Source organism: Nicotiana tabacum, chromosome 23 (genome assembly GCF_000715075.1).
Source record: "Nicotiana tabacum cultivar K326 chromosome 23, ASM71507v2, whole genome shotgun sequence".
Lineage (NCBI taxonomy): Eukaryota > Viridiplantae > Streptophyta > Magnoliopsida > Solanales > Solanaceae > Nicotiana > Nicotiana tabacum.
The window spans coordinates 77966555-78038643 of record NC_134102.1 but is presented as its reverse complement, the minus strand read 5'-3'; the positions used below and the strand labels follow the sequence as shown (position 1 = coordinate 78038643).

General features: G+C 39.4%; 1 protein-coding gene across 1 annotated transcript in view; it reads left to right on the top strand.

The window, feature by feature from the left end:
- Positions 1-1366, top strand: part of LOC107823373 (pectin acetylesterase 8-like) — a 2833-nt gene extending 1467 nt beyond the window's left edge. The window contains exons 7-13 of the mRNA XM_016650009.2: positions 1-63; positions 181-241; positions 347-400; positions 507-584; positions 674-779; positions 891-1036; positions 1160-1366. The exon at positions 1-63 is cut by the window's left edge and continues 62 nt beyond it. Coding sequence (XP_016505495.1) covers positions 1-63; positions 181-241; positions 347-400; positions 507-584; positions 674-779; positions 891-1036; positions 1160-1249 — 598 coding nt within the window. The 3' untranslated portion in view covers positions 1250-1366. The remainder of the gene's footprint in view (positions 64-180; positions 242-346; positions 401-506; positions 585-673; positions 780-890; positions 1037-1159) is intronic.
- Positions 1367-72089: the final 70723 nt, after the last annotated feature.

Here is a 72089-nt window from a genome sequence, read left to right as displayed (position 1 = left end):
ATCCCTCTTGCCGAATGTTGCCAGACTTAAATGTGTTGCAGATGCAGGGTTCTTCATAAATGGGTGAGCTCTTCTTATTATACATTATGTGATCTCAAGAATATGATACTTTGTGTTCTATTAACTCTATTGCTGTTTCATTTATGTCTCTGCCATTGGCACATTTCATGATTTTTGCAGGAGGACAATCTCTGGTACTTTGGATATTCAAGAGATGTATCAGAGAGTTGTTACTCTACATGTGAGTCCCATTTTTTTATCTATAAGTAATTTGATATGCTTAAAAAGTAGATACAAATTTAAATTCTTTTGTTTTACTCTAATAGTTTTTTTTTCTCGTTCTAAGGGATCGGCTAAGAATTTGCCTTCAGCTTGTACGTCTGCAATGGATCCAAGTCTGGTAATAGTTTAAGATTTGGAAACAAAAACACTTTCCTTAATTATGCTATAATATAAATATTTCCATCTAATTATAACATAGTTTCCCTTAATGATATATGGTGCAGTGCTTTTTCCCCGAGAATGTCGTTCCATATGTTCAAACTCCACTTTTTATAATCAATTCAGCCTATGACTCCTGGCAGGTCAAGGAGACATGAGTTTGAAGAATTTTATTTATTTCTTTCTTTAGTTTTTTATAATCTAAAAAGTTTCATTCTGATATGCAACACAGATTAATAACACTTTGGTTCCCAAATACCTTGATCCTGAACTTGTCTGGGAGCAATGCAAGAAACAAATAAGTAACTGCACATTCAGCCAGCGTTTAATTATTCAAGGTTAGCACTGCTCTGGTGATTAACTAATGCATACCTTCCAAATCCAATCACATAAATTAAAGTAAAATGAATCTCTTTGATCTCCCCTCAAATCTTTTTTGTTTCATATAGCTTTTGGAGTGGAGTTCTTGAAGGCATTTGAGGGACTAACCCCTTGTTTTACGAGGGGTTATTTCATCACGTCTTGCCATTCTCATGGTGCAATTCTGTCAACTAATTTCTGGTTCAGTCCTACCTCTCCAAGATTACTTCATAAGGTGATCTTTCTTCCATATAAAGTTTGAGTGTATGCACTTTATGTTTTAAATCTTACAGTTCGCCTGTTTTATTAATATTTATGAGTTAATAACAGATTTTGTTGTAACATTTTATCTGTGCAGACACTTGCGGAAGCTGTTGGGGATTGGTACTTTGATAGAGCAGGATTTCAACGTATAGATCCATACCCTTGTGCTAGAGATTGCAAGTGAACTTCTGTAACGAATAGGCTTGCAGATGTTGTACCTGCTGCAGTGCTGCTTATTTCGAAAGACAAATGTATTGATTTCTGCCATTGTGAATGAAAAATCTTATCCTCCTCCCCCTCAGCTCTCTTTGTCCCTTTGAAACAAGTGGCAGTGATCCTAATAAATAAATAGATAGAGAGACAGAGAGGGAGAGACAAATTGATAAGGTTAAGATACTAATAAACCTTCACTGCCGTAGAAAAATTTCTATTTTAACATGACAAATTAATCATTAACTTTTTAAACAAATCATTAATTCTTTTGGTCTCTCTTCATCGTAGCAATGATCTGAGGTTTCAAAAGAGACATTAATGCAGTTCCATTACACGCCAACATCAACATTGTACTGGGGCTGATAGTTGAAGTGTGTATTTATTTTTAATGAACAATTAAAAAAAGGTTGGAAAAAGTACGTACGTATTTTCTACCGATGCTAATTTACGGGACTAACTAATAGATAACATAATTGTGCAAGAACTGCACTTCCTTTCCATGTTGTTGCATTAACCTTTAATAGTTGATTTTCTGTACTTATAATTTATGTTCAATTTATAACTCTGTTTTGGTGTTTTCCATCTAAAGAGGCTAATACTGGACGTTGTTTAGAAAATGAAAATATGTTTGCAATTCCAATACCAGTCTGTTTATCGTACTATGAGGCTAAATTAGTTATAGACTGATTTACTCGAAATTACATTTTGCCCTACAATTGGATTCTATCAAATTGCATCCAAACACAATTACACAATCGACGAGGAAAAGACCGACAACTGAACGTGGATTCATAGTATATAATACATGATTGTAAATCAAATGAAAAATTACAATTTTCTCTTTGAAATTGAAAACCGAAAACCTCCAATGATATAGAATCCAAGATTTCAAATTTTAGAGGAAAATAGGACAGGATGAAAAATGTGATTTCTGAAGTAAAAATTGATGCTTCTTTCTTCGCTTACGGAATATTCAAAGAGCAAACATAGTGCATGTTCAGTAACAAGTAACAGCTTCAAAATATTTTCATTCGAAAAACAGAGAGAAGTTGACTTACTTCACAAAAGTTTTCAACGCACTGATAATCTTAAGAGAATGTAACAAAATTTAGGTCAGGAATATTCATTAATCACATTAAAGCAAAACGGCAAAACAAATAGATCTGGATTAGGTATTCGATTCGCTTGAATATGCTACAGAAACAAATTTATCGATAATTCTCATTATGTGACATTTCAGTAAACTTTCACTACTGAAATCATATGATGCTACTGATTTTGAGATGTCATATTGTTTAGCCGTAAAACGGTACAGTTTAATTTATACGTGGTTGTCGCGCCTCGTTTTCTCGCGAAAGCGACTTTTGACATGTGACAACTCTTTTAAATGGAGGATATGTATTAGAAGAGAAGAGTCGCCACCTAACGGTTTTTAAGGTGCGTTAAGGCACCTATTATGCAAATGACTCTGTTTGACTAGTCAGCGTCACCAAAGATCGGGTAAGGACTCAAATTATCTCAAAGAGAAGGTGTTAGGCACTCTTTGAAGTCCACAACTGTGGATCCCGACCGAACTTAAGATTACGTGGATTACAATTAGGCTAAATGATCAAATAAACAAAGCGAATGTAAAGGTCAAAGAATTTCATTACAACATGATTAGTATAGATCTTAGTACGAATATAGAGATACAACTATTTGGATCTAATAACAACATATAAAAGAGGGGGAGGGGGTCTTAAGTTTTTTAGGTCCTAAGTTTTTTAGCCTAAAGGATCACCCCGTGCAACATAAGTAATACTTCGCAACTCCCTTGAGATAGAGAGTTACTCGTATTATTCAGCGGGCACAGACTATCGTCTCCTGCTACCCGATTACTGTGTTAAAGTTGTTTACCTGAAGCGCGCTAATTCAATTCTAAATCGTGTTTTATACGTGCACTACCCGTCCCATTCCCTATGGTCCAGGAAATATTGGACCTCTACTAGGGTGGTTCTAGACCTTACTTAGGTGGCTCAGAAATGTCAAAACTAGGTGACATACAAAACACATATTGGACTACAAATATAGGCAGTTAAGGGCTCAAGTTAGCCTCCACACTTAAGCAATAAATGCACGCGAAACAGGTTTTCATGTTAGGCCGTTTCAGAATTAAGAACCTTAAGCCCTATAGACATGATTTCTATGTGACTATGCATTAAAACATACAAGCAGTTTCAAAGGCTAGGCGCTGCTTATCTATAAATAATTATATGATTGTTGCATGCTGATTTGAGATTGCATATTTTCAGTTATTTAACCTATAGATGTTGTGTCTAGGTGATTTACGCACTAAGTGACAATGAAATCTATTGGAGGAAAGCCCATAATTATTCATGCTTTTCGAGCAACAAACAACGTTTAGGAAATTAACACTTTTTGGTGAGTAGTAATACCCTATAGGCAGAATCTCTAACAATTGGCGATTGGAACCAATTCTATTATTATACTTTACCCTTATAGGCATGTTTTCTAGGTGAATAGTGCGATACAGTAGCGAATGAAATGATTAAAATCCTATAGGCATGATTTCTAGTGGATATGCTGCAGCGATGCAAATTGAAGGAAAATTCAATGATATTTATTTGTTATGGGCAGGTTTTCTAATAACATGTAGTAGCAGGGATAATTGAAGCATATGAACTCATGCTTTGCTAGTAGACAAGTAGTGTGAGTGTGTGCTTCTCTTAATGCCATGATTTCTACAGTACACATAGAGATTGAATGGCATATATAGCAGATGAATCATTGAATCCTATAGGCATGTTTTCTACCCTTGCATGCAAACATCAAAATTTACCCATCCCCCATTTTTACTAACACCCTAATTATTTATTATAAAGTTATTACAGGTCCAATAATGAATATGATTACAAATATTATACAAATAATGACAGTAGGCCCACAGCGGGCCCAAAAACAATACCCAGCACTGCTGGGCCTTCAACAATTCTCCCGTTGTATACCTAGATTTTCAACAAGGAACCATATTCATCAGCACAACTCAGAATCCATAGAAGATCTCAAAGCCAAATCACACAACCATAGATCAACCATATTACCCAGGCATTAAATCACTTAAACCAACCAGCTTACATGTCCATTAGACAATAGGAAGAAGGAATTGAGTGGGGTAGTTCAAGTCTTAGTAGTAGAGAAAGTGGCTAAAAGACCCCAAACCCTAGTGTGTCAGAGTTCACAAGAGCCTCAAATGGACCCCGAGCAGTGCTCACACTAGGGAGATCAGTGAAAAGAGTCTTGGTGGCCTTGGCTTTCAGCCGACCAAGAATGATAGGTTTAGAATAGCGTAGGTAACAAATGAGAGAGAATGGCTAACGGTTAAGGGACAGAAGTTGAGGAAATGCACTTATAGCTTAAAGTAGACATAGCAAAGTTGAGCATACAGAGCACCTAATCAAGCAAGTCACAGGACTTAGAAGCAGGTTCAGCAGGACTTCATCACTTAGCAAAGTAGCACATAAGCAGCCACATATTGAAAGAGTTAGGGGAGAAACAAGTTTGTAGGATTGACAAAAGTTATCATACGCATGTGCATAATACCAAACAAGTTTAAGTAAGGTACTGACTTAGAGATTTGAAGCCTAAAGATCCTAATTATGTCAAACATGGTGTGGAAACACAAACTAAGATAGCCATTCTAAAGGTTTCAAACAGTCATTAAGGATATAAGACTAAGCAAAACAGAAACATGTTGTGAGGGAGTAGATCATAGTTGATAGAAAAGGTATTAGCACATATTAGAGCACATTACATATGCAAGACTATCATTACAGAGATTCAGAACAGAGTGGGAAAGTAAACAAATGTCAAATAGCAAATGTAGGCATTCAAGTATTGACACAGTAGACTAATTAACTAGAGAAAGTCCAAGTTATGCTAGGGATTCATCCTAATATCATGAAACAAAACAGTTCAAACATGGTAGGGAAAATAAGTTGAGATAATTGTTCTAAAACCTCAAGCAATCACTAAAGGAGTATAGGATCAAGTGAGCATGCTGAGTGACACAATAGCAGGGAAATAAGTCATAGTTAACAGTGAAGGTCTTAACACATGTTATTACAGATGTGAGGCATTCATTACAGAGATTCAGGACAAAGCAGGTAAGCATATTCATGAATATTCTGGCCCCAATACACTAGCTAAACTATCTTAGGAGGGTTCAGATTATCCAAGTTAGACATAGACAATATCAGAACTAGCAGCATTAGGTCAAGCGTAGTTCAGTTATCCCTTCTTAAAGCGTAGGTCAAGCGTAGGTCAAGCGTAGTTCAGTTATCAGAACTAGCACCGAACCCACAGGGCTGTCTACGTATCCCCTCTTAAACAGGAATCAGGTCAAGCGTAGTTCAGTTATATCAAATGCAGAAATGTAAACAATCCTAAACATAGTATCTCTTGACTGCGTCTGATTTGATAGGTTTTGGATAAATTTTTCCGTCCATTTCTACAAGTATAAGTGCTCCTCCTATTAGTACTCGATGAACCATGTAGGGACTTTGCCAATTGGGTGAGAACTTCCCCTTGGCTTCATCCTGATGTGGGAAGATCCGCTTTAGCACCAATTACCTCAGTACGAATTGCCTTGGTCTGACCTTTTTGTTGAAAGCTCTTGTCATTCTGTTCTGGTAGAGTTAACCATGACATACCGCATTCATTCTCTTTCCATCAATGAGATATAGTTGCTTGTATCGGCTATGTACTCATTCTGCATCGCTGAGCTCAGTTTCTTGTATAATTCTTAAAGAAGGGATCTCTACTTCGGCAGGAATAACCACTTCAGTACCATAAACCAATAAGTAGGGAGTTGCCCCAGTTGATGTGCGAACTATGGTACGATACCCGAGCAGAGCAAATGGAAGCTTCTCGTGCCATTGTTTGTAATTATCTACCATTTTCCTCAGTATCTTCTTGATGTTCTTGTTGGCGGCTTCTATAGCACCGTTCATTTGCGGTCTATATGCCGTGGAGTTCCTATGCTTGATATTGAATGTTTCACACATGGCTTTTATCAAATCGTTGTTTAAATTGGCGCCGTTGTCAGTAAAGATTGATTGAATCACTATCCTCATGTTGCGTTTTCTTATTACATGTCACAGTCGTAGGTTCATTGGGATAGGTAATAATAATGCTGAAAAGAAAAATGTAAAAATAATAATAAATACGAAAAGCAGTAATGCATTACAAAAAATCTTAAAAACGTCAACAAGTGCGGCTTGATGGTTCGAGCAATTATTTCAAAACAGAACACTGAAAAATGTCTCAAATGCTCAAAACTATTTTTTAAAGTAATTCATGCTAATTTGCCAGGCTACCCAGGAACTCGACGGGCCCGAGATGGTGCATCGGTCCAGTTCTTGAGAAGATGCCAATATGCACGAACCAACATTTGGGAATGGGAATAATCAAAAGAAAGAAAAAGCAAAATGCAACCAAGTTAGTAAGAAATATTAAAAGAGTGTTTGCAATATTAAAACATGTTTCACAAAGTTATGCAATAATTCGCGTCCTAATTTGGGGACCTCATTGTACCCGAGGTAGGCCTAAGCGACACGTAGACTTGGAGAAAATTGATGCCAACATTTGCGTCATTTCATTAATGCCAAAAATATTTACGCAATAATGATTGGCATATTTTTCTCCAAGTAATGCACATAGTATGATAGCGTCCATTAGGATTGTGGAAATCCTGTCGGACTTTGGACGAGGTTCATCTTAGCGGGTTGTTACGTTAATAACGCTTCAACCCGTACTGGGTTTAGCATGATGCATGTACATTTTAAGTTGGAGTAGATTTCTAGAATGGTCTATACTGGTACTCCCAAGTAGATAACTTGAGAGGGAAAGGCACTGGACCGTCGATTGCACCGCTGATCGACTAGTCTACCGCAAATAAGCCTTTCCGATTTAAAAGGGTAATTTTCGGGAGAGCGCGGACACTCATCAAGTGCCGCTATGATGATAGTTGGCACGAGTGGAGTATGATGTGGAGCATGCTTTATGCAGCAATAATAACACGTTGCCAAGTATTTGCATGATATGTAAAAGCAGTAAATAATATAGCAAAGGTAAGCATGAAAAGAATATAGAAGAAAGACAAAAGGAAGGAGTTAGTTTAGTTCATAAAAATATATATGCGGGAATGTAATAAAGCAGGTAAGGAAGTAGGAATGATATAGCAATTTTGACAAGATAAAAGAGTGGTCATAGCAAGTAAAGGTGAATAGGGGAAGGAATGTGCCTCTCATAACAGATTTAAACAAATAAAGGTGAGTAGGGGAAGGAATGTGCATGTCGTAGCGAATTTAAACAAATGAAGGTGAGTAGGGGAAAGGATGTGCATGTAACAAAGAAAGTATTCCACATAAGCCAAGTTCATTATGGTAAGAGCCTAAGTGTAAATCCCCAGCAGAGTCGTCATGCTGTTGCGCCTCATTTTCTAGCGAAAGCGAGTTTCGACATGAAAATATTTTTTACAAACCTTGCATAATGTTGTATTCACAATACTACATAATGAAGGCACGCTGACGCAATTGTGACAAGTGGAAGAATGATGTGAGCTAGCCCATATCATTTTTGTGCTACTGCCTTTAATTTTTCTGTATTTGGTAGTGGTAAGGTTTGTATACTCGAGAAATCAATAGACCTCCAAGGATCTTGTATAGAGCATTTATCGTTAGAGAGCATAATACTATTCTTTACCTTAGGAAGATTTTGATGTCTTGACATTATATGCTTGGAAATATATCGTATTATGTATCTGCGGCCATATATTTTTAGATGAACCCCTGCAGATTGGTTATGCATCTTTTATGTTCATTTTTAGTTCTTCTAATGAAAGTAAATTAGCATCTTTTATGTTTAAAAGAGAAGAGTCACCACCTAACAGTTTTTAAGGTGTGTTAGGATACCTATTATGTAAATGACTCTGTTTTACTAGTCAACGTCACGAAAGATCGGGTAAGGGCTCAAATTGCCTCAAAGAGAAGGTGTTAGACACTCTTCGAGGTCCACAACTGTGGGTCCCGGCCGAACTTAAGATTATGTGGATTATAATTAGGCTAAGTGATCAAATAAACAAAGAGAATATAAAGGACAAAGAATTTCATTAGAACATGATTAGTACAGATCTTAGTACGAATATAGGGATACGACTATTTGGATCTAATAACAACATATAAAAGAGGGGGAGGGGGGGTCCTAAGTTTTTCAGCCTAAAGGATCACCCCGTGCAACTTAAATAATACGTCACAACTTCCTTAAGATAGGGAGTTACTCATATTATTCAACGGGCACAGACTATCGTCTCCTGCTACCCGATTACTATGTTAAAGCTGTTTACCTGTAGCGCGCTAATTCAATTTTAAGTCGTGCCCTATGCGTGTACTACCCGTCCCATTCCTACGGTCCAGGAGGTATTGGACCTCTACTAGGGTGGTTCTAGACCTTACTTAGGTGACTCAGAAATGTCAAAACTAGGCAACATACAAAACACATATTGGACTTCAAATATAGGCAGTTAAGGGCTCAAGTTAGCGTCCACACTTAAGCAACAAATGCACGCGAAACAGTCTTTCATGTTAGGCCGTTTTAGAATAAAAAAAACCTTAAGCCCTATAGACATGATTTCTATGTGACTATGCATTAAAACATACAAGCAGTTTCAACGGCTAGGTGCTGCTTATCTCCAAATAATTATACGATTGTTACATGTTGATTTGAGATTGCAGATTTCTAGTTATTTAACCTATAGATGCTATGTCTAGGTGATTTACGCACTAAGTGACAATGAAATCTATTGGAGGATAGCCCAGAATTATTCATGCTTTTCGAGCAGCAAACAGCGTTTAGGAAATTAACACTTTTTTGTGAGTAGTAATACCATATAGGCAGGATCTCTAACAATTGGCGATTGGAACCAATTCAATTGTTATAATTTAACCTTATAGGCATATTTTCTAGGTGAACAGTGTGATACAGTAGCGAATGAAAAGATTAAAATCCTATAGGCCTGATTTCTAGTGGATATGCTTCAGTGATGCAAATTGAAGGAAAATTCAATTATATTTATTTCCTATGGGCAGGTTTTCTAATAACATCTAGCAGGGATAATTGAAGCATTTGAACTCATGCTTTGCTAGTAGACAAGTAGTGTGAGTGTGTGCTTCTCTTAATGCCATGATTTTTATAGTGCACATAGAGATTGAATGGCATATATAGCAGATGAATCATTGAATCCTATAGGCATGTTTTCTACCCTTGCATGCAAACATCAGAATTTACCCATCCCCCGTTTTTACTAACACCCCAATTATTTATTACAAAGTTATTACATGCCCAATAATGAATATGATTACAAATATTATACAAATAATGACAGTAGGCCCATAGCAGGCCTAAAAGAAATACCCAACACTGCAGGACCTTCAACAATTCTCCCGTGGTATACCCAGATTTTCAACAAGGAACCATATTCATCAGCAATACTCAGAATCCATAGAAGAGCTCAAAGCCAAATCACACAACCATAGATCAACCATATTACCCAGGCGTTAAATCACTTAAACCAACCGGCTTACATGTTCATTAGACAATAGGAAGAAGGAATTGAGTGGGGTAGTTCAGGTCTCAGTAGTAGAGAAAGTGGCTAAAAGACCCCAAACTCTAGTGTGTCAGAGTTCACAAGAGTCTCAAATGGACCCCGAGCAGTGCTCACACTAGGAAGGTCAGTAGCAAGAGTCTTTGTGGCCTTGGCTTTCAGCCGGCCAAGAATTATAGGTTCAGAATAGCGTAGGTAACAAATGAGAGAGAATGGACAACGGTTAAGGGGAAAAAGTTGAGGAAATGCACTTATAGCTTAAAGTAGACATAGCAAAGTTGAGCATACAGAGCAGCTAATCAAGCAGGTCACAGGACTTAGAAGCAGGTTCAGCAGGATTTCATCACTTAGCAAAGTAGCTCATAAGTAGCCACATATTGAAAGAGTTAGGGGAGAAACAAGTTTGCAGGATTGACAAAAGTTATCATACATAGGTGCATAATACCAAACAAGTTTAAGTAAGGCACTGACTTAGAGATTTGAAGCCTAAAGGTCCTAATTATATCAAACATGGTATGGAAACACAAACAAGATGGCTATTCTAAAGGTTTCAAACAGTCATTAAGGATATAAGACTAAGCAAAACAGAAACATGCTTTGAGGGAGTAGATCATAGTTGATAGAAAAGGTATTAGAACATATTAGAACACATTACATATGCAAGACTATCATTATAGAGATTCAGAACAGAGTGGGAAAGAAAACACAAGTCAAATAGCAAATGTAGGCATTCAGGTATTAACACAGTAGACTAATTAACTAGAGAAAGTCCAAGTTATGCCAGGGATTCATCCTAATATCATGAAACAAAACAGTTCAAACATGGTAGGGAATACAAGTTGAGATAACTGTTCTAAAACTTCAAGCAATCACTAAAGGAGTATAGGATCAAGTAAGCATGCTGAGTGATACAATAGCAGGGAAACAAGTCATAGTTAACAGTGAAGGTCTTAACACAGATTATTACAGATGTGAGACATTCATTACAGAGATTCAGGACAAAGCAGGTAAGCATATTCATGAACATTTTTGCCCCAATACACTAGCTAAACGAGCTTAGGAGGGTTCAGATTATCCAAGTTAGACATAGACAATCTCAGAACTAGCAGCATTAGGAGAAGTTAAATGATAAAGAGATTTAAAACGAGTGTAAAACTAATAGAGTTGTGCATAAAGTAGCCCAGAAACACATTAAGCCATAGATTTCAGAAGCGAGAGCACATGCAAATTAGAGACACATAAAAAATGAAATTGCAAAAGGTCAAGCGACTTACCAGTTAAACGGACAATAATAAAGAACAAAAATTCCACAAGAACCCAAAATCTCAATGTGTCAAAGTTCCCAAGAGCTGCTAAAGAACCCTGGGCAATGCTCGCACCAAGAGAAAGATAGAATAATAGAATCTCAGTGTCCTTGGCTTTCAGCCGGCCAAAAACAAAGTACAGAATAAGAGAATGAGGGAATCACAGAACAAAGCTCTAATTTTTAGTGAAAGTATATCGATTCAGCTCTGTCTCAAAGGGGAATAGGGAGGGGTTTATATAGTGACAGAAATCGAACAAGTAAACAAGGAAACACTGTAAAATCAAACATAAATATGTAATAACATGCAGAATCAATGATAAATCTCTGCAAGCATGGCCACCATGCTTTGTTGTCTAGCATGGATGATGACAACGACCGTGGGTAGATGGAACGGTTTGTTGTAGTTGCCACCAACGACATCATTCCGACAAAGGCTTCATCCTTTCTGGTTGCTTGGAACCACACTCATAAGCTATTTGTTTAGTATTTCCTTTTACTAGATATACTTTTATGGTCGTATCAACTCTTCACCCTTCGCATGTTTCAGCAACTCGATGGATCCCACCGGTGGTGGAAGGTTTGGACCGGTGGGTTCAGAAGATCTTGGACGTCATGATGCCCGAAACTCGTTTGTGGAAATAACTGTCCCTTAAATACGGGTGGAAGGCCAAAAATCATAGTAATTTTAATTTACCTTGCTTCCATTTTGTTTTGTACATGGAGAACTTGGTTAAGCCCTTCTGACTTGTTCACTAAACTAGGTCTACCTGCGGGTTCTGTTGCTGTCCCCAAGAAGGACGTTTTGGCTGATTCTGCTGATGCAGCGAGGCAGCTTCAGGAAGTACTTACTCGAACGGGTATCTCCAGGCCTGTTTTGGACACTAACACGTCTTTACGGTGTCTCCGGTCGGAGGATAAGCAACCAAAGATAAGACATTCCTCCTCGGTCGGGGAAAAGAATAAGAGGGCAAAGACTGATGCCCCTAAGTCATCTCCGGTGGCGATGACGACTGGTCCTCCTTCCGAACTGGTCATAGACACTGTGATGATTGATGATGATGAAGAAGCTATTGATGAGGGAGCTTCTTTACACAAAAGGTAACGATCCTCATTATCTCAACTTGATGCTCGACCTGCTGAGATAGCTACACCAACGGAAGACGATGTCTCGGCACTTTGGGGAGAATATGATTTGGTAGAAAATACTGACTCCCATTTTTGAGCCCCAATTATTGCAACCGGTGCTGCGGGGCTGAGTACCGGATCCTTCCCGTCCTTGGTTGGCGAGAATCCAATAGCCAACACTGCACTTGATGCAACTGCTTCTCACTCTTCAACTCCATCAGCTTCATCTCCACCTTCACCAACACCAGCAACTGCTACATCACTTCCATCTTCATCCTCTCTTCCACCAACAGTCACTATATCACCTTCATCGGCCGCATCTGACCATGAAGAAGGTGTTCCTCTTCCGCAGTCCCCAGTTCATGGGAATTTGGGGCAAAATTATGTTGCCGCTTTTGAAGATCCACAAAGGATGAGGAACGTTACTCTTTCGGTCTCTTCCGGATGCAACTTGTTATCCCGGCCGGTGGAGTTTGCTAATTATCTGAAGCCTTTGGCTTCAGAAAAAGACTGAGAAAAGATTCATGCACTCTTGGGAGAGTGCCTGTTGAACGATGACATGCACAACACCACAGCGATATGTTCTTTTTTTCCTTCATTACTTCTTCTACTTTATTTATGAATGTATTCTAAATTTTACTTCTTCTTGTTTTGTAGGACAACTTTCTTGCTTCTGAGGGCCTTCAAAGGTTGATTCGTGACAAGGAAGAACTTACTTTCAAACGGAATCAGCTTTTGGGGGAAAGAGACCAAATTGTTCTCCGCCTATCGGAATTGGAAAGCAAAGCTACTAAGGCCGTTATTTTGGAGGCTCGCTTGCAGCGAAGCGAGCAAGAAGTGGTAACCCTTAGTCAAGAAAGTGTCTCGTTGAGGGTTAATTTTGAAGAAGCTAAGGCAAAATGTGCTGAAGTCCAGGACGCCGTTCTTGCTGCGACCGAGCACGAGGCTGCTACTGCCGAAAAAATGACTAACTTAGAAGTAACCCTGAACTCCAAACTTGAAGAGCTTGTTGTAGTGGGGGAAAAACACTCCCAGCTAGAAGAGAAGTATAAGAAAACTATCAAGCATAATAGGATCTTTAGTTCAACTGTCCGCGACCTTGACGTCAACATCATATTGCTAGGTCCATCCGAGAAAACCTTTCTTCCGAGGTTACCCAACTCAAAGAAGAACTTAAGCGCCAAGCGGCTTCTCTCATTGTTGAAAAAACTTATGCCATGTACATGAGGAGAAAAACCTTGGAGGAGGCCAAATCTGGTATCATCGACTTTGATGCCAAAATTGCTAAGGCCCGAGAGCTTGAGTTAGCTGCTAAAAATGGGCTCGCGGCACAGTCTGATGCCCCTGGTTCTTCTGGTTCCAGTTTAGGGTTTTTGGCAATTGAAGAGGGGTCGAGAGGTGACGATGCTGAAGATCAAACTGGGGAAAACGTCGATCCATCGGTGGAGCCACCTACTTCTCCCGAGAATGCAGACACTTCTCTTCCTCCTGGTTCCGGACGAGCTACAATTTAGCTTTTCGTTTCTTTTCCCATTTTGAACTTTTACTGTTTTGGAACATTCTTGTAAATAAAGACATATTTTTGCTCAAGTATCGTTTGAGTCTTTTTTTCATTTGAATATACATGCAAGTCTTTAGTCTTTGCATTTGCTTGAGGGTTCTAGGCATGTTTTCCTGTTCGCGCCTTACTATGCGTATTCTCGCATGTGTTTTCCTCAAAGCACTTTGGTTCCGAGCATTATTCCTTTTTCGTAAGGGTTTCTATAAGTATTTGCGCAAGTTTACTTTTTGCGTCCTTTTCATATGTGGCTTCGGGTGTATTTTTCCTGAAGGCATTTTTTATTCCGGGCATAGATTCTTCCGGAACCAAACCTTTAACGTGAGGGTTTTTAAAGAGAGGGCCCTCTTATATTTACGGTGCTCTTGAAGAGGACGTCTCCTATTCATTACGGCACTAACATATGAAGTACTTGTTTAACTTTCAAATGGTAAAGTTTATTCATCGTTCAGATAAGAAACAAGATAAAAACAAAAGGATTTCATTTTATTCCTTCTATTTTCGAAAAATACATAAGCATTTGTTATGCTGAAAAGAAATTTCCATTACTTGTGGCTATCTTGTACAACTTGTTTCTATGGGGCTGGTTGCGCAGTCCCCGATCCCGATGATGCATTTAGTTTCCGGATTTTTGTTCCCTGGTTGACGTGGTAGTCGTTGTTGCCGTAACCTCATATCATTCCCCCCCAGTGTTCAAATGTGAAGAGTGCGAATCGGAACACTGGAACTCTTATATCTTCAAAGATTACACTAATGAATTTCTATATAATCCACAACTTGGTAACACAACTTTACTTCCCCTCAGGAATTTATGCTATCGAGCAAAGAAATATCTAACAACCTTCTAGTGGTTTGTGATCATGAATGGTTGGGTAATCTTTGTTCGGTAGCAAACTTAACTTCCTAGTGGGAATTTGCTATCGAACCAAAGATTATCTAACCATCCTCGAGTGTAAGCTTGCTTGTTTGCCTTGCTATCAAAGGTCTTATTGCCGATGTCTTCGTAGTATATTTTTTGTTGTTGCCTCATTAAAAACCTTGCCAGAAAAAACCCAATTGGGACAAACACTGAACGAAGGGAAAACGAGTGCAGCACATACTTTCCTCTTGAATAATGTTCATCAGTAATAATATCTTTTGCGATGTGCCACGTTCCAGTTGCTCAGCAACTTGTCTCCATTCTGGTTCTCCAACTTGTATGAACCTTTTTCCAGTGATAGCTGAAATCCGGTAGGGACCTTCCCACGTTAGAGCTAGCTTCCCTGCGTTGAGCTCCCGGGTATTTTGGGTTACTTTCCGCAGAACCAGGTCTCCTACTTTGAAATACTGGAAGTTGGCTCTTTGATTATAATATCGCTCCATTGTCTGCTTTTGAGCTACCATTCTTACATGTTCCAAGTCCTTGAGTTCCTCGAGCAATTCCAAGTTGATTAACATCACTTCGTTGCTTGATTCTTCATCTGCCCGAAAATATCTCAAAGTGGGTTCACCTACTTCCACCGGGATTCGGGCTTCAGCGCTGTACACAAGGGAAAAGGGAGTCTCTCCTGTACTCAATTTGGCCGTTGTTCGGTAGGCCCATAGAACTCCGAGAAATTCTTTAGTCCATTTGCCTTTTGCTGCTTCCAACCTTTTCTTGAGGTTTTGAATAATCACTTTGTTTGTCGACTCCACCTTACAGTTTGCGTTCGGATGATAAGGAGAAGATGTGATCCTCTTTATTTTAAAATCCTCGAGGAATTTTGTAACTTTTGCACTGATAAATTGCGGCCCATTGTCGCATGCTATCTCTTTTGGTATTGCGAACCTGCAAATTATATTTTCCCACAGGAAATCGACCACTTCGAGTTCTCCGATCTTCTGATAAGGACCTACCTCCACCCATTTAGAAAAATAGTCAGTCAAAATTAAAAGAAACCTTACCTTCCCGGGAGCCGGTGGCAGTGGTCCGACGATATCCATCCGCCATTTCATGAACGTCCATGGGGACAGAACCGAATGTAAGGGTTCTGCTGGTTGATGTACTAGTGGTGCGTAGCATTGGCATTTATCACATTTTTGTACGAAGTCTTTGGCATCTTGTTCCATGCGAGGCCAGTAATATCCTGTCCGTACCAACTTCAACACCAAAGAATCTTCGCCCGAGTCATTGCCGTATATCCCTTCGTGGACTTCTCTCATGACATAATTAGCTTCTGACACTCCTAAGCATCGGGCCAGCGGGCCTTGGAAGGATTTTCTATACAATTGGCCTCTCTTGATGCTATAACGCGCAACTTTGGTGCGTAATGCTCGTGATCCTTTGGGGTCTTCAGGAAACTTCCCATGCTCGAGATAGTTGTATTTTATTTCTCGAGTCCCAGATCAGACTAGTCGAATTTACCTCATAGTAACCATCAGTATCCAGGACTGAGCTCATTAGTTGTACAATCATCCCGGATTCTGACCCCTTTGTTTCCTTCAACAATCCTAGGTTTGCTAATGCATCCACTTCCACATTATCCTCCCCTCGGGATGTGAGTAATTGACCACTCCTAGAATCGTGCCAAAAGAGCCTGGACCTTTACCACGTATTATTGCATATGTTCTTCTTTGGTATCAAAAATCCCGTAGACCTGATTCACCACCAGTTGTGAGTCACATTTAATTTCGATAACCCCTGGCTTGCCTTAGGATTTCCCCCGAAGGCGTGATTAAGACTATTCCGAGTCCATACCCCTTTACGTTGGAAGCTCCGTCCGTAAATAGGTCCAGACCCCCGATGTTGATTCCGGCACCATTACTGCTTCCTTGGTTGCCAAAGGCAACAGTCCCGGACTGAAATTGGCCACAAAGTCAGCCAAGACTTGCAACTTAATTGCAGTCCTTGGTTTATATTCTATGGCAAACTCACTCATTTCGACGGCCCATTTGGCCAATCTGCCCAAGAGCTCGGGTTATGGAGGATGTTCCGTAAAGGGAAAGTCGTTACCACAACTATCGGCTGACATTGGAAGTAAGGCCTCAACTTCCGAGTAGCGACTACGAGAGTTAAGGCCAATTTTTCCAAATGTGGGTAGCGAGTTTCTGCTCCCGTTCAAATTTTGCTAACGTAATAAAAGGGAAATTCCGTACCTTCATCCTCCAGGACTTAAACCGCACTTACCGCAACTTCTGAAACCGCAAGGTAGATTAACAATGTTTCACCTTCTTTTGGTTTTGAGAACAATGAAGGGTTCGATAAGTACTTCTTCAGATCCCTCAGAGCCTGCTAACACTCCGGTGTCCATTTGAAATTATTCTTCTTTTTGAGCAGTGTGAAGAAGCGATGACATTTTTTTGATGATCGGGAAATGCACCTGCTCAAAGCTGCTAATCTTCCTCTGAGCCTTTGGACTTCCTTTACATTCGACAATTGATCCGGGATATCCTCTATGGCCTTGATTTTGTCGAGGTTTACCTCAATTCCCCTTTGTGAGACCAAAAATCCGAGAAACTTACCAAAACTAGTGTTTTAAAAGGCATTTTCGGGGCGAGCCCCGGGGCGAGGCGTACCAAAAATGCCTCGGGGCGATAGTGTGGTGCGAAAGTTTCAAGAGACGTATGCCCAACAATTCGGGGCGTACGCCCGGGCATTCGGGGCATATGCCCGGGCGTTTGAGGCGGGTTTTTTTTAGTGAGGAGTAAGCCCCAGAGACTTTTTAAAATTAAAACAAAATTTGTTGAATAAGTCCTTCATATAATACCCAATTCTCAAAAGTCAGTTTCGTAATTACTCAAAAGGTTTAAAAAGGTACTCAAAAGTATTAAATTTAAAAGTCAAGATCTTTTTATTGATTGAAGCCCTAATTTATGGTCTTTCTCAATTCTTTATCTTGTCCGCTAGTCTGCTAATATCTCCCAAAAGCAACGAATATCTAATTTATTTTTACAAATACAAAGAGAAGTCCATTCTCCTTCATAGCATCAAGTTCAAAGTTCAAATTGCAGGTTAATCATAGTTTTTGTTCCTCCATGTAGAAAACTTTATTCCTTTAGACTCAAGTTACTTGTGCTTGTAAGTAGCGTATAATAGATTGTTTTGACTAGTTTTTTGTTGGGATGGAGCACATCACACACATACACACACACACACACACACCCATACACACACACACACACATATATATATATATAATAGATTATTTTGATTAGTTTTTTGTGGTGATGGAGCACACACATATATAGTTTTCTTTAATTTTTATGCAATTTTATATATTTATAAATATTAATTGTCATTATATTATTTTATAAAATAGTAAAAATTAAATACCTATGGGGCTTACGCCTCGCTGAGGCATATGTAAAACGTCTCGCCTTATGCCGACGCCTTTTAAAACTGACAAGAACTAACCCCGAACGCGCACTTCTCGCGATTAAGTTTCATGTTATGCTTCCTCAAGATGTCGAATGTTTCTTACAAATGTTTGAGATGGTCACCTGCATTCAAAGACTTAACGAACATATCGTCTATACAAACTTCCATAATATTTCCTATTTTCTTTTTGAATATCTTATTTACGAGCCGTTGATAAGTGGCTCCAGCGTTTTTCAACCCGAAGGGCATTACATTGTAACAATATGTATTGAAATTCGTTATAAATGAAGTTTTTTCCTGATCTTCCGAGATTATCTTGATTTGGTTGTACCCGAAATAATCATCGAGGAAACTCATCAACTCGTGTCCGGCCGTGGCATCAATCATTTGATCGATATTTGGCAGTGGAAATGAGTCTTTCGAGCACGCCTTATTAAGGTCTTTATAGTCTACACATATGTGAAATTTATTATTCTTCTTAGGAAATACTACTACATTGGCTATCCAGTCCGGATATCTTACCTCTCGGACCGAACGATTTTAAGCAAGAGGGTTACCTCTTCTTTGATGAATTTATTCCTGGCCTCGGCAATAGGGCGTTTCTTCTGCCTTACCGGAGATATGTTGGGATCCAAACTCATCTTGTGCACGGCTATTTCCATCGGGATACCTGTCATATCCTCGTGCGACCATGCAAAACAGTCAACATTAAATATAAGAAATTTAACAAAACCAGAACTGAGCTCTGGGTGCAGTCCTGTCCCCAAATGGAATTTTCTTTCTAGGAATTCCTCAAACAATGCAACTTGCTCCAGTTCCTCCGCCGTGGACTTTGTTGCATCCGTATCCTCTGGAACTTGGAATATCTTGGCACCTGATATTGTTCTAATGACTCTGTTCCCGGGCTAACTCCTTCTAGTTCGGCAATAGGTGTCGGTTTAGTAATTGTTATGCCATGTGTTCCTTCCCTTTGCTACTGGAAATTGAGATTGCTTTCATCTCCCTTGCTGCCGGTTGATCACCTCTTATCTGCTTGATTCCTTCGGGTATTGGAAACTTCAGCAATTGGTGATATGTTGAGGGTACAACTTTCATCTTGTGTAACCATGGTCTTCCCAGGATGATGTTGTATCCCATGTCACCATCTACTACTTTGAAGAGAGTTGTTTTCATTACTCCTTTAGCGTTTGTGAGCAGCAAAATATCTCCCCGAGTCGTCACGCTCGCAAAGTTTGAATCCAGCAAGGAGCTTTGTTGCCAGAATAATGCTTCCAGTGAGTTTAGCTTGCTCCAACACTCTCCATTGTATGATATTAGCCGAGCTTCATGTATCCACTAGAACACATTTAATCTTAAAATCTAACACATTTAAAGAAATTACCAGCGCGTCGTTGTGTAATAACAGCAATCCGTCTGCGTCCTCCTCCGTGAAAATGTAATCGCCTTCCTGGGGTCTTTTACTATGAGTTATTGATACTTTCGTCTTCTTCGCTGCCGAAAAGGTGACCCCGTTAATCGCATTCCCCCCCGAAGATCATATTGATCGTTTGGCGTGGGGGTTCTTCTCCTGCTTTCGGATGTTTCACATTGTCTCTGTTATGGCCATAATTATTATTAGCTCAGTCACTCAAGAATTCTCTGAGGTGACCATTCTTCAATAATGTTGCCACCTCCTCTCGGAGGTGTCGGCATTCCCATGTCCGGTGACTGTTCGTCCCGTGGTACTCGCATCATAAGTTGGGATCCCTCTGGCTGGAATCGGATCTCATAGGTCTCGGAAATCGTACATCTTTAATGTTTCTCATAGGTGACACCAACTCCACTATACTGACGTTGAAATTATATTCCGATAACTTGGGGTAAGAAGGATCTCGAGACCCCGACGTCTCCTTATCCTGGAGTGATCTATTGTTCCGACCATGATCGGTCCCTCTATCAACGAGGAACTTGTTTGCTGCCCGGAAGTTTTTGCCACGGCCTTCGGTCCACTCGTAGGGCAAGAAATGACCCCTCGAAATCCACATGTTCGATTCGTAGTCATCCTTTGATTTTTCTCTGCGCTTCTCCCGTCCTTTGGCTGATGATGTGGAACCGACCTGGTCATCTTTGATCCTTGTCTCTGACTCGTATCGGTTATGGACATCTGCCCAAGTTGTTGCTTGGAACTCAAGCAGGCTCTCCTTCAACTTCCGGGAAGCGTATGAGTTTCTCGGGTTCAATCCTTTGGTGAATGCTTCAGCTACCCATTCATCCAGGATAGCCGGGAGCAACATTCTTTCTTTCTGGAATCGGGTAACGAATTCTCATAATAAATCGGATTCTCCCTGTGCGATCCTGAATATGTCGGCATTTGGGGATTGTACTTTTCTGGCCTCGGCATGAGCCTTGATGAAAGAATCCGCGAGCATCTCAAATGAATCTATGGAATTCTCGGGTAATAATGAATACCACGTTAGGGCTCCCCTCGTGAGAGTTTCTCCAAATTTATTTAGCAACGCAGATTCAATTTAGTGAGGAGTTAGTTCATTTTCTTTTACCACCACTGTGTAGGTGATAATATGCTCCTGCGGGTCTGAAGTCCCGTCATACTTTTGCATTTCAGGCATTCTGAACCGCTTCGGGATTAGTTTTGGTGCCGCGCTCGGCTTGTACAGCAACTGAGTATACTTCTTTGAGCCCGGGCCTTTCAATATTGGCGGCACGCTTGAAATTTGGTCCATGCGGGTGTTTACTTCCTTCATAAACCGTAAAAGTTAATTCTTGAATGGGACGCTCTCATTGTTGAGACCGAATCTGCTCGCCCCAGCCCCGTCAGAGCCAACTTCGCCCCTGGGAGTGTTGTTGTTGACTCTATGTGTCGTTTGGTTTGCGGAAATAACGGGAGGAATTGGATCTCATCTGTTTGCATTATCCGAAGCCCCCGATAGCGCCTATTTCAGTTCTGTCATAACCTGAACCTGTCACGTGAGATGGCCTAGAATGATTGTCTGTTGCTATCGCAGGATCCTCACCGCATCCACGGCATGCTCCTCATCAGCATCATCGGGAGTTGTCTCTCGAACCTATTGAGAGTTCTGCCTGGCATGCACCGGCGTGGCGTCATTTCCCTCATTGCGGGTGTCACTGATTGAATCCTCGAAATGAGGATGATCCCCTCAAATTTCAGGGTTGTGCGTGTTGTTAACGGTGTTATTTGCCATTTTTTATGAATTTTTCTAAGACAAAATAATTAAATTTAATTGCACGGTGGGCGCCAAACTGTTTACCCGTAAAATGATACAGTTTAATGTATACGTGGTTTCTAGACAAGTGAACTAATTTGATCCTGAAATAATGCAATAATTGAAGAAATGTATAATACTTAGCCTTGAAATGTAGATGAAACAGCAAAGATGACAGTTCCGGGAATAAGGTTTTCGGGCACAACAATGATGAGATCAAAAAGAAGGAAGGTAAGGTTGTATTAAGCTTTGTATAGAATGTAGTATATGTTTAGCCAGAAAAATCATGTGTTTTACAATGATAATTGAGCTCACTATTTATAGCTATGTATAGGGAAGGAGGACCTAGGAGCATGCCCTCCTTTAATACCAATTATGAGGGTCATTGATGAAGATGTAACGGTGAACATAAATGCCAAATTCTCTGTAACGGACCGTCAGTCTTAATACTGCACAATATTCCCTATTAAATGCTACCGGACGCAGTGCATTTAACACCTCTTTATGAACGTTATCCTTTCCAGTGACAAGCGAAAAGGCTGCGTTTGGTCTTCGATCATTCCGATCTTGGGTTTCACGTGTCCTCCCTTTTGATGACCACTTGTCATATCATATTTCACCCTATACACATATATGTATATTATGTCATGATCCAAAATGGAGAGCCATGTCGGGAAAATGAACGGCCAAAACGTAGGGTTGTTAAATATAAAATCGGAGAATAGGTTAAAAGGGTTCTAAAAATAAGTTTGACAGTCATGACAAATTTCAAGTGTTAAAAAATCAGTGGAGTCATCTCTTAACATTGTTTTTCTAGGTGTGTTAGGTCACGTAAACCAAACCGGAGAAGACCCAAAAAGCTTTATTAGTCGATTACAATTCACAATAAACTGAGAATAAACAAGCTTTTATTAGAACATCACTAACCTTAGGCTTCGGACATTTATAAAATCTCCTTCCGGGATTTAATGGAGTCATTGAAGTGAAGTGGTTTACAATGATGCCACAACGATACCTAATTTGGGATGAACAGCTTCCTTACGACATTGAGGGCTGAAGAAAATTGGATTGGGGTCGTGTGAGCCCTAATTATTGTCAATTGAGGATGTAAAGGGGTATGTGGGGTTTTAATTTGGTGGGGTCGTGTGACTTGACAGCTGACATAAAAAAAAATGGAATGGATCAGCTGTCACAGTGTAGGTCTGTTAGGGTTAGGGGTAGGGGTAATTATTATAAGTCCATTAACGATAGGGGCTATACAATATAGTACAGTAGAAGGGCAATTTTAGACCTTTTATATAATATATTATAGTAGAGGGGTAATTTTAGACCTTTTCCCTAAATATTTTGATAATTTTGCCGTAATATTTATTTTACTATGATGTATTGAAAAACTTGGTTGTTAGTCGTTCGAGGTGATCTAAGGTGGAGTTATGGTTGAAGGGTTGTCAAGCCGTCCAATGGTGGAAAGAAGGAGTAAAAAATTAAAATGAATTTGAAAAGAGGATAATTAAAATTTTAGTCCTTCAACTATGCTAATCAATCTAATCTGATGAGGATTAGGATTTAAGATTCAACTGTTAGCTAATAAGGGTAGAAGTGGTCCGACATATAGACGGCGAGGACATTTTATACCAAAAAATAAAGAAGGGCAAAAGGGCTTCTATTTTCAACAGTGTAAGGGTAATTTATGCCCTTTTACGTTGATTATATCATGCTAGCAGCTGAGTATGGTCACAGTTATAAAAAAGATTCTGCCCTTGAACTGTTCAGGGAAGAATTCAAATTGAATTAATTAACTGTAGCATTAATAGTATAATTTTATAATTTACAGTTCAACATATGTCAAAATCAACAAGGAATATATATATATATATATATATATATATATATATATATATATATATATATATATATATATATAAAAGAGTGATGTGGCATCTCTCATCAACTAGCCATGCTATTTATCTTTTTCGTCCTTTTTTGTCCTTTTCCTTCTATTTTCTCATTTAAAAAACCTACAGTCTTTGGAATAAACGTTCAAATACAGTATGCGAAGAGTCACGTCTATACTCACAAGTCACAACCGTTCCTAAGAAAGACAATTACACACGATCGTTACTTCCAATTTGAAAGCCCAAAAGGCCTTCTCACTCCCTTCGATTAAAATCCCAAAAATCCTTCAGATTTTGCAGTGTACTACAATGTCCAAAAGTCTCTCTCGGGAACAACAGAAAAATAAAAACGAAGGCAGTCAACTCTTCTGGCGGAGTGGAGATGAAAATCAGAAATCAAGACCTCGTATCAATATGCTATATTCAACCTATCGAGATGTCTAATAGTAATGAAAGTTACTTTGTTCGGCAATATTTTGTAGAGTATACTCCGTCGTGAGGAATGTCTAGAGGTTCAAAGGATGTCTCATTTTCGTTGGCTTTAACAAATGCAATCACAAACCTAGCAGGTAATCGGACTTGGTGGTATCATAGGTCCTGTTTTTATGAACTTTAGATCAATTATTCATGAGTATAACTACAAAAGTACTCATAATTCATCTTGTTTTAATTTTCACAAAAACATAAACAGAAACTCAACTTGTCTTATCCATGTCCGATATGTTATTTTTCGTAAATATTATACAAAGGTTCTATCTTTCATGTAAATAATTAATTTTATTACATATTCTTCTGTCTTTTCTCAGGATGCAGCTTCATTTTTTTTTGGGTAACTGAAGATATCAGAACCAACCGGCAGAGAAAAAAGTCAAAGGGAGAAACTAAATTTTCTGAGCAAACCAAGTATTCCTTACACATTTTCTTTCTTTAAGTGCGTTGGTTTCTTTTTTCCTTTCGCAAACCATGAAAGCAATTTTGAATGTGATATTGTCACGATCCAAAATTCCACTAATTGTGATGGCACCTAACCCAACCTGTTAGGTAAGCCAATTTCTAACTATCCAATTTCAATGAAATTAATTAAAAGAAAATATCTAAAACCAATAAATCTCCCCAAGAACCGGTAGTACAAATCATGAGCTTCTAAGAATAGAGTATACAAAGCGGAAATGAAATAAATACATAGTCTGTTTGAATAATACATAAACAGAGCTTTTATAAATCTAAGGCTACCCTGAACAAGAGGCAGCTACAACAGGAACACAGGTACATTTTCAGATCCCCCAACCATCGAGCACAGCAACAACAACAGCCAACATCTGCACACAATGTGCAGAAGTATAGTATCAGTACAACCGACCTCATGTACTGAGTAAGTAACAAACCTAGACGTAGGTTGAAAGTAGTGACGACCTTCCACCAAAGTCGGGTCCAAAACCAATAGTCCACAATAATCCATAATAACATAAAGTAAATAATACCAGAAGTAATTTAGGGATAAAATACTCGGCCAAATAATGATTTCAAAAAAAAATATAGTAGATCTTTTTTTTCAAATACATCAGTGAAAACCCAAATCGTTTGCCGAAATTTCCAATAATATGAATAGTTTGAAAACAATAAATTTCTCCAAAAATCCTCTCAATAATAAACAATATGTTTCATTTTCCTTCCGGATAACCCGTGTAAAACAAATGCAATACTATGCCCATCTGTCAAAAGTGTATGAGAAATCATGAATGATGTGATGTTGTATAGCATGAGAAAAAATACATCTCTATGCCTGTATGTCAAGTGTGCATGCCAATGCGATGCAATTCAGTGATAAAATCATAAACAGCCCATCGGGCAGAACATCACTCATATACAGCCCATCGGGCAAACCTCACAGTCACTCGTGCCACTCGGGCATACCTCACAATAACTCTTGTCACTCGGGCATACCTCACAATCACTCATGCCTCCTAGTCACTCAGCACTCGGCACTCTCACTCAGTAGGTACCTGCGCTCACTGGGGGTGTTTACAGACTCCGGAGGGGCTCCTTCAGCCCAAGCGTTGTAATCTGCACGGACAACTCACGTGCTATAATAATAAAGAATGTTGCAGGCGGGCAGCCCCGATCCACACTCATCCTCACAATCTGGCCCTCGGCCGATATCAAACATAAACCTCTCAAGCCACTCGGACATTTCAGTAAAACAGGGCATTCGGCCCAAAATATTTATATGCATCAAAATAGAGTGATAAAAGTGAGTTATGATATGCAATGAAATGAATATGAATGAGTATGAATTTTTAATTTAAACCAAATATTTCAAAGCAATATGACTTCTGTGGGTCCCAATAATATTAGCACATAGCCTCAATCATGATTTTTAATATATTTTTCAGCTTAATTTCTCTAACTCATAAAACGCATGGAAAATGCCAAGATCATTTAACTACAAAATTCTATAGAAATAATTATGTCACAATTTCTATAGTGCACACTCACACGCCCGTCACCTAGCATGTGCGTCACCTCCCAACAATTCACAAAATATATATATTCAAGGTTCATACCCTCAACTCTAAGATTAGAAGAGTTACTTACCTCGAACAAGCAAAATCTAATGTCGAGCAAGCTAAGCAATGCTCCAGAAATTCCATTCTGCGCGTATCGACTTCCAAACGGCTAGAATCTAGTCACAATTAATTTGATTCAGCCCACAAATATTATAGGAATTAATTCTATATAAAAATACTAATATTTTTCAAAAATCCGAAATTACGCCCCAAAAATAACTGTGGGGCCCACATCTCAGAATCCGATAAAAGTTATAAAATGCGGAAGCTCATTCAATCACGAGTCTAACCATACTAATTTTACCAAAATCCGACCTCAACTCGACCTCCAAATCTTCAAATCTTATTTTCAAATCCCTAAGTTCAAACCCCCGATTTATACCTCAAAAACACGTAATCTAGTCGGAGTATTCGATAGAAATTCAATATTCTGGAGTAGAAATGATCACAAGTGACATACCTCAAGTTTTCCTTAAATTTTCTCTCAAAATCGCCCCAAAAACCATGCTTGAAGGCCCAAAAATGGCAAAAACTCGGAACCCCTCTGTTTTAATATTTTGTCCAGAATTTTCGCACCCGCGGTGATTTCTTCACACTCGCGATCTTCGTACCCGCGGTGATTTCTTCGCAATTGCGGTCTTCGCACCCATGATGATTTCTTCGCGCCTGTGGTCTTCGCACCCGCGATGACTGTTTTCGCATCCGTGGTCTTCGCACCCGCGATAACAGTTTTCTCACCCGTGGGGCCTGGACAACCCATGCATTTTCGCTTCTGCAAATCATTCCTCGTATCCGCGAGCTCGCACCTGCGGCCCTTTTTCGCGCAGGTGCGATCAAACCAGCAGCCCAGCTGCTTCATCTCCTCCTCCAAATCCAAATTCGATCCGTTAAACATCTTAAACTCACCCGAGGCCCTCGGGACCCCCGTCCGAACATACAACAAGTTCCATAACAGAACATGGACCTACTCAAGGCCTCAAATCATATCAAACAACATCAAAACGACGAATCGCACCTCAAATCAAAATCTATGAACTTTGAACTTTCAAATTCTATATCGTATGCCGAAACATATCAAATTAATCCGGAATGACTTCAAATTTTGCACCCAAGTCATAAATGACATAAGAAAGCTATTCAAATTTTCAGAATTAGATTTCGACCTCGATATCAAAAAGTCAACCCTCCGGTCAAACTTTCCAAAATTAAACTTTCGGCATTTCAAGCCTAATTCCACTACGGACTTCCAGATAATTTTTCGGACATGCTCCTATGTCCGAAATTACCATACAAAGTTATTGGAATTATCAAAATTAAATTTCGAGGTCGTTTACTCATAAGTCAATATCCGGTCAACTATTTCAACTTAAGCTTCCAATATAAAAATTCATCCTTCCAAGCTAATTCTGAAATACCTTAAAACCAAAACCGACAATTCACAAAAGTCATAATACCTCGTAGGAAGTTATTCAAGACTTCAAATAGTTGAAAGGGGCGGAAATACTTAAAACGACTGATCGGGTCGTTACAATCTCCCCCACTTAAATATACGTTCGTCCTCGAACGTGCCATAAGTTATTTTCAAGCTACCAAATCACTATTCCATCTTATCACGCACGTACTCGGGGGTGAATCCATGTCACCCTATTCCATATGAGCTTGACAACATAATACAACTGAAAATCCTTAATTTAACCTTAGCCCAAAAACCTTGGAATTCAATTCCCAACTTTCAGAATTTCTTTTCAAGACACGAATCTTACATTTACACCATGTATGAGTCTGAACAAGCTACATCGAGCCATAACTATAATCACAAATATAATTTACCCAGAATATTAGACAACTCGCCCGCTCGTAGCACCATTCATGATCACAGTTACTACTTCAAACCAACCAAGTACTAGCATCAAACCCCAAATCGAACAAAACCCCATCCCCACACCTTCGTTCACTGTTGATAATAAAAGAAACACGCAGAATCTCGTAACCCCTTATCAGATCAACAAGTCATAGAGATTTCTCGCCCCAACCAGAATCATAATCACTTTCTGAGCCGACTTTCAATATTATACTCCCGAATATACCGAAATTAAACCTGATAGTACCCATTCCAGGTCCAATGACCTTATATTACTAAACATAACGGTTCCACAGACATACCGCACCAATATAACTTGGAGCCACAATCTGTGCCATCCGTGCACCAATACGCAACATTCAAATGTACCCAGTCATAGAAAATGATTCAAATGAGAGAACTGCCCCGCCAGATTAACAAGTACTGCCACAACGAAACACTGAAAATTTATCATACACCGTAGAACCATCACACGATTCTAACACGAGGTTCATATTATATACCCCGAGCCACCCTGCTCCAAATTAATAATGACGGAGAGGCAAATGAAAAAAATACCACACAAAACCTGAAAGGACATAACCATTACGCTATCGATCATGCAATACCCAAATACTTATTACACTCAAATTCCTATATAAACCTCAAATAGAACCGCACCATCTGTGCACATAACCAATAAATCATAACTCCTCGTAGCATAAAGGAGGAACTCACAGATCATTTGAGAACACGAATAAATTCAAAATCAACCGAATGACACATCCCTCAATAATAGCAGTATGGAGCCAATCATTCCGGCTCGGTGTAGAATACACATCTTAATTGGGCCTACCTATGGACCCCCAAATCAATTCGGGTTAACCACAAATAGATAAAACTCCCTCCGAAAATCCATAATGACTGAATCATAACACATTTTATCATCTGGCTAGCTCCGTCCACAACTTCACAGTCCACAACCATGAAACAATCTGCTCCTGGGAACTCCCAATCTCCAAATCCATAGAACACGCAAATCACCATATTTGATTCCATCTCAACCGCCCGAATGCCTAACATCTCTCTCATACACGATCATCCCACGAGAAATACTTTAAAAGTTCTTCCGTGCCACTTGGCAAAATTTGAATATCAGTAGTCTATCAACCATGTGAGTACCGCAATACTAATTTATACATCCGTAAGTCAAAATACAATGCGCCTTCTAAAGTCCGCCCCTTTCTCATACAATACCAAGTAGTAATAATATTCATCTAGTTATTTGAAACCGTCCATGTTGTCCAACATTTATTACCTTATCTTCAAGACTGTACTGCCACCTTGTACATGAAAATCTAGCTTTCGTACAACACATAACATCTATCTTGCCATCATGTGAAAAGCACAAGGATCTTATTATCAACTTTGAGTCACCAATAATTTATATACCAATTTAGTTAGAAACCTTTCTCTTGCTTCTTTCTAGGAGGAAATCACAATACACAACACGTTCTCCACACCGGTAGAATCCATCAAGAATACTTTGGAATCCATTTGCACATAATCAAGCCCTTAAAAATAAATTCTTCTAACTCGACCAAGCCACGCAGGTCGCCAAGTCCAGGTGTATTGCCACAAAGCACCTGTAGAAAACCACCACATCATAAGCACCCAAAGAAACCGATCATATCCATTACCATACTAATCCAACCTACTACCCAGTTGTCTTATTTCCTCCGAGTTTCTTCTGAATTTGTCTTCAGATTGATACTTCTCCTTGCTAAAACGTCACTATCTTTAGCCACAACTCACCCCACAAACCTAGCATAGAACCACAACGCCCTACGGCCCATAAGCAACTGTATTCTTCTTAAGAACCTTCAAAATTACCACAACTGTAACACTCACTCTGAGAGACCTTATGTAAATTTAAAATTGTCCCCATTTCCTTTCTTATACTGAAATATAGAGTCCCTAGTCATATAGAATTTCCGCAAGTCCAGTCACTATTAAATGCAAATCTCAGATTTTATCCATACACAAGTCTGGAGAAATTCTCAAACCCACTAGAATATTTCTTGGAAGTCACCCACTTGCTTAAGTCTAAATTGCACCGCCCAAATGGGCCAGAAGACACGTGCCTCATTAGCACAACCACACTCAAAGAAGTAACTCTACTTTATCACCACCTATCAAATTCATACTCCGTGCTCACTACATCATTCACTAATAACAACTCACTCATCCCACGATTTTCATATACTCATATGTGCAATATAACCCGTAACCAGGAAACTTCCTTATTCGAGTCATCCTCGATCTCAAGTTCTGCAAGTCATAACTAACCCACCAGTATGCCTCAGCACAAAACTAAACCTTTACATATAACCATGAAATTGAATTTATCAATAGCAGGCTCCCCCACTTAGTTCAAAGCCATAGATTAAAACATTCCATAACTCATAATACTAATACTCTATTACTTCCATGATGCCACAGTCAGTTCAATGAAACTTCTTCTCAAACTCATGTAACGCCAACCATAAAAATACCTAAATCATCCGTTAAGTTCGCATCTTTCCCTTGACACTCAGGTCAACTTTCTCGACCATATTCAAATTTAAATCTCCACACATACGCCCCACTGGCAGAAAAGAAACCCTCCACTCACATTACAAGGAACACACCTACGTAGATTACTCTCCAGGAGATAATCTACCTCCCTAGCCTCCAATTGGCATTTCGTTATATATTTTCGCAGCTACAATTTCTAGGCAATCACTAAATCTTTCCATGTCCAAACTTATTAACAAGACTTGAGAATTTATTCTGTCCCAAAATTTAATAATCTGAAAGATCCTTCAAAACATTCATACTTGAGATTGTACGTCACATCAAAATGAAAATCAAGAACCCAATGGCCTTTCCTTTACATTTCACAGAAACGCTTCTCATCACATTCAAATCGTCTTAACACATCCTGCAGTTACATCGTACTCATCACAAGGCCATTCCACTGCTCATCGAGCCACAAATTCCACTCGTAGGGACATTACCGGAAATATGAGTCCAAATGTACAAGTTATAATTGAAGCTACCGAGCTTAAGCTGCGGTCTAACCATGGCCTCAAGTTCTCTAGACTGGTCTATCATAAAAACACATAATACACATCTCGAACCTAGTTTATAGAATCATAAGCCGGCGATGCACGGCTGATACCGAGCGCTCATGTGCGCATACGAATACGTGGAAGGAATTCAAAGAGTTATGTATCAAGATGAATCAATCTCACACGATAAGGAAAGAAATATGGGAAGTATATATCCTAAATGCCCTGTAGCCTCTCGAAGATAAGTATGGACGTCATCATACCAATCCGCAAGACTCTACTAGACACTTGCTCATGACTTGTAGAACCTATGAACCTAGGGATCTGATACCACCTTGTCACGACCCAAAATCTCACTAGTCGTGATGGCACCTAACCCAACCTGTTAGGTAATCCATTTTGTAACTATCTAATTCCAATGAAATTAATTAAAAGAAAATATCTAAAACCAATACATCTCCCCAAGAACTGGTAGTACAAATCATGAGCTTCTAAGAATAGAGTATACAAAGCAGAAATGAAATAAATACACAGTCTATTTGAATAATACATAAATAGAGCTTTTATAAATCTAAGGCTACCCTGAACAAGAGGCAGCTACAACATGAACACAGGTACATCTTCAGATCCCGCAACCATCGAGCCCAGCAACAACAATAGCCAACATCTGCACACAATGTGCAGAAGTGTAGTATCAGTGCAACTGACCCCATGTACTGAGTTAGTAACAAAACCTAGCCGTAGGTTGAAAGTAGTGACGAGCTTCCACAAAGGTCGGGTCCAAAACCAATAGTCCACAATAATTTATAACAACATAAAGCAAATAATACCAGAAGTAACTTAGGGATAAAATATTCAGCCAAATAATGATTTCAAAAAAATATAGTAGTTCTTTTTTTTCAAATACATCAGTAAAAACCCAAATCGTTTGCCGAAGTTTCAAATAATATGAATAGTTTGAAAACAATAAATTTCTCCAAAAATATTCTCAATAATAAATAATATGTTTCATTTTCCTTCCGGATAACCCATGTAAAATAAATGCATCACTATACCCATCTGTCAAAAATGTGTGAGAAATCATGAATGATGTGATGTTGTACAGCATGAGGAAAAATACATCTCTATGCCTGTATATCATGTGTGCATGCCAATGCGATGCAATTCAGTGATAAAATCATAAACAGCCCCTCGGGCAGAACATCACTCATATACAGCCCCTCCGGCAAACCTCACAGTCACTCGTGCCACTACGGCATACCGCACAATCACTCTTGCCACTCGGGCATACCTCACAATCACTCATGCCTCCCAGTCACTCAGCACTTGGCACTCGACACTCGCACTCAGTAGGTACCTGCACTAACTGGGGGTGTGTACAGACTCCGGAGTGGCTCCTTCAGCCAAAGCGCTATAATCTGCACGGACAACTCACGTGCTGCACGGACAACTCACGTGCTATAATAATAAAGTATGCTGCAGGCGGGCAGCCCCGATCCACACTCATCCTCACAATTAGGCCCTCGGCCGATATCAAACATAAACCTCTCAAGCCACTTGGGCATTTCAATAAAATAGGGCATTCGGCCCAAAATATTTATATGCATCAAAATAAAGTCATAAAAGTGAGTTATGATATGCAATGAAATGAATATGAATGAGTATGAATTTTCAATTTAAAACAAATAATTCACAGCAATATGACCTCTGTGGGTCCTAATAATACTGGCACATAGCCTCAATCATGATCTATAATATGCTTTTCAGCTTAATTTCTCTAACTCATAAAACGCATGGAAATTGCCAAGATCATTTAACTACAAAATTCCACAGAAATAATTATATCACAATTTTTATAGTGCACGCCCACACGCCCGTCACCTAGCATGTGCGTCACCTCCCAACAATTCAAAAAATACATATATTCAGGGTTCATACCCTCAACTCCAAGATTAGAAGAGTTACTTACCTCGAACAAGCAAAATCCAATGTTGAGCAAGCTAAGCAATGCTCCAGAAATTCCATTCTGCGCGTATCGACTTCCAAACGTCTAGAATCTAGTCACAATTTATTTGATTCTGACCACAAAAATTATAGGAATTAATTCCATATCAAAATACTAATATTTTCCAAAAATCCGAAATTACGCCCCAAAAATCACATGTGGGGTCCACGTCTTGGAATCTGATAAAAGTTATAAAATACGGAAGTCCATTCAACCACGATTCTAACCATACTAATTTTACCAAAATCCGACCTCAACTCGACCTCCAAATCTTCAAATCTTATTTTCAAATCCCTAAGTTCAAACCCCCGATTTATACCTCAAAAACACGTAATCTAGTCGGAGTATTCGATAGAAATTCAATATTCTGGAGTAGAAATGATCACAAGTGACATACCTCATGTTTCCCTTAAATGTTCTCTCAAAATCGCCCCAAAAACCGTGCTTGAAGGCCCAAAAATGGCAAAAACTCGGAACCCCTCTGTTTTTAACATTCTGTCCAGGATTTTCGCACCCGCGGTGATGTCTTCACACCCGCGGTCTTCGCACCCATGGTGATTTCTTCGCACCTACGGTCTTCGTACCCATGATGATTTCTTCGTGCCTGCAGTCTTCGCACCCGCGATCTTCGCACCCGCGATGACTGTTTTCTCACCCGCGGTCTCGCACCCGCGATGACTGTTTTCTCACCCACGGTCTTCGCACCCGCGATAATAGTTTTTGCACCCACGAGGCCTGGACATACCATGCATTTTTGCTTCTGCGAATCATTCCTCGCATCCGCGAGCTCGCACCTGCGGCCCTTTTTCGCGCAGGTGCGATCACACCAGCAGCCCAGCTGCTTCAGCTCCTCCTCCAAATCCAAATTCGATCCGTTAAACATCTGAAACTCAACCGAAGCCCTCGAGACCCTATCTGAACATACCAACAAGTTCTATAACATAACATGGACCTACTCGAGGCCTCAAACCATATCAAACAACATCAAAATGACGAATCGCACCTCAAATCAAAATCTATGAACTTTGAACTTTTAAATTCTATATCTTATGCCAAAACATATCAAATCAATGCAGAATTACATCAAATTTTGCACACAAGTCATAAATGACATAACGAACCTATTCAAATTTCCAAAATCAAATTTCGATCTCGATATCAAAATGTCAACCCCCCGGTCTAACTTCCCAAAATTAATTTTTTGACATTTCAAGCTTAATTCCACTACGGACTTCCAAATAATTTTTCGGACATGCTCCTAAGTCCAAAATCACCATACGGAGCTATTGGAATCATCAAAATTAAATTCTGAGGTCATTTACTCATAAGTCAATATCCGGTTAATTATTTCAACTTAAGCTTCCAACATGAAAATTCATCCTTCCAAGCTAAATCTGAAATACCTTAAAACCAAAACCGACAATTCACACAAGTCATAATACCTCATAGGAAGTTATTCAAGACTTCAAATAGTTGAAAGGAGCGTAAATACTTAAAACGACCGGTCGGGTCATTACAGATCTCATGCTATGTGAGTTAATTTTCTAGGGTTTTGGTGCATTTTTGCATATGCTTGCACTTTTTTTTACTTATCTGAAGGTCTAAATGATAATTTTAGGTTCATCGCTCAAAAGAATTGAAAATTAATATACTCAATCCAGATGTAGTGGCATAACTATCTACCGGAGAGGCACAGGCCGTCTCAACAAGATTGGGGGCCTAAAGCCAAATTTCAGAGAGAGGTCTAAGTAAGAATATCAACAACAAATTTGTAATGAAAAAGTATAAAATAAAGGTAGAATATTTAGACCGGCTCAAGAATTTGATAAGTTGATATACAACAACATACCCAGTGAAAACCCATAAAGTAGGGTCTGGGGAAGTAGAGTGTACGCAGACCTTACCTCTACCTTGAGAGGTAAAGAGGTGGTTTTCCGAAAGGCCCGCGGGTCAAGAGATAGCATGGCAAAAAAAGATCAGATAAGGACAATCAATTCAATGCAGTATGAAAATAAAAGTAAGGAAAGTGAATAAGTCATGATAAAGTAGTCTAAAAAGGAGCAGTAGCTATCACGGATAAATAAAATAATCGAAATACAAGAAACAATAAATAGTAGCAGGAATCAAAGGGTAAGAAACTATAGAGCAAGATAAGTTGATATATAAATATCGAAAAGTGTTGCGTTGCTTTAATATAATGATTGCTTGTTATAATGCATTGAAGAAGACAACTCGTTAGCCGCGGTAAGTTGCTGATTGCGTAACGACCAGACTGGTCATTTTGAGCTCCAGCGCGCCCTTCGGCGGTTTGAGGTCTTGAGTGGCTTCACTTCATTTTTTATGACTTGTACGCGTGGTCAGAATTGAATTTCAAAAAATTCGAAATTGATTCAGAAGGAAAATTCTCAATTCGAAAGCTTAAGTTGGAAGAGTTAACCAAAGCTTGACTTTTGAGTAAACAACCTCAGAATCGAGATTTAAAGGTTCCAATAGTTTTGTATGATGATTTTGGACTTGGGCGTATGTTCGGGTTGAGAATCGGGTGGTCCGGGAGCATTTCGACACTTATTATGGAAAGTTGGCATTTTGAAGATCTTTGAAGTTCCTAGGTTTGACTTGAAGTGGACTTTGGTGTTATTGATGTCCGTTTGGGATTCTGAGCCTTGGAATAGGTTCGTATTGTAATTTATGGCTTGTACGTAAAGTTTGGCGTCATTCCGGAATGTTTAAGTGTAAATCGGACGCATTGGTTGAAGTTTGGAAGTTTTAAAATTGAAAGAAGGATTTTGATCGTTGATTCATGATTTTGATGTTATTCATGGTGTTTCGAGCATTTGGATAAGTTTAGTTAAGGTATTGGGACTTGTTGGTGTGATCGAACGGAGTCTCGGGGGGCCGGGTGAGTTTCGGGGTCGTTTCGGATCAATTCTCCTTGTTTTGTCACTGCTGGTTTGTGGTGAGTTCCCCGACCATGCGACGTTGTATACAGTCAAAATAGATTTCGATTTTTCTACGTTCGATCGAGATCGAGTGGCAAGAAACCGAAGTAGGATATTGGCAATAAGCTCCGAAGACGGTACAAACGAGTCTCGAGTCCGAAGGGTGCTCGAGGATCGGGTTGAGAATCGGGTGGTCCGGGAGCATTTCGACACTTATTATGGAAAGTTAGCATTTTGAAGATCTTTGAAGTTCCTAAGTTTGACTTGAAGTGGACTTTGGTGTTATTGATGTCCGTTTGGGATTCTGAGCCTTGGAATAGGTTCGTATTGTAATTTATGGCTTGTACGTAAAGTTTGGCGTCATTCCGGAATGTTTAAGTGTAAATCGGATGCATTGGTTGAAGTTTGGAAGTTTTAAAATTGAAAGAAGGATTTTGATCGTTGATTCATGATTTTGATGTTATTCATGGTGTTTCGAGCATTTGGATAAGTTTAGTTAAGGTATTGGGACTTGTTGGTGTGATCGAACGGAGTCTCGGGGGGCCGGGTGAGTTTCGGGGTCGTTTCGGATCAATTCTCCTTGTTTTGTCACTGCTGGTTTGTGGTGAGTTCCCCGACCATGCGACGTTGTATACAGTCAAAATAGATTTCGATTTTTCTACGTTCGATCGAGATCGAGTGGCAAGAAACCGAAGTAGGATATTGGCAATAAGCTCCGAAGACGGTACAAACGAGTCTCGAGTCCGAAGGGTGCTCGAGGAGTCGGCTCGATAATCTTATCGAGCCCGAGGCATTGCTTCGAGGTCGGAAGTGCATCACGCCCACCCCAAAGGTCGAACTCAAGCCAAGACCGAAAGGCCTACCCAGTCACGGGTTCGAGGCAGTATCGAGTTCGAGCCAGTATCGAGCTCATAGACAAGAGCCGTTACAACCGCACCAAGAGAAAGAATCTTGGCGGGAATCGAGAAAGAGACAAATCATCATGGGTTCTCCACTATATGCTTTATTTTATTATTTTTTGTGATAAATAATGTAATGACCCTCTATTATAAAAGGGGGATCCTTGTAAACATTGGAGACATTGGATAGATTGAAAAACAACAGACCTTTTCTTATAGACAAAGATTTCTCCTTGTGCCTGACTTACTTCGTCCTATCCATTTTTTCTGTTCATCATTCTCATTCTCATAGTCAAAATACTTGTATTTTTATCTTTGTATCAAAGGATATTGCGTATCCTTAGAACCATACATAAATTTAGCGTTATCCGATTTTTTGGGTAAATAGTTTGGCGCCCACCGTGGGGCTAAGGATAACAGTGATTGTTTGATATAAACCTACAGTGCACACCAGCTCACAACTTCAAATCAGCAATGGCTTTACCTATCGACCACGAAGCCGGCCTTCAAGATGAAACCAACAACTTGGCACCCGAGGCCAGAAGGCCCTTCGATAATGGCATTGAGGTTCGAATCGAAGCACCCGAAATTCGAGCTGAAGTACCATTTGATGTCAGACCACAAATATCTCTAGAGGCGCATCAGTGTTCCGAACCGGAAAGAAGCATTCAGGGCGGTACTCGATCCGTAGCCCAAGACACCCATAATGCAGGGAAAATCGGGGCCAGCTTGCGTATGATCTTCGAGATGCTACAAGCCCAACAAGTAGCGATAGCTCAGTTATAGAGCCAAACTTATATACAGAGCAGGCCGGATTCCAATCCGCTTCAAGAAATCACCCCTAGAACGGAGCCCGCCATAGTAAAATCAAACGAGGAGGAATCGGGGGCCTTTCCCGAAATTACTAAATTGCTCGAGGAGCTCACAAAATGAGTTGAAGCCAACGACAAGAGAGTGGAAACATACAATGCCAGGGTCGATCAAATCCGGGGGCTCCACCAATGATAAAGGGGCTTGATTCGAAAAAATTCATACAAAAGCCTTTTCCTTCGAGTGCGGCCCCAAAGCCAATCCCCATGAAATTCCGTATGCCCGAAATTCCCAAATATAACGGTATGACCGATCCTAATGAACATGTCACCTCTTACACATATACCATCAAAGGTAACGACTTGGAGGACGATAAGATCGAACCTGTGTTGTTGAAAAATTTCTGGGAGACCCTCTCGAAGGGAGCAATGATCTGGTATCACAATTTACCACAAAATTCCATCGATTCTTTTGCTATGTTAGCAGATTCATTCGTAAAGGCACATGTTGGTGCCATAAAGGTTGCAACAAGGAAATCAGACCTCTTCAAAGTAAAGCAAAGGGGTAATGAAATGCTGAGGGAATTCGTATCCCGATTTCAAATGGAACGCATGGAATTGCCACCAGTCACAGACGATTGGGCCGTACAAGCTTTTACCCAAGGGTTGAACGAACTAAGTTCGACGGCATCACGTCGGCTGAAACACAATTTGATCAAATATCCAGCAATAACTTGGGCAGATATACACAACCGATATCAATTGAAAATTAGGGTCGAGGATGATCAGTTGGGAGCTCCGTATGGACCCGCGCATCAGAGCAGGACAACTACTAAAAGCCAAAGAGAGATCGATAGAGAACAAAGGTCGAACAGAGACCGATACCAACCGTACGTCGCAGATTGGATGAACAACGATTCGGCACGCAATACAGTTCGAAACAATCGAAGGATTGATCGAGGGAAAAATTCTCTGGGACTTATGAGCAAGAGAGGATTTGATAAATATTCCGATCCTATAGAAGCACCTCGGTTATCAGAGTATAACTCCAGCGTTGATACATCCGCCATCGTGTTGGCTATCTGATGCATCAAAGACAGTAAATGGCCTCGACCCATGCAGACCGATCCTGCCCAAAGGAATCCCAATCAAATGTGCGAATATCATGGCACTCATGGCCACAGAACGGATGATTGTAGGCAATTAAGAGAGGAAGTAGCCGCTTATTTTACAAAGGGCACCTTCGAGAACTTCTGAGTGATAGGGCGAAGAATTATTTTAAAAATAGGGATTTCGGCAAGCAAAACGAGCAAGAGGAACCGCATCACATCATTCACATAATCATCGGTGGTGTCGATACCTCTTAGGTACCGGCGCTTAAATGCACTAAAACATCGATTGTGAGGGGAAAACGATCTCGGACTCAAGATTACTCACCCATAGGGACTTTGTCCTTCGACGATGAAGATGCAGAAAAAGTCATCCAACCTCATAACGATGCACTGGTAATATCTGTACTTGTGAATAAAACTAAAATTAAGCGTGTGTTAACTGACCCAGGTAGCTCGGCCAACATCATCAGATTGAAGGTCGTGGAACAGCTCGGTCTGCAGGACCAGATCATACCCGTGACTCTGGTTCTAAACGAATTCAATATGGCATGTGAAACCACCAAAGGCGAGATAATCCTACCAATAAACGTGGCCGGAACTATCCAGGAAACAAAGTTTCACATGATCGAAGGCGATATGAGATACAACGCCCTTTTTGGAAGGCCATGGATCCACAACATGAGAGCTGTGCCTTCGACCCTACACCAGGTCCTCAAATTTCCAACATCGAGAGGTGTCAAAACAGCGTACGGAGAACAACCAACCGCAAAATAAATGTTCGCCGTTGAGGAAGAAAAATCAATATCCTCACCTTCGCCGATAAAGGGATCGGGCTCAGAAAGAGAACGGAACACCAAATAGCAATCACAGATGTCGGTTTTGACCCAGCCAGATAATCAGAAGATCGAAGAAGATGATGATCAGAGGATCCCTCGATTCTTCGTGATCCCCGATGATTCCGACGCCACCAAATCAACAATTAAGGAACTAGAGCAAATCATACTAATCGAACATTGGCCAGAACGAAAGGTATACATGGGGACAGGGTTGAGCCCCGAACTCAGAAAAAAACTTGTTCGATTTCTTATCGATAACATTGATTGTTTTGCCTGGTCCCATTTAGATATAACAGGGATCCCACCAGACATAACGACGCATCGGTTAAGCTTGGACCCTAGGTGCAGACCGGTGAAGCAAAAAAGAAGACCACAGTCCGAGGAAAAGCACACATTCATAAAGGACGAGGTAACCAAACTTCTCAAGATAGGGTCCATTCGGGAGGTGAAATATCCTGAATAGTTAGCCAATATAGTTGTAGTGCCTAAAAAAGGAAACAAACTTAGAATGTGCGTGGACTATAAGGATTTAAACAAAGCATGCCCCTAAAGATTCCTTTCCGCTGCCTAACATCGATCGCATGATTGATGCCACGGCCGGCCACGAGACCCTCACTTTTCTCGATGCCTATTTCGGGTATAATCAAATCCAGATGAACCCGGAGGACCAGGAAAAGACTTCGTTTGTCACCAAATATGGAACATATTGCTATAATGTGATGCCCTTCGGACTAAACAATGCAGGGGCTACTTACCAACGCCTAGTAAATAAAATGTTCGAATAACAAATAGGTAAATCAATGGAACTTTATATTGATGACATGCTAGTCAAATCCCTGCGCGCAGAGGACCATTTAACCCATTTGCAGGAAACATTCGAGATTTTGAGGAAATACAACATGAAGCTCAACCCAGAAAAATGGGCTTTCGAGGTCGGCTCGGGAAAGTTCTTCGGCTTCATGGTGTCAAATCGTAGAATCGAGATTAACCCCGAAAAGATCAAGGCTATCAAACACATCGCCATCGTGGACAGCGTGAAAGCTGTACAAAATCTAACTGGACGGATTGCAGCCTTAGGCCGATTCATTTCGAGATCATCATATCGAAGTCACAAGTTTTTCTCTCTACTCAAAAAGAAGAACGATTTCGCCTGGACACCGGAATGCCAACAAGCATTAGAGGAACTAAAACGATATCTATCGAGCCCCCCACTTCTTCACACTCCAAAAACAGACAAAAAACTTTGCTTAAACTTGGCAGCATCGAAAGTCGCCGTAAGCAGTGTCCTAGTTCGAGAAGAGCAAGGTACGCAATTTTTCATTTATTATATAAGTCGGACCTTAGGAGAAGCAGAAACCAGGTATTCACACCTAGAAAAATTGGCGCTTGCACTGATAAGCGCCTCTAGAAAGTTAAGACCGTACTTTCAATGTCACCCCATATGTGTATTAATCACCTACCCACTTCGTAATATTTTGCACAAGCCCGAACTATCAGGCCGATTGGACAAATAGGCCTTCGAACTCAGTGGGTATGATATCGAATATCAACCCCGTACGGCCATCAACTCTTAAATTTTAGCAGACTTCGTGGCCGATTTCACGCCAACCCTCGTACCCGAAGTCGAAAAAGAACTCCTGTTGAAATCGGGTACATCATCGAGGGTATGGACCCTTTTTACGGATGGAGCCTCGAACGTAAAAGGGTCCGAACTTGGCATAGTTTTGAAATCACCCGTGGGTAACACTATTAGGCAATCTATTAAAACTACCAGGTTGACTAACAACGAGGCCGAGTATGAAGCCATGATTGCAGGTCTCGAGCTAGCTAGAAACTTGGGAGCAGAAGTCATCGAAGCCAATTATGACTCTTTGCTGGTGGTGAGTCAAGTAACCAAAACCTTCGAAGTACGAGAAGGTAGAATGCAAAGGTATTTAGATAAACTACTTGTCACTTTGCACCATTTCAAACAATAGACTATACGACATGTTCCACAAGAACGGAATAATGAGGTCGATGCGCTTGCGAATTTTGGATCGTCGGTCGAGGTAGATGACTTGAGCTCGGGGACTGTCGTTCAACTTTCGGGATCGGTAATCAAAGACGGTCACGCCGAAATAAATTCTACATGCTTAACCTGGGATTGGAGAAACAAGTATATTAAATACTTAAGAAGCGAAAAACTCCCATCGGACCCTAAAGATTCCAGGGCCTTACAGACTAGAGCAGCTCGATTCACGTTGGTTTCCGACGGAATGCTATATCGAAGGACATTCGATGGGCCATTGGCAGTATGCTTGGGCCCAGGAGATACAGATTACATCCTATGGGAAGTGCACGAGGGCACTTGTGGGAATCACTCCGGTGCCGATACATTAGTTTGAAAAATAATCAGAGTAGGGTATTATTGGATTAATATGGACAAAGATGCGAAGGAATTTGTTCGAAAGTGCGACAAATGTCAAAGGTTTGCACCAATGATCCATCAACCCGGAGAACAACTTCACTCGGTCCTATCCCCATGGCCATTCATGAAAAGGGGAATGGATATCGTCGGCCCTCTGCCATCGACCCCAGGTAAAGCCAAATTCATTTTATTTATGACTGACTATTTTTCTAAATGGGTTGAAGCGCAGACGTTCGAGAAAATAAGAGAGAAAGAAGTTATAGACTTTATTTGGGATCACATCGTATGCCGATTTGGGATACCCGCCGAAATAGTATGTGATAATGGGAAACAATTCGTTGGCAGCAAAGTAACAAAATTCTTCGAAGGTGACAAAATAAGAAGGATACTATCAATGCCATACCATCCCAGTGGGAACGAACAGGCCGAATCAACGAACAAAACTATCATTCAAAACCTAAAGAAGAGGTTGAACGACGCTAAAGGAAAATGGAGGGAAATCCTGCCCGAAGTCCTTTGGGCATATCGGACGACATCGAAATCCAGTACAAGGGCGACCCCATTCTCCTTAGTATATGGGTCCAAAGCGTTGATACAAGTCGAAGTCGGTGAACCCAGTACCAGATTTTGATTCACGATGGAAGAATCAAATAACGAGGCTATGAATACCAGCCTTGAATTATCGGACGAAAGACAAGAAGCTGCTCTCGTCCAATTGGCCGCCCAAAAGCAGTGAATCGAAAGATATTATAATCAAAGAACCAAGCTCCGCCATTTCAAACCTGGGGACTTAGTGTTAAGAAAAGTCACCATCAATACCCGAAATCCGAACGAAGAAAAACTAGGACCAAATTGGGAAGGACCATATTAGGTGCTCGAGAACGTCGGAAAGGGATCGTACAAGCTCGGCATTATAAACGGCAAACAGTTATCAAGCAGCTGGAATGTATCACATCTAAAACGGTACTACTGCTAAGGTACGACCTTTTCATATTCATTTACATTTCAAAACTGACCCCTGCAGGAGTCCGAACAAGAGATAAGATGGATCTTATGCTTGAAAGCACGCGTTGCACTCTTTTCCCCTTAGACCGGTTTTATCCCAAATGAGTTTTTCGGCAAGGTTTTTAATGAGGAAACCATTGATCGTACTGCACTTAACAATATCCGAGGCCAGTAGGCCCTCAAATACATCGAGTTCAGATGTAAGAAAGTTATTTCACAATAACAGGGTTCCCATAGGAAAAATTATAAGAGCCAAATGGTCGAAATGAACCATGCTCATATAAAATGGCCCGAACTCAGGCGCAAAACGTGAACACATGTGTAACGACTTGCAAAGAAAGTCCTCCCTCTTTACCAACGTCCAAGAAAATTCCTCTATTTTTGAGATTTATTGCACAATCAGAATCAAGACAAATTCGACGACCAATAAGCCTACGGGCTACTTCTATTTTCGAGTTCGAGAAAGCACTCACTCGACCATTACGCCTATGGGCTACATTACTTCGAGTTCGAAATATTCACTCGACTAAAAAGCCTACGGGCTACTTCTATTTTCGAGTTCGAGCAAGCACTCACTTGACCATTACGCCTACGGGCTACATTACTTCGAGTTTGAAACATTCATTTGACTAATAAGCCTACGGGCTACTTTGATTTCGAGTTCGAGCAAGCACTCACTCGACCATTATGCCTACGGGCTATATTACTTCGAGTTCGAAACATTCACTCGACTAATAAACCTACGGGCTACTTCTATTTTCGAGTTCGAGCAAGCACTCACTCGACCATTATGCCTACAGGCTATATTACATCGAGTTCGAAACATTCACTCGACTAATAAGCCTATGGGCTACTTTGATTTCGAGTTCGAGCAAGCACTCACTTGACCATTATGCCTACGGGCTACATTACTTCGAGTTCGAAACATTCACTCGACTAATAAGCCTACGGGCTACTTTGATTTCTAGTTCGAGCAAGCACTCACTCGACCATTACGCCTACGGGCTACATTACTTCGAGTTTGAAACATTGACTCGACTAATAAGCCTACGGGCTACTTCTATTTTTGATTTCGAGCAAGCACTCACTCGACCATTACGCCTACGGGCTGCGTTACTTCGAGTTCGAAACATTCACTCGACTAATAAGCCTACGGGCTACTTTGATTTCGAGTTCGAGCAAGCACTCACTCGACCATTACGCTTACGGGCTATATTACTTCGAGTTTGAAATATTCACTTGACTAATAAGCCTACGGGCTACTTTGATTTCGAGTTTGAGCAAGCACTCACTCGACCATTACGCCTACGGGCTACATTACTTCCAGTTCGAAATATTGACTCGACTAATAAGCCTACGGGTTACTTCTATTTTTGATTTCGAGCAAGCACTCACTCGACCATTACGCATACGGGCTGCGTTTCTTCGAGTTCGAAACATTCACTCAACTAATAAGCCTATGGGCTACTTTAATTTCGAGTTCGAGCAAGCACTCACTCGACCATTACGCCTACGGGCTACATTACTTCGAGTTTGAAATATTCACTCGACTAATAAGCCTACGGGCTACTTTGATTTCGAGTTCGAGCAAGCACTCACTCGACCATTACGCCTACGGGCTATATTACTTCGAGTTTGAAATATTCAATCGACTAATAAGCCTACGGGCTACTTTGATTTCGAGTTCGAGCAAGCACTCACTCGACCATTAAGCCTACGGGCTACATTACTTTAAACTAGAAACATTCGCTCAACCATTACGCATACGGGCTATATTATGTTGAGTTCGAACCATTCACTTGACGGCTAATAAGCCTATAAGATGCTTTCATTTTAAGTTTGAGCAAGCACTCACTCGACCATCACGCCGAAGGGCTATATTTCTTCAAGTTCTAATCATTGACTCAACTAGAAAGCCTAAGCGCTACATCACTTCAAGTCTGAAAAAACAATCGATCGATCATAGAAACTACGGAGTCAAAATTTGATTAAAGTCTTCACAAAAACAAGTCGACCAAGTTGTATATATACAAAATTGTCTACATAATTGATTGGCGTGATATATACAGAATTGTCTACATGATATACAAAAAATTAATTAAGAACTAAGCTTCCTGGTCATCCTCAGGGGCTTTCGATTCTCTGTCGGGCTCTTCCCCGTCCTCGGATCCGCTCTTGCTACCGTCATCATCATCATCATCAGAAGCCAAGGCTTCAGCTTCAGCTTCGAGCTCTTTAGCCTTTTTTATCTCTTCGGTAAGATCGAAACCTCGAGCGTGTATCTCCTCGAGGGTCTCCCTCCGAGACCTATATTTAGCGAGTTCGGCAATCCAATGAGCTCGAGCGTCGACAGTATCGGCCGCTTCCCGTGCCTCCATCTGAACAGCCTCGGCATTGGTCCGATACACAGCAATGGACTTATCCGCCATGACTTTCGGCGACTCAACTTTTGCCTTGGACTCAGCAATACGTGTTTCAAGCTCCTCGATCCTCTTAGCCTGAGCTGACCCTTTTTACTTGATGCTTCGAAGCTAAACATCGGCAGATAGTAATTTGGTCAAAATGGTTTCCTTTTTCGCAACCAGGCGGTCGATAGTCTCTTTCCACCGATTACATTCAGCTTTGACTTGATCGACTTCTTCCCGAAGTAATCCAATCTTTTCAACCTTTTGCTTCAGCTGATATAACGAAGGGTTAACGTCCACAATTGAGTCAGACCCATACTTTAACAGAATGAGGCTCACCTGCTTATCGAGTTTGGGCCCTCTCGCTTGGAGGTCCTTTATAGCCTCATCCTTTTAGCTGCAAAGAAGCCGCAGGGCGTCTCTCTCACCCGAGACCTTCTGAAGCTCGGACTCACACTAACTGAGATCGACTCAAAACCTACTAATGGCCTGCACAGTAGAGAAAAAACACAAGTCAAGTATGGAAAAGAACAAAGAGACCAAGTGTAGAAAAATCATTACCCGAGTAATGAAACGTTGGACCTCCTCTAGCAGAAGAGAAGCTTCACCAATATCGGAAGCATCATCGACTCCAGTGAAGCAATCCTGAAAAGGGTCCCCTACACTAGAGCCTCCGCCCATATCGGGGGTCTTCAATTCTCGAGCTTCCTTTAACGCCTCCTCAGAAAAGGTTGGAAGAGAAGGCGAATGACCCACTCTCATAACCCCGAGCAAATCACTCGGGGTGCTCCGATCGAGACTCGGGATTTCAGGACGGACCCCGACCGGTACAACCGCCATCGGCTCAGGAGCTCTAGAAACCTCGATATCTTTCGCAGATCAGATCACCAAAGCCGAGGCGTTATCTTCTTCTTCTTCTTCTCTCAGTCGTTGGATCGAGTCAATCGGAAGGGCAATTGCCTTCCTCCTCACCCTCCGAGTTTTGGGCTTGGGGTCCTCTGACCGAGAGGCAGCTCTTCGCTTCTTATCTTTCCCCGATTTCGGGACCAGGAACTTGGTTTCTTCTTCACCGCTCGCAGGTCTCAAAGCGGCATCCTTGGTTACACCTGCATGAAAGAAAATCAATAACAAATAGAACACAAAGAATACTTCGAAGGAAACAAGAAGCGAAACCTTACCATGGTTCTTGGCCTCCCATCTACCTTTAGCCAAATCACGCCAAGCGCGTTCGGCATAAGAGGAAGTCGAGGCTAACTTTCGAACCCAGTACTCGAGGTCAGGTACCGCTTGTGGCATCCAAGGGGCAGCTGAATATCGGAGAAAGACATTAGAAAAAATCGGGAAAAGACATGAAAAACAAACAAGAAACACTTACGGTCGAAATTCCATTCCTCGGGGAACGACATCTTCTCTTCCGGAATAAGGTCACGGGTCCTCACCCAAATATAACGACCCATCCAACCCTGATCCTTATCTTCGTCGATGCTCGACAACAAAGCCTTCGATGCCCGACGGTGAAGTCTGATTAGTCCTCGAAAGATTTTAGGCCGATACAATCGTATGAGGTGACTCAGAGAAAAATCCAGTCCCCGACTTTGATAGAGAAGAAGCGAAGTAAGATCACTATACGCCATAGAGAGGGATAAATTTGACAGAGGGTGACCTTATATCTTTTGCAGAAATCAATGATCACCAGGTCGACGGGTCCCAACGTGAAGGGATAAGTATAAATACTTAAAAACCCCTCCACATGAGTGATGACGTTCTCTTCGGGAGATGGGATCTGCAATACAACCTCAGGACCCCAGTTGCAGTCTTTTCTGACGGCCTCGAGATGACCCTCCATTATAGAGCACATGTACATCGACACGTGCTCGCATCGACTCGGAACGGATGAAGGATTCTCAACCTTAAAATCGATCTTCAGAGTGCACGGGCCAGTAAGTAAAAGGTGGACGGCTCCGCCGGCGCCTTGTCGCCGGACGGCCGTGAAGAAGAAGCTTTCTCCTTCTAAGGTACAGTTTTTGAAGTTTTGGCCATTGATATGAGAGGAAGAAAGATGAAGGAAAGTAAAAAAATTGACGACACCAAAACTCTGGTGTAGACGGCTCTAGGGCAACGAAACAGAGGGAAAAGATAAGAGAATTTGGAAGAGCGAAGGCGTAAAAGTGGTAAAAGTTAGATTTAAGGGTTATTTATAGGCTCGCATCACGCCGATTCAATATCAGAAATGGCCGACCATCATCTGACAAGCATTAAATACCTTGAAAGACTAAATCGATGGGACAGCTATCACATATGTCATAACCGGTCCCCGATAAAATGTCAACTTGTTGTCCGATCGAACCGTCGAAGATCATGTCGATTCTCACCATATCCTTTATGAGAATCGAGGGGACTATCTATATATGGTCAAAATAGATTTTGGTTTTTCTACGTTCGATCGAGATCGAGTGGCAAGAAATCGAAGTAGGATATTGGCAATAAGCTCCGAAGACGGTACAAACGAGCTTCGAGTCCGAAGGCTGCTCGAGGAGTCGGCTCGATAATCTTATCGAGCCCGAGGCATTACTTCGAGGTCGGAAGTGCATCACGCCCATCCCAAAGGTAGAACTCAAGCCAAGACCGAAAGGCCGACCCAGTGATGGGTTCGAGCCAGTATCGAGTTCGAGCCAGTATCGAGCTCATAGACAAGAGCCGTTACAATCGCACCAAGAGAGAGAATCTTGGCGAGAATCGAGGAAGAGACAAATCATCATGGGTTCTCCACTATATACTTTATTTTATTATTTTTTGTTATAAATAATGTAATGACCCTCTATTATAAAAGGGGGATCCTTGTAAACATTGGAGACATTGGATAGATTGAAAAACAACAGACTTTTTCTTATAGACAAAGATTTCTCCTTGTGCCTGACTTACTTCGTCCTATCCATTTTTTCTGTTCATCATTCTCATTCTCATAGTCAAAATACTTGTATTGTTATCTTTGTATCAAATGATATTACGTATCCTTAGAACCATACATAAATTTAGCATTATCCGATTTTTTGGATAAACGGACGTCTAGAACACTAACCAAACAGCCTCAATCTATTTAAAATATTGATAACACGTCCTATTTAGTCTAGGTGAATAATTTCCATAATTTTAGGACGAGTAAAAATCAAAGTCAACCCTCGGACTAATTAATAAAAATATATGTACCCAAATTAATATAAGACACGACACTTTTAGCCATGGAAAATTGTCAAAACAGTAGCTCATGAAATTCACTACTTATTTATTATACAATTATATGATGTCCTTATTACTACCCAATCATTGAGCTTTATGTATCCTAAATTAAGAATAGCGAGACCGAATTGTATCAACAAAAACTTTCTCTCCATACCAGATTGTTTCTTTTTAGAATTCCGGGTATTTTTGTCTAACCATTAACTAACTAATAATTGCATAATTATTGATAAGGTGTAAATAATAACTAAAATCCTCGTAAAATTCACTTGAATCCACCACTGTAAGGATAAGAATAGGCATATATGTACTAGATTATTCAAATTTCTTCCGGGAAAGGTTCACTAAGTGAATAATTATATAATTCAATTATTCATTCTCTACTCATTATCTACTAATCATAATTATCATATCACTCACTATAGTGCCATCATAAACATCATAGCCAAATATATATTCAAAGTGTATGCTAATGAACCCAAATAGTCTCAATACCTGAAGCTGTAAAGTTTCACGTTGTTAGCCTCCTTACGCCCCCGCGAGTTTTCTCGAAAAATCTCCTCTCACTTAATATCTTCTTCTTATTAGATATAAACCCAACTATATTTAACTCTTTATAGGACCAGGTCACGTGAGGGCATAAAAAGGGTGGGCTTGGCCCACCTATTAACTTTTAATTAAAATAGGTCAGTCACTGAAAACATTATGCTTACACGGGAGATGACTCACAACATTAATCAGTTTAATGCAAATGGTAACGTTGTTATGAAACTAGATATGACAATGGCATTTGACAGAGTAGACTGAAAGTATCTATGTCAAGTATTGAGGCAGTTTGGTTTTTCAGAACTCAGGATAAACATGATTTGGAGGTTATTGGCTAACAACTGGTACTCTATAAATATCAATGGTGGAAGGAATGGGTTCTTCAAATCTGGAAGAGGCATTAAGCAGGGAGATCCTCTTTCCCCTTGACTATTTATTATTGGAGACTATTTATTATTGGAGCAGGACTTTTGGCCAGATTAATGGAGCAGCTAAAGGAGAGTGGTTTCATTCCATACTTGGTTAACAAGAATTGTCCCATTATCACACATTTATGTTATGCGGATGACACTATTCTCTTTTCTTTAGGGGATTCCTTGTCCCTCATTGCTATGATGAATAAGTTGTCAACTTATGAAAAGTGTTCAGGTCGACTAGTTAACAAGAGCAAATCTTGCTTCTTAGTTGCACCTAGTACATCTCAGTCTGTGATTGATGATATCCAACAAGTTACTGGTTTCAACCATTCTAAATTTCATTTTTCATATCTAGGGTGTCCTATTTATGTTGGAAGAAAGAAAGTGGTATATTTTGGGGATCTTGTTGACAAATTCTCTAAAAGGCTACACGGCTGGCAAGGAAAAATGTTATCTTTTGGTGGCAGAGCAGTTTTAATCAAAGTTGTGCTGCTTTCTTTACCTCTCCATGTTTTATCTGTGACTCAGCTACCAAAAACTACCATTTCACAGATTGAAAGACTTATAGCTAATTTATTTTGGAGTGAATTGGAGGGTAAAAGAAAGTTTCACTGAATTTCCTGGAAAAAGCTTTGTTTTCCTACGGATGAAGGTGGTGCAGGGTTCAGATCTCTTCATGATGTTGGGAATGCTTTAAGTGCTAAAGTTTGGTGGAACTTTAGAACAAAGGATACATTATGGAGACGGTTTTTAGAAGCAAAATACTACCCAGGGTCTCACCATGTTTCCAAAAAATGGGTTGCAGGACAATCTCATACTTGGAAAAGAATTTTGGAGGTCAGAAAGGAATGTGAACAGTTTATTCTCTGAAAAGTTGCTGCTGCGGATCTATCCTTTTTGGTGGGACAATTGGGTGGGACTAGGCCCCCTAGCTCAATTCTTTCCTCATTCCTATAAATCCAAGAAAGTTAGAGTGGCTGAATTTATGGAGGATAGAACATGGAATTTGGCCAAACTACACGAGCATCTTCCCGATCATCTAGTGTCAAAAATTCAAGGGATCACAATACATGAAGAGTCAAACGACTTTCCAGTTTGGACACCTGACAAGCAAGGGCTTTTTTCTTGTAAATCAGCGTAGAAAACTTTGAGGAGGACCAAGAATGTCACTCTTTCTGCAACCAAAATATGGCATCACAAAGTTCCTTTCAAAGTTTCCTTTTTTATGCACAGATTATTATCCCATAAATTGCCTACTGATGATGTTTTCCTAAGGTTCAAAATCATTGGACCTTCTAAATGTCTTTGTTGTATGAATGGACATACAGAGAGTATTGATCATTTATTCAATAATGGGGACCTAGCCATTGCAGTTTGGAAATTTTTTTCTGGAACTTGTGGGGTTAGCTTAAATCAAAGAAGCATTAGATCAACTCTGATGAAGTGGTGGCTCATGAAACCAAAAAATAAGGTACTCTTTTCTGCTCCAATGCTTGCCTTCAGTCATCTGCTAGGAGTTGTGGAAAGCAAGGTGTAGCTCCAAATATGAGGATAGTCGATGTAACCCAGGAAGAATTATAAATCAAGTTATCTACTTAATGAAATTAATGATTTCTTCCTAATTTCCTATACTTGTATTGGATGAGCAATGGCATGTTGCATGTGATCAAGTCGAAAAATTTAAGCCTAAGCTTGATATTCAGTGTTTGAAATGGATCAAACTTGATCCTCTGATGTAAAAAATTAAACACGGCTGCGTGCAGTAAAGGTAACCCAGGCAGAGCAGTAGGTGGTGGTATTCTGAGAGATGATAAGGGTCAGCTAGTCATGACATATGTAAATTATTTTGGGGTATGTTCCAACAATGTGGCAGAGGCTCAAGCAGTGCTTATGGAGTTCAATGGAGTATTAACATGGATTACTTGAATGTTATAGTTGAATCTGACTCTTTGGTCATTATTGGAATGATTAACGGGACACATGCTATACCATGGCAAGTCAAACATATCATCAGGAAGATTTTAGAGCTAAAAATGCAAGGTAATTTTGTTTTCCAGCATTGTTACAGGGAAGTGAACTGTATAGCTGATTTTTTAGCTAACTTTGGAGAGCAGACAATGCAAAGTTCATTCTTCACACAAGATTTAACTCTCCCTTTGAAGGCTAAAAACTATTTGAAGAATGACATCAATGGCATACCATTCCTTCGGATCAAAGCGCAAAGAAGAAACTTCACTTTTGTTTATGGGTAGTTACAATAATATATTTTTACGGTTTTTAACTAACTTTTACCTAGAGTACAAAGTTCATAGTGTAAAGGAGGAGAGTTCCTTTACTTTGTTATATTCTAAACACTTATGTACAAGAATGTCTAAAAACATTCTACATTTTGTATTGGAGGCTAGGGTCTACATCCTCCTTCATGTACTCTTTTTATGTATAATAACCAATGGCTAAAGTTACATACTTATAAATTCTCAATTTGTAGTGTATAATTAGTTCACTAGCCACTTATTTAATGCATTATCTTATATAGTGTAATATATTCCCTTATACTAACTTAATATTTGGCCCAATACCTATAAATAAAAGTAACTTTTCAATCTCACAATTATTAAGTATAAAAAATTCGGGTTATTACAAGGATAGTCGTTGAGGCAAACACTACAAGAAAAGTGTCATTTACACGGGGATTTTACATGGGGATTTTTACTTCAGGTAATACATGCAGATTTTCATGGGAAAATCTAAAATTCTTAAATATAAGAATATTGTACTTGCAAAAACAGGATTCCCAAGCAATTCTGCAGGTATATTTAGCGCCATCTAGCGAGAAAATAACACTTGGGGAATTAGTTGGGAATTCAATCCGCATGTACCATATTCGCAGGTAAATCCACAGGAACGAGAACGAAAAAATAATAATAATTCGCATGATCTGCGAGTTTTGCTAAGGATAATCACATGTGGTTTTACACAGGGATATTATTTACTTGGAAAATTACTTGGGGATATTCTTGCTGCGGATTTTGTTGGGGATCTAGTCTTTGAGATTTACCTGGAGAAATACGTACCTGTGAAATTACCTGGGGATATAGTTGCTGCAATTTTAGTTGGTAATTTATTCTTGGGGATTTACTTGGGGATATTAGTACCTGCAGAATTACATGGGAATAAAGTTATTGCGATTTTAGCTGGGGACTTATTCTTGGGGATTTACATGGGGATATTTATACCTGCGGTATTATTTGGAGAATTTCATGTGTTATTGAGCCACGTGAAATACATTGTAGAAGTATATTATCAACAAATAATTTACTTTTATGGTATCTTTCTTTCCATTACAAATGATACATTTCGCCTACACCATGTCCACTAACACTCCTGTCCAGAGCGTTTTATTAAAAAAAAATTATAATTAATGATTATCAAGGAGTAGTGAAACTCGCTGCTATAGTCATTATCGTCGAGTAGACTGACTATAAATGTGATATATTAGTTTATATAAGCAATATATAAAGAACAAGATGATTATCATTGAGTAAACTAACTATAACATTGATAGATTGGTTTATTGGTTTATAAACCAATATAAAGGTGATATAAGCAATATATTGCTTATATAAACTAATATATCATATTTACACTCAGTTTGCTCGACGATAATACTTATAGTAATCTTACTACCATTGATGGTGATGATGTTTTGCCACATATTGCTTTTGGCCTCGATGATAGTAAGATTACTATTAGTATTGTTTTATTAATTATAGTTTTATCTTATTAAAATAATTATTTTATTGAGAAATTTTTTGTTATTTATTTATTTCGAACACAATTCTAAGTACAACGATAAGTATCACTAAGACATCAAATCAATTACTCTTTGATATTAAAAATGAATAACTTTAGATCAAAGAATAAAAAAATCAATTTGCACTTGCGGACAATATATAATGACATCAAATTGGGTAGGATAGTCAAAAATTAAAATGATTTTTTTGAGTCATGTGAATTTTATTTTTTGAATTTTTTAAAAAGTGAAAATTATATATATTTTCCAAGATTTATTATTTATCTTTTTTTAACAATGAGATAGCTCTATTTATATATTCAAGAATTTTCACTTAAATAAATAAATATAGATTTATAAAGATAATAATTATACATAAAATTAAATAAATACAATTGAAAAGAAATAAAACGCACAATTGAATTGCTTCCCTCTTAAGTTTTTTTGCCAAATACAGAACGCGGGATTTTTTCCCTCTCTAAGATGACTCAATTTCTGAAACCCTTCACATTGCAATACCAAATTCTAGGGCTCAAGGGTTTCTCCAAAATACAATTATTCTCCATCCAAGGCTTTCCTCTCACGGTCGGTAATCCTCGGCAAAGGCCTGAAGAAGGAAACCCATATACATTCTTGCTTCTTCATCTAGATAGTTTTTTATCTCCTTTGTCCATGGCTTTAGGCGTTTAACTTTGGTCTTGTCATGTTATGGTCTTAATATTCATTATAGTTGTATTTGTCAATTTTCGAGGCCATTGTGAGAGTTTCTTTGAAGAGATATGTGGAATGGCTAAAATAACTTCATCAACTAATTCTTAAATGGCTAAAGTTATTTCTTTTCCGGGGACAAATATTTGTTTGAGTAAACTGATTGGAATCTAAGAATTCCCTCTGGTATTCTAAACTTCAAGATGGTATTTACAGTAAATGATATCTTATTTTCTTACGGTCTTGAAGTAATCTAATGTTTGCATATCTTGTTCTCTTAAATAATTAGTTATGTTGGTCTACTGTTATGTTTATAATACAGGATCTAAACAAGCTGCGCAAACTAGTGGTAGAGGAGAAAAATTCCGTAAAAGGAAGACACACACAATAGAGCCTCAAGCAGCTCAAATGTATTAGAATCGGTAACTCGGGTAGTGCGGAATTTAGCCGAACAACAGTACAATGACAATAACAAAGACAATGGAAGTTAATAATAACGGCAATTAAAGAATATAAAGAAGACACAAATTTAACGTGGTTCGGTTAAGGTGACATGCGTCCACAAGCGGAGAGGAGCAATTTCACTATACCAACAATAGTATAAAAGAGAGTACGAAATTAGAGTAACACTCTAATTAATCCCAAATACCCCAAGAGAATAACTTCACAAGATCAATCCAAAGAAAGGGTTCACACAAGTGTTTCCCAACACTCACTTTCTTATAAAATACTCTATAATGAAATAAAGGAGGAGAAAGAAAGACAAGAGTGAAAAGCTCTTGAATTGGTGTATTTTCAAATGAGGAGAAACTCCTCTATTTATAGCAAAAAATCTTTGGCCTAATAATGGATATTATGTCAAGGCAAAATGTCATGATCCACAAATTTGTTATAATGGATATTATGTCATGGCAAATGTCATGAACCACAAATTTGTTATAATAGATATTATGTCATGGAAAATGTCATGAAAATTTGGCCATATTACAAATCTCCACCTTGGCCTAATTTCGGCATGTATATAGTAAATTTGCTCCATCTTCTCCGCAAAAATCCCAATGGGCAAAATCATTCTTCATAAATGCTAATCAAGTTCAGGCAAAGCTTGAACTTTGACATTCGAAGAGGTTTTGTGAACATGTCAGCAGGATTGTTTCTAGTGTTAATCTTCTTAACATAGACTTTTCTTTCAGCAATGGTTTTTCGGATGAAATGATACTTTATATCAATGTGCTTGTCCTCTCATGATACATTTGATCTTTAGTCAAGTGAATGGCACTTTGACTATCACAGAAAATGGTAATACCACTTTGGTGTAAACTGAATTCCGCAAATAGACCCTTCAACCATAAAGCTTCTTTGATCGCCTCGGTCACTGCCATATATTCTGATTCGGTAGTAGATAAAGCTACTACATGTTGTAATGTAGCTTTCCAACTAATAGCGCAACCACCGATGCAAAATACATAGCCTGTCAGTAATATTCTTTTGTCAGGATCACCTACATAATCTGAGTCTACAAAACCAGCCAAAGTGTTAGTATTTCTCCCAAACTCCAAACATGTGTTTGAAGTACCTCGCAAGTATCTGAGAATCCATTTAACAGCATGCCAATGTGCTTTACCAGGGCAAGCCATATACCGGCTTACTACGCTCACTGCTTGTGAAATGTCTGGACGTGTACAAACCATTACATACATAATACTGCCGACTGCACTGGAATAAGGAACATGTGCCATGAATCTCTCTTCTTCCTCTGACTGCGGGGACTGAGCAGCTGATAACTTAAAATGAGCAGCAAGAGGGGTACTAACTGGTTTAACATCTTTCATGCCAAACCTCTCCAAGACATTCTCCAAGTACTTCTTCTGGGTCAGAAATAGCCTGTTGGCTTTTCGATCTCTTTTGATCTCCATGCTAAGGATTTTCTTAGCTGCTCCCAAATCTTTCATCTCAAATTCACTTTTCAGCTGACTTTTCAAATTGTGAATTTCTGTTAAATCCTTAGCAGCAATGAGCATGTCATCAACATATAATAATAGGTACACAAATGAACCATCATTTAACTTCCGGAAGTAAACACAACTATCATACATGCTCCTCAAATAACCATGACCCAACATAAAGGAATCAAACCTTTTATACCATTGTCTTGGAGACTGCTTTAATCCGTACAGGGATTTCTTCAACAAGCAAACATGATCTTCTTTTCCTTCAATTCCAAATCCTTCTGGTTGATGCATGTATATTTATTCCTCAAGTTTGCCATGTAAAAAAGCTGTCTTAACATCAAGTTGTTCTAATTCCAAATCATACATGGCAACGAAGGCAAGCAAGATACAAATAGAGCTATGTTTAACAACAAGTGAGAAAATATCATTAAAATCAACTCCTTCTACCTGACTATAGCCCTTTGCAACTAATCGTGCCTTATACCTCGCATCTTCAACCCCTGGAATGCCATCCTTTTTCTTGAAGACCCATTTGCAACCAACAATTCTTTTTCCTGATGGCGGCTTCACAAAAGACCAAGTACCATTCTTGTGGAGAGACTCAATTTCTTCATTCATTGCAATCATCCACTTGGCTGAGTCAGCACCAGAAACTACTTCTTAATATTTTGATGGTTCTCCAATTTCTTCAGTTTCCCGTGCAACTGAAAAAGCAAATGCAACATAATCTCCAAACCTTAATGATTGTTTACCTTCTCTTCTTGGTCTATGTTTGGCTATAGAATACTCCTCTTCTTTTGGTTCAACTTTAGGAATTTCAGCTTTTGTCTCAACTTCAGGAGTTTCAACTATATTTTGCTCCAAAGTTGATGAGCTTGGCTCAGAAGGAATGCCAATCTCAATCTCCACCTGGTTTTGTGTACTCTTTCCTTTATCTGTATTACAAGAACTAGAAGACTCTTTTCTAGAATGTGACATAGAGGATTCATCAAAGGTTACATCTCTGCTAATTATAAATTTTGGTGTCGTGGGATCAAGATACCATAGTCGGTATCCTTTCACCCAGATGCATACCCAAGGAAAATGCACTTTTTAGCCCTTGGCTCGAATTTTCCATCATTTACATGCATGTATGCAGGGCAACCAAATATCTTTAAATCAGAATAATTAGCAGGAGTATCTGACCACATTTCCTCTGGAGTCTTAAAGTTCAAAGGTGCAGAAGGAGCTCGGTTGACTATATAACAAGCTGTAGAGATAGCTTCTGCCCAAAAGGCGTTTGTCAACCCAGCATTTAAAATCATGCAATGAGCCCTTTCCAAAAGAGTTTTATTCATACTTTCTGCCACACCATTTTGCTGAGGTGTCATTCTCACAGTACGATGTCGAGCAATTCCTTCATTCTTGCAAAATTCGTTGAATTCATCATTACAAAATTCCAAGCCATTATCTGTTCTAAGCCGCTTAACCTGTTTTCCTGCTTGCTTCTCAATCAAAACTTTTCATTGTTTGAAATTTAAGAAAACATCACTTTTATTTTTCAGGAAATAAACCCAAACTTTCCTTGAATAATCATCAATGAAAGTTAACATATACATGGCACCACCTTTTGATAGGGTACGTGAAGGATCCCAAAGATCTGAATGAATGTAATCCAAAGTACCTTTTATTCTATAAATCGCTGGAGATTTGAAGCTGACTCTTTTCTGCTTCCCGAACACACAATGTTCATAGAACTCCATATTTCTAGTTCTTTGGCCACATAAGAGACCTCTTTTGCTGAGAATGAAAAGACCTTTTTCACTCATATGCCCCAATCGCATATGTCATAATTTGGTGATGTCAGAATCTGATTTATCTGATATTGAAACTGCAGCAGCACCTGTAACAGTAGATCCCAAAAGAGTATACAACGTACCAGATCTGTGTACTTTCATGATCACAAGAGCACCATGAGAAATTTTCAGAACTCCACCTTCACCTGTGTACTTGCACCCAAGAGATTCTAGAGTGCCCAAAGAGATGAGATTTTTTTCAAGTCAGGAACATGTCTAACATCGGTGAGAGTTCTCACCACACCATCGTGCATTTTAATTCGGACTGTACCTTTTCCAATAACTTTGCAGGCAGCATTGTTGCCCATCAAGACAACTCCACCTCCAATAGATTCATATGTAGTAATATGATAAGAAAAATTCGAATCTAAAATCCACTCATTGTTAGATTTGAAACTATTATTAGTTGCTAAAAAAATAATTTCTTCAGTCTCATCAGCAGCTACACTTACTTCGGCAGTGTCAGTATTTTTGTGCTCATTTTTTTTTTCTGTATGCTTTTCTTTGTTTTTCAATTTAAAGCATTTAGAAATAATGTGACCTTTCTTATGACAATATTTGCACATGACATTTCTGTATCGGGATTTTGACCTTGATTTAGGTTTCTCACTACTTGAATCTTTCTTATTGGATCTACCTTTTATGAATAAGCCTTCCCCTTGGTTCCTACTAGTTTCCCCAGTAATATCTCTATCTATTTGTTCTTTTGATTTCAAAATAGATTTGATATCTTTATAAGAGATAGTATCTCTTATATGTTTAAACGACTGGGGTAAGGAAATGAGCAATAACACAACTTGATCCTCATCTTTGATTTCAGCATCTATGTTACTTAAATCCATAAGAAGAGAATCAAAAGTATCAAGATGAGTAGTATAGAGGTACCTTCAGCCATATGAAAAGTGTAGAGTTTTTGCTTTAGGTAAAGCCTGTTTTCTACTGTTCTTTTCATATATAAGGTTTTAAGCTTTTCCCATATGCTTTTGGCTAAGATTTCTGCTACAACTTCACGCAAAACCTCATTTGAAAGATTTAAAAATAATATCTACTTTTGCCTTTTTATCTATGACGGCAAACTCCTCGTCCATTATTTTATCCGTCATCTTCTCCTTTTCTTGCAGTGCCAAATCTAAGCCATCCTGAATTAAGATAACTTCCATCTTTAATTGCCACATTCCGAAGTTTGCACTTCGGTCAAATTTCTCAACATAAGACTTTATTAGAGTCATTTTGGCTATTTAAATTAACCCGATTATATCTGGCTCTGATATCAATTTGTTAGGATCGGGAACTCGGGTAGTGCGAAATTTAGCCAAACAACGGTATAATGACAATAACAAAGACAATGGAAGTTGATAATAACGGCAATTAAAGAATATAAAGACACAAATTTAACGTGGTTCGGTCAAGGTGACCTACGTCCACAAGCGGAGAGGAGCAATTTCACTATACCAATAAGAGTACAAAAGAGAGTACAAAATTAGAGTAAATACTCTAATTAATCCCAAATACCCCAAGAGAATAACCTCACAAGATCACTCCAAAGAAAGGGTTCACACAAGTGTTTCCCAACACTTATTCTCTTACAAAATACTCTATAATGAAATAAAGGAGGAGAAAGAAAGACAAGAGTGAAAAGCTCTTGAATTGGTGTATTTTCAAATGAGGAGAAACTCCTCTATTTATAGCAAGAAATCCTTTGCCTAATAATGGATATTATGTCATGACAAATGTCATGATCCACAAATTTGTTATAATGGATATTATGTCATGGCAAATGTCATGAACCACAAATTTGTTATAATGGATATTATGTCATGGCAAATGTCATGAAAATTTGGCCATATTACAAAATGCCTTGCGTAATCCCATCACAATCCCTCCTATCTCAAACTAGTTTACTTCATGTACATGAGACTTTCTTGCCTCAACCTACTCCTGAAGTCAATCTGCCTCAACCAAGTATTAGAGCCAATCGACCCCAACCTCATAACACTGGATCTCAGCCTCAATCTAATCAGTCGCAACCTATAAATACAGTCACTCAACCGCATATGTCTTCACCAGCCAATGTGACTCCAGCCACCTCGTGTAGTGCGGAAGGCGATGGCAATGATAATGGCAATGATGATGATTGAATGTGGATTATATTGTACCTGAAGAAGATGGGTAAGTATATTATTTAGTACACATGCTTTGGTTCTTTGATGCTCTAATATGGTATAATATGTTATTAATACTGACTTCTGTTTTGTATGATTGCTTGTAGACCATAGTGAACGTGCAACTTAGTTCAAATTGTAATCTTTGCATGTGATTTCTTTGACTATGTTATTGTTCTCTGTTGTGAGTAGTGCAAATTTTGTAGTTCTTGAATCTTGCTGAGGTAACTGTTATCAGTTGCAACCCATGACAGATTGCTAAAATTGTTCTGAGGAAATTGAATACTTAGCTGTTAGCAACAGTAATGGACAGTGATCAACTAAGTTCGTAGGCTATTTTCATGAATCTCCTGAAAAAGAAATGAGTTCTCTTGTTCCTGGTTTAGCCTAAAGGTGAGTCTATTATGTCTATCCCACTCTATGTTGCTTCTTTTGCTATGTATAAACAGCAAGCTGCCCCAAGTTGCCACTTCAATAATCAAGACTGAAGGGATTAATTTCACAAATTTTCTGAATATTGTCGCTTTACTTCCGACTATGTGAAATATTTTAGAGATGCATGGCTGCTGAAATTGTTGATTATTACAAAGTAGGCAAAAGTTTGTATTACATTTCAGCTACCAAATTTATGTAATAGAAGATATTTTCAGTCTTTCAGGACACCTAAAATCTAGTTTAGTGATGTTAATTATATGCAACAAATGAGTCAATGACCTTCCAACTTTTCTGGAGATCTTCTTTTGTCTTGTTTAACTGTTCCTTCCACTTTATTTGGCATGCTGAAGTGTGTTGGTTTGGGGAGATCATCTCCCCTCTCTGAAATGCCAATATAAGTAGAGACCAACACCTTTTAGAAATCTGAGTCCTCAGTTTTCTAGCTTGAAGTGGTAGTAAACTCGTCAAGTGCACGAGCCTTGTAATAGTCTAAATTTAACGATTTACAGACAATGGTTTTGACAAATTTGATGTGATTAATTGATGGGAATTGATTGAATGGAAGGATGAGTGAAACTACCTAGTTAATTTATATATGATTGATAACTACTGCATTTTTATGTAGGTTTGATCCTCATGAGCCAGTTATTGAAGGCATTGCTAGTTGCATTCGTAGTAAATTTGAGCTGGCTAAACCTTCTTAGAAGTAATTCCCACAACCTACTTGGGATATGTGGTTTGAAGAATTTAAGGTAAAGATGTTTATAATATGATTCATGTTCAAATGTTGGTGTGTAAGTTTATAGGACTGATTCAGATTTTATTTTGATAGGTGTTGTGTTATAAAATACTATCGAAGAAATTTAGATGGATCCCTCACTATAATGATGTTATACGATGCAATTTTGAGAAAAGGGCATCTTGAAGAATGACCCAACTTTTCCAAGATGTTAGAAAGGACTTATATGTGAAGCCAAATTGAATGGGTGATGCCGTATTCAAGGAGATGAAGGAGCATTGGGAGTCTTCTCAATTTAAGTTAAAGTCGGAAAAAACAAAAAGAATCGCGATGCAAATGCAGGTGCCTCGGTTCATGCAAGTGGTTGTATACCTCATCACATGATTTGGAAGAGATTGGTAATATATAGTTCCTTTTTAATTTTTTCTTTCTAGTAAATAGATCATATAAATGTTGATAGCATACATATCTTCCTTTAATTACAGAAGAAAGCTACTGGAAAAGATCCTTCATTTTCAGAATTTTATTTTCGCACTCATCGAAAGGAGAAAGATAAAAGTTGGGTAAATGAGAAAGTTGAAGCTGCTCAAGTAAGTCTTCCTTCTACAATATATATGTATTGAAATTATTTAACTGTCGTTACTCTATTAAGTTGATAAATAAATTGGTTGTTTCAAGAAGAGCAGGGAATTTAATAGTCCAACAAACTTACACAAGCTTGCTCTATGTAATTATGCCTTATCAGGGCCTATTCAGATCTTTAGATTAGACCATTATGAAAAACATAAAAGAAAGAAAAGGAGAGAAGAAAAAGGAAGTGGCCAAGTAGCCATTATTTTATGGTAGTGATAATAAACAAGCGTAATATTAATCTTTCTAAATTGGACCTACTAGCTTTATCAAAGTAAAGCTTCTGATTGAACCATAAACCAGCATCACCTTTGCAAAGTCACGATCAATTAACTCCTCTAAAACATTGCATAGTGACAGTTGCTTGTTGCTTGTTGCTTAGGAGCCTGAGGAGTATGAGGACTGTGAACCCATGCACTTTTCCCGTCCCCCTTGCTGCAAAGTAACATCTATTAGAAAATTGAACACATAAATCCCTTAATCATCTTTTATCACAAGATCATAGTATACCATGCAAATAGCCAGCGATCAGCGGGGAGAGGAGTCATGGCTCTTAACATATCTTGTTGCATTCTATCTGGAGTAGTATAATTGAAATGAAATTGTCTTGCCCGAATTACCTGTCCCATCTACACAAGCAATTATACATTACACAAGCAATTGACAACCTCTGTGTTCATATGAACAGTGGATGCAAAATCACTAATATTTGTTTCAATGCTTTTGTGCAGAATAATTTTGAGAAAAAAGAAAGAAGAATTATTAGCTTCCCAAAGTGCATCTATTGATGGAGAAACTAATTCAGCTAGCGAGCAATCTCAATTAATTAAAATGGATATTTGGGTGCTATCAGTTGGTGGAAAGAAAAAAGGAAGAGTTGCATGTCTTGGCTCTTTGGGTCGATCTGTAAAGGTACCTAAGCAAACGACATCTGATGTGTCGGAAGAAGCTGATGATCGGATTAGAGCCCAAGTTCATGCGTTAAATGCTGAGTTATATAATCAGTTGGAAGAAGCACAATGCCAAAATGAAGAGATGAGGCGCCAAAATAAAAAGATGAGACGCCAAAACAAAAAAATGAGGAAGGAGTTAGGTGACACAAATGAGATATTAGCAGCACTTATAAAGCATTTGGTTTACCCGGCATCATCTTTGAATGCATAACCATCATCTTCGGAAGATAATCAAGATTCACAGAGTGATAATGATGATAACAACAACTCGGTAGATGAGTATGGTTAGGATTTGAGATACTTGGTTGTACTGTTTCAGATTAGTATGATTAGGATTAAGATACATGGTAGAACTATTTAAGATTCACAGTTTAGACTTTTAATTTTTTTCATTTAGGAATTATGCATTATTATTTATTAATTTATGGATCATATTTTGGCTATATATTACTTCGGATTTGTGCAGAGTTGTTTGCTTGAAAAGAAATACATTACATGGGGATTTTGTTAGGAATTCTCCTGTGAAATTATTACATCAAATTTTCAAGAAATTCATTTTTTTCCACGAAACGTTTATTGAATATTTCCTGCAAATTTACTTGGAGGTTTTGATGCGGAATTACATGCGAATATTTGCCCATGAAAATCCCTAGGAAAACTCCTTTCTATCACAATTTTTTACCAAACTTTACTTACGATTTTTTGGTATTTCTTACGGAAAAGTCCGCAAGTAACTTACATAGGGATTTAACATTCCCAGGTAATTTACATGCGACCAATTTATCCCCAGGTAACGTACCTGAGGAATTTAAAATTCGCAGGTGTGATGATCTAAATTGTTATCTTTAAAGTTAATAATTAATTTTGTGTTCTATGACCCCGAAAGTACTATGTATCATTACTCGACTTGCGTGCATAGTCCGTAAAATTTTTCGAAATATTTTTATGTGAACAATGGATTAAAATGTGAATTAGAGCTTTAAAACTCAACTGAGTTGACTTTGGTCAACATTTTGAGCAAACGGACTCGGATAAGTGTTTTGAAAGTGTCGGTAGGTCCATCTCATGATTTGGGAGTTGGGCGTATGCCCGGAATCAAATTCCGAGGTCCCTAACCCGAGATATGGAATTTTGATAAAAAGTTAAAGGTTTTAAAAACTTAAGTTCAAATAGTGATCGGATGTCGAATTATATGCAAACGACCCCGGAATAGAATTTTGATGATTCCAACAGCTCCGTATAGTAATTTTGGACTTAGGAGCGTGATCAGAATTTTATTTGAAAGTCCGTGGTGATATTTGGCTTGAAATGGCTAAAATAAGAATTTAAGTTTGGAAGTTTAACCGAGGTGTTGACTTTTTGATATTGAGCTCGGAATCTAGTTCAAAAATTTTTCATAGCTCCGTTATGTTATTTATGACTTTTGTGCAAAATTTGAGGTCAATCGGACTTGATTTGATAGGTTTCGACATCGAATGTAGAAGTTGGAAATTTTAAATTTCACTAAGTTTGAATTGGAGCATGATTCGCGATTTTAGCGTCATTTTATGTGATTTGAGGTTTCAAATAAGTTCTTATGATGTTTTAGGACTTGTTGGTATATTTGGTTGAAGTCCCGAGAGCCTCGGGTGAGTTTCGGATGGTTAGCGGATCAAAAATTGGACTTAAAAAGATGCTGCAATTTTCCTCTTCTGTTGGATATTATGGGCTGTGATCGAGCCCAAGATCGAGCCCAGATATCGAGCCCAGGGTCGACGGCCAGGGTCAAAGCCAGAGACGAGGCTCAGGATCGATGCCATGATCGAGGCCATGATCGAAGGCCCAGCCTCGATGCCATGATCGAAGGCCCAGCCTCGATACCATGATCGAAGGCCCAGGCTCGAGGCTATGATCGAAGGACCAGGCTCGATGCCATAATCCAGGCCATGACTGATAACAACACGATAGGGGTCCAAGAATTACCAAAAAAAATCAAGAAACGTGCGGAAGCTAAAAGAAAATAAAAAAACAAAAAAAAATAACTGAAAATTAAAGATAGATTGAATTCAAGAAAGAGTTTCTTGAATTCAAGAAGTCTATTCTTGAAGTTGTATCCTAACAACAACAATTAGCTAACAAAGAACTAATCGCCTTTGGTAGAGAATTAAAAACAAGAGATAGATTGTGAAACCCGACCCTTTAGAATAACAAGAACAACAATAAGCCTAAACTTATCACCTTTCTTGAATACCTAGAAGTGATCTAAGATTTCGAAAGAGTTTAATCTTACCACCTTAAGTTGAGTCTTGAAGGTTGAAGAATAAATCCAAGAGTAGCCACACACAAGAGTGCAAGAAAAATCTCACAATTTTTATTGATATTGTCTATAATAATCTAAAATCTAAAAACAAAGAAGACACCCCTTTATATAGAAAGGGGTCACGAAATTCCTACCTAAAAACAAGGAAATAAAGTCCTAAACTACTTTGGACAACAAGTCCAAATACCTTAGGAAAAGGAAAAATACTAGGAAACAAAAACCAAGTCAATCTTGGAAAGTAACTCCAACAATATTAGGAAAAGGAAAACATAACCTTAATTACCTAGGAAAGCAATAAATCTAGTACCAAAATATATGGAAATAAGTTAAAACCAATCTTGGATAGAATCTTGAAAGTCCCAAACCAATCATGAATAGGATCTTGAAAATCTTGAAGGCAACTTGCAAGAAACTTGGCACCAACTTGTACCCAACTTCTATCACGCCTATTGAGCCTTTCTTGGGCAGCAAGTAAGTCCTTTTTATGTTATAAAAATGTGGCTTCATGTAAGACTTATTGGGCTGCAAGTTTGGACACATTTTTAGGTTCCAAATAGGTCCAATAGTGGCCTGATCTGGACCTTCTTCAGATGATGTCTTTTGGGATCTAATCCACCTTTTCTTGGACATGAATTTGGACCATAAAATAATTATAATACCTAGACAACTCATATCCTTTATCCTTGAGCTCTTTATCCCAATTAACAACTTCTTTATTTGCACTTGAAGTCTAATGACCTTGTTTTGCAACTCTTTAGCTTGACATCTTGTTAAAGGTCCTCTTTGAGATTCCAAAGCTTTATTCTTGTCCTTGAATAAATTCAATCTTCCTAGGATGCTATCAATGACCAAGGTCCAGGCTCGAGCCTGTGATCGAAGCCACGATTGAGACCTAGGCTCAAGGGCAATGATCGAAGCCACGATCGAGGCCCAGTTCCGAAGGCTGCCTGGGCAGATTTATAAAAGAGGGCATTCGTCCCATTCGCCATTTTTAACAAACTGGAGCTTGAGCAGAATCGATTTTTGATAGATTTTCAAGGAAAGATATTGGGGTAAGTGATTCTATTTCAGATTTGGTGTATATAAACAAACATATCATTATTTTCACCATTTAATTAGTGTTTTGAGATTGAAATTTGGGAAAAATTTAGAAATCTCATAGAAACGAATTTTTGAGATTTCGATGTCGATTCAGAGTTGGATTTGAGTGAAACTGGTATGGTTGGACTCGTAATTGAATGGGTTGTCAGATTTTTTAAGTTTTACCGGATTCCGAGACGTGGTCCCCACGGGCAATTTTGAATAAATTTCAGATTTTATTGAAAAATATAGTATTTTCTTATGAAATTGATTCCTTTAATTTTTATTGACTGTATCAAATTAATTATGATTAGATTCAAGTCGATCAGAGTCGGAAAATTGAGAAAAAGGTATATTACTTGATTAAATTGGATCAAGTCGAGGTAAGTGACTTGTCTAACTTTGTGTGAGGGAAAATTCACATAGGATTGATAATTGTAATGTATTGAAAGATGTGTACATGAGGTGACGAGTGTGTACACGGGCTAATTGTGAAGAATTTTGTCTTCAAATTGTGTAGATCGCTGTTGCATATTTATTAAATAATTTTACCTTGTTATATTCTTCATCATTGATTTAAATGTTTATACTCTAAATTTGCTTGACCTTTTCCTGCTAATTATTTTACATGTTTAATAGTTTCTTTTTTTCTGTGCATTATTTGAAGGTTGATTTTCTTAAATTAAATATTATTAATATGAATTAATTGACATTTTAAATTTGGTATTGAAGTAAAGTATTAAAATTTTGAAATATTATTTTGTTGAGTTATTTATTCCCGAATATTTTTGGGTCGATTTTCGTACTCATTGTGATGGAGCCGTGAGTTCTTTATTATGGAAAAATATTGTTGTTGATTTATTTTGGCAAATTAAAATATTTGGGCACTTGAGGTGTAAATTGTGATATATTGTGATATTGATACGCATACGGTGGTATAAGGTTTGAGTGTCAAATGCATGCGGTGAGATAAAGGTGGCTTGATACGCGTGGCTAGTAGGGGAAACTACTAGAAGTCATGCGGTGTGATAATGATGGCTAAAACGCAGGATGCTATTTTGAAAAAAATATATTCTTTAAAATAAATTGTGAAGGCTCCCGCAGTGAAATAAGAAAATGAGATATTGTGAATTTATTTATGATTTGGGACTACGAAGAGGTACCTCGGGAGTGCCCTTGTTGATATTGATTTATGGCCGCAGTTGCCTTTGATTATTTGTTGTGATTTTCTTAAAGTTGAAAGGAAATTCTGTTTTGATTTCACGAGATATTATTTGCCATTATTTTGTGTAATTAAATGGTGACATGCTACTTGATTCATTTTCATTGTCATTTTATTTTATTATATTGTTAAACATTTTACCATGCAATTATTATTTTCTAGTAGGGCTTGACCTGACCTCGTCACTACTCTACCGAGGTTAGGCTTGCCACTTACTGGGTACTGTTGTGGTGTACTCATACTACGCTTCTGCATATCATTTTATGCAGATCCAGGTACTCCTTACCAGCCCCGACATCAGTGAGTACCTGTGCACGGAGACTTCGAGGTATATCTGCCAACATCCGTAGTCTTCTTCTATTCTTGTTATGTTGCTTCCTTATTTTCTTAGACTCTGTTATATAGAGACATTGAGGATAAATTCTTAAAAGCTTGTGATTAATTTCTACCGGGTATTGAGAGTTGAAATTAATTGAATGATAGTTTATTTATTTCAGATATTTATGATTATTCTGCATTGATAGGCTTACATAGTCTTAGAGACTAGGTGCCATCACGACCTCTTACGGAGGGAATTTGGGATCGTAACAAATTGGTATCAGAGCTCTAGGTTCATAGGTGTTATGAGTCACAAGCAGGTTTAGTAGAGTCTTGCGGATCGGTACAGATACGTCTGTACTTATCTTCGAGAGGCTATGAAACTATTAGGAAATATTCATTTCTTTGATTCCTTATCGTGCGTATTTGTTGACTTCAAAATTTTAAACCATTGTCTTTCTATTCTCTCATAGATGGTGAGGACACGCACAACTGGATCCGATGATCAGACACCCGCGCCTCCTGTTGGAGCCACAAGAGGCCGAGGTCGGGGCAGAGGCCGAGGAAGACCACGTGGTGCAGCTAGAGCACCTGCACGAGCTGCTGCACCAGAGCCACCAGTAGCTCCAGTTGGAGAGCAGGCACCTGAGACGCCTGTTACTACTTCTGCACTTCAGGAGACTCTTGCCCAGTGTTTGAGCATGTTTGGCATTCTAGCTCAGGAAGGGTTGATTCCACTTGCTCCTGCCATATCTCAGGCCGGGGGAGGAGCACAGACTCCCGCCGCCCGTACTCCAGAACCACGGGACCAAGTTGATCATGCCCCAGAGGTTATACCAGTGCAACCAGTTTTCCCAATTCGGCCCGAGGTTAGGGCAGCAGTTTCAGAGGGGAAGCAGCTCAGGCTCGAGAGGTACAAAAAGTACCACCCTCCCACATTCAGAGGTTTAGCTTCAGAGGATACTCAGGGTTTTCTGGAGGAATGTCACTGTATCCTTCGCACTATGGGTATTGTGGATTCCAGTGGGGTTTCTTTCACGACATTCCAGCTTAGAGGAGCAGCCTACCAGTGGTGGAGGGCATATGAGTTGGATAGTCTGGCTGAGGCTGCTTCACTCACTTGGACTCAATTTTCAGATGTGTTCTTAAAGGAGAATGTTCCTTAGAGTCTTAGAGATGCATGGCGTGCAGAGTTTGAGTAGCTGCGCCAGGGTTCTATGACCGTGTCGGAATATGCGGTCCGATTCAGTGATTTGGCTAGGCATGCACCAACCTTAGTTGCTACTGTTCGAGAGTAGGTTCACAGATTTTTTTGAGGGGCTCCACCCTAGTATCAGATTCAGTATGGCCCGCGAATTGGAGATGGAAATCACATACCAACAGGTGGTGTCAAATGCTAGGAGATTGGAAGGCATGCAGATCCGGGAGAGGGAAGAGAGGGAAGCTAAGAGACCCCGAGATTCTGGCACATATAATAATTCTCATGCCCCAGTTGCAGCTCGTCATGGTAGAGGTTATGTGAGCCGTCCTATTCATTCAGCACTTCCAGCTTCCAGTGGTATTCCGGCTACTCCTAGACCTCAGGTTCCATATTATGCACCGCTAGTGTCTACTGTACCTCCTGTACGGGGTGCTTTCAGCGGGTAGTCTAGTCGATCAGGCTCGAACCAGTCCCAGCAGCCACATCCTCCGAGGGCTTATTTTGAGTGTGATGACACTCGTCATATTATGAGAGATTGCCCTAGATTTAGGAGGGGTGCACCTCCACAGATTTCTCAGGCCCCATATATTCCACAGGGCCCTCAGGCTTCTCAGGCCATGATTACTGCACCAGTTGCCACTCCACCTGTACAGCCAGTTAGAGGTAAAGGTCGGGCAGGCAGAGGTCGCCCTAGAGTGGGAGGCCAGGCTAGATATTATGCCCTTCCTACTAGGACAGAGGCCGTTGCATTGAATTCTGTTATCACATGTATTATTTCGGTCTGTCATAGAGATGCATCAGTCTTTTTTGATCTAGGCTCCACTTATTTTTATGTGTCATCTTATTTTGCCTCGTATTTGGGCATATCACGTGATTCCTTGAGTTCTTCTATTTATGTATCTACACCTGTGGGTGAATCTATCATTGTGGACCGCGCGTATCGGTCGTGTTTAATTATTATCAGTGGTTTTGAGACCAGAGCTGATTTATTATTGCTCAGTATGGTGGATTTCAATATTATTTTGGGCATGGACTGGTTGTCGCCCTATCACTCTATTCTTGATTGTTACGCCAAGACGGTGACGTTGGCTATGCTAGGTCTACTGCGGCTAGAGTGGAGAGGTACCTCGAATCATGTTCCTAACAGGGTTGTTTCGTTTCTTAAAGCTCAACGAATGGTTGAGAAAGGAGGTGATGCGTATATGGCCTATGTGAGAGATGTTAGTGTTGATACTCTTACCGTGGAGTCAGTTCATATAGTAAGAGATTTTCCTGATGTATTTCCAGCGGATCTTCCGGGTATGCCACCCGACAGGGATATTGACTTTGGCATTGATTTGTTATCGGGCACTCAGCCCATTTCTATTCCACCAAATCGCATGGCCCCAGCAGAGTTGAAAGAATTAAAAGAACATGTACAGGAATTGCTTGATAAGGGCTTCATTCAGCCCAGTATATCGCCTTGGGGTGCTCCTGTCTTATTTGTGAAGAAGAAAGATGGTTATATGCGGATGTGTATTGATTACCGCCAGCTGAACAAGGTTACAGTGAAAAATAGGTATCCATTGCCACGTATTGATGACCTATTTGATCAGCTTCAGGGTGACAGAGTGTTTTCTAAGATCGACTTGCGTTCAGGCTATCATCAGTTGAAGATCCGGGAGCCATATATCCCGAAGACTGCTTTCAGGAATCGGTACGGTCATTACGAGTTCCTTGTGATGTCTTTTGGGCTGACCAACCCCCCAGCAGCATTTATGCACTTAATGAATAGTATATTTCAGCCCTATCTTGATTCTTTCGTCATTGTGTTTATTGACGACATTCTCCTGTATTCCCGGAGTCGGGAAGATCATGAACAACACCTGAGGACTGTGCTTCAGACTTTGAGAGAAAAGAAGTTATCTGCAAAATTTTCAAAGTGTGAATTCTGGCTTGATTAAGTGGGATTTTTGGGCCATATAGTTTCGTGCGAGGGGATCAAGGTAGATCCAAAGAAGAATGAAGCATTGCAGAGTTGGTCCAGACCGTCCTCAGTTATGGAAATCCGGAGTTTCCTTGGTTTGGCAGGGTATTATCGCCGATTTGTAAAGGGTTTCTCTTCTATTACTGCATCTATGACCAAATTGACACAGAAGGGTGCTCCGTTCAGGTGGACCGAGGAATGTGAGGAGAGCTTCCAAAAGCTCAAGACAGCTTTGACTACAGCCCCAGTATTGGTATTACCTATAGGTTCAGGGTCTTATACTGTGTATTGTGATGTGTCATGTATTGGTCTCGGTGCAGTGTTGATGCAAGACGGTAGGGTGATTGCCTACGTGTCCAGACAACTAAAGGTACATGAGAGGAATTATCCGGTCCACGACCTTGAATTAGCAACTATTGTTCATGCCTTGAAGATTTGGCAGCACTATTTATACGGTGTCCATTGTGAGGTCTACACCGATCACCGGAGTCTACAACATCTGTTTAAACAGAAGGATCTTAATTTGCAGCAGCGGAGATGGTTGGAGTTGGTTAAGGATTATGATATCACCATTCTCTATCATCCCGGGAAGGCCAATGTAGTGGCCGATGCCTTGAGTCGTAAGGCGGAGAGTTTGGACAGCTTAGCATATTTAGCGGTAGCAGAGAGGCCTTTAGCCTTGGATGTTCAGGCCTTGGCCAACTAGTTTGTCAGGTTAGATATTTCTGAGCCGAGCCGAGTTTTGGCTTGTGTGGTTTCTCAGTCTTCTCTTTATAATTAGATCAGATAGCGTCAGTACGATGACCCCCATCTGCTTGTCCTTAAGGATACAGTTCAGCACAGTGATGCCAAGGAAGTCACTATTGGAGATGACGGTGTATTACGGATGCAGGGCAGGCTATGTGTGCCTAATATAGATGGTTTGCATGAGTTAATTCTCCAAGAGGCTCACAGTTCACGGTACTCCATTCATCCGGGTGCTGTGAAGATGTATCAGGACTTGAGACACCACTATTGGTGGAGGTGGATGAAGAAAGACATAGTGTAATATGTAGCTCGGTGTCTAAATTCCCAACAAGTGAAATATGAGCATCAGCGACCTAGTGGATTGCTTCAGAAGTTAGAGATTACGGAATGGAAATAGGAGCGGATAACTATAGATTTCATTGTTAGACTTCCACAGACTCAACAGAAGTTTGATGCAGTTTGGGTGATTGTGGATAGGTTGACCAAGTCAGCTCATTTCGTTCTTGTGATGACTACCTACGCTTCCGAGCAGTTG